Source organism: Pseudophryne corroboree, chromosome 12 (genome assembly GCF_028390025.1).
Source record: "Pseudophryne corroboree isolate aPseCor3 chromosome 12, aPseCor3.hap2, whole genome shotgun sequence".
In the NCBI taxonomy this organism is placed as follows: Eukaryota; Metazoa; Chordata; class Amphibia; order Anura; family Myobatrachidae; genus Pseudophryne; species Pseudophryne corroboree.
In genome coordinates, this window is record NC_086455.1 from 17,883,092 (window position 1) to 17,955,180 (window position 72,089).

At 45.9% G+C, this 72,089-nt stretch overlaps 2 protein-coding genes across 2 annotated transcripts; one reads left to right on the plus strand and one right to left on the minus strand.

Annotated features, from left to right (window-relative positions):
* The first annotated feature begins 7,005 nt into the window (after positions 1–7,005).
* SH2D2A (SH2 domain containing 2A) lies at positions 7,006–34,334 on the plus strand. Its single transcript, XM_063948457.1, has 7 exons — positions 7,006–7,081; positions 24,685–24,818; positions 25,438–25,595; positions 27,879–28,325; positions 28,584–28,739; positions 29,673–30,179; positions 32,463–34,334. The coding sequence occupies exons 4-7, from the start codon at positions 28,131–28,133 to the stop codon at positions 32,637–32,639; spliced, it is 1,035 nt and encodes a 344-aa protein (XP_063804527.1). The 5' UTR covers positions 7,006–7,081; positions 24,685–24,818; positions 25,438–25,595; positions 27,879–28,130; the 3' UTR covers positions 32,640–34,334.
* Positions 34,335–48,257: 13,923 nt separating this feature from the next.
* On the minus strand, positions 48,258–59,752 carry LOC134980339 (large ribosomal subunit protein uL24m-like). The gene is made up of 6 exons (XM_063947127.1): positions 59,645–59,752; positions 55,361–55,548; positions 51,603–51,698; positions 50,871–50,974; positions 50,365–50,495; positions 48,258–48,481 (listed from the first exon to the last, which is right to left on the minus strand). Exons 2-6 carry the CDS (start codon positions 55,544–55,546, stop codon positions 48,345–48,347), a joined length of 654 nt encoding a protein of 217 aa, XP_063803197.1. The 5' UTR covers positions 55,547–55,548; positions 59,645–59,752; the 3' UTR covers positions 48,258–48,344.
* Positions 59,753–72,089: the final 12,337 nt, after the last annotated feature.

Sequence of the window (72,089 nt, forward strand, 5' to 3'; positions counted from 1 at the left end):
ATTTTCGCACAGAAGCGATCAGGTCTGAACTGCAGGTCTGATTGACAGACAGAGGCGGTCACTGGGCGGGAGGGGGACGTTTGGCCGCTGTTTAGCGGGCGTGGTCTGGGACGCAGCGGCTGCGTGATGGCACACACAGCCGCTGCAACTAGCACAGCGACGGTTAGCTCCCTGCCAGCGTGCAGGGGCTGCGCTGCCAGGTAGGTACTCGTGCAGTACAAAAGCATCGCCACTGTGCAATGTTTTTGTACTTCTGCGGGAAGGGAGGTCCTGACATGCGGGGCGGACTAACCCTGTACTGGGCGTCCCCCCCGCATGTCAGTGTGGCTACGATTAGGCCCAGAGACACAACCTTGGCTGCAGTGCCATAGACTGATACTTCCTGGTTACATTACCTGTGGTGGAAACCAAAACATCAAGACTCCTGGAGATTGATTCAGCAACACAATGAAGATTGAGTCCTTTTCTTGCGAGACTATTATAGGCAGCTGCCGGAGGCCGCGATGGCCAGCATTACAGAAATGGTGGAATGTCGACGCCACTTTTTGACATGCTGAGGCCAGTGGCGAATTCAGCTTCACTGACCCTGGCAGTGTGAAATCACCGGCCATACCGTGTAACCGAGGATTAGTCAGATGACCGCATTCACACAGTCATGCGATGCTGCATTTTATATTGCAGCAGCGAATCAGAGAAGCCGTCAGGAAGTTCTATTTACGCAAGACGCCTCCTGCGCCATTAGCATATTTTAGCATAGACGCGGAGTACAAAGACACAGTGGCTGTAGCTACAACGTGCAACTGCGAATTAACCACATAATCCTTACCATACCAAGTTTTCTGTGAATGAACTTCGTGCTTTGAGCGCCCTCTAGTGGACAGAAAGGAACATAGCCTGGTATGCGCATAATTATAATAGCACACAATATAACAAAGATGTAAGAAACATAGGGTTCTACAGATGTCATAAAACCACTTAAAAAAAAGCAATCTGGGGCTCCAGATGCCCTTTACCCTTACGTATGGGCTACATGGGCAAATTCTTCTCTGTATTATGATCTTCTTTACTCACATTACCATACCTCCCAACATCTGGAGGTTTGAGAGCGGGACCCTATGTGCGGTGAAGTCCCTCTGCCTCACTGGAATAGACGCTATGCGCATGCACACAGCGGCTATTCACCGCCGCTCTGCTCTGAACTTCTGAGCAGAGCAGCCAAAGATCAGGAGCCACCCAACTAACTCCCCCACCGCGGGACACTGCGCCATTTCAATGAGATAGGAGATTCAGTCTTGATTTCAATAAATTGTCTTCTGCAATTCTGGCCTGCGTAGGCTCATTTATAAAAGATACAAGAAGTTTTTATTTATTTAATACTAATGGGCTCTGCTGTGGATTGACGGCGGATTCATGGTTAAAACCACAGACTTTTCTAGAGTTTGTTTCGACCTTACAAACTGACGTTAGTTTCCAAACCACGGGTCCGCCACAAAAAGGGTGCAGTATTATACTGCTGCACTGACACATGCAACTTTTTTCTGTCAACCAATCAGTGCTCACCCCAATTATTTCTTGTATCTGGTCCAGGGCCGTCTATACAGTACTGTAGGCCCTGGGCAAAGCAATGTACTGGGGCCCCTACCCACCCATTTACGAGAATAAATTGAAAACAAATCATAGCTTACCCCTCCTGCAGTCCCGCTCCTTCTCTACACATGCTTCCATACAGTGAATGGCTGTCAGCACTCTGCTTGGTGGGTAGCTCCAGCCTTTCCCCAGTCAGCATGCTAACAACCATTTGCTGTCTGGCTGACAGCTGAGAGGCAGGTAGAGAATGCTGCACTCTGATTGGTGAGTAGCTCCAGCCATCCACCAAACAGCATGCTGACAATTATGATCTGGTCACATGGTCAACCGTAACAATGTCAACATTCAAAATGTTGATAGCATAACTTCATGAATACAGCCCATACTTACTCTCCCGCAAGTTGTGGGAGACTCACAATTTTTCGGGTAGTTCCCTGCATCCATAAAAGAGTGGCCGAATCTCTTGCATCCTGCCAACATCATAATAACCACACCCTAAAAGGGCATACTAGATGGGTCACATGGTTCTTGTCTGCAGTCAAATTCTATGTTTAGCTGTTATTGTTGACATGGTCAAACTATCAACGTAGTCACATGGTCAACAGTTGCCATGTGAAATGTTGACATTCTCATACCCGGCGCCTAGGGTCAAGGCCGTTTCTAGACAATTTGGCTCCCAGTGCGCACAGTAAAAAAATGCCTCTTGCACCATATTATGCACTACACCGTAATGCCCCTTACACAATATGCGACACAGTAATACCCCTTGCACCATATTATGCAACATAGTAATACCCCTTGCACCATATTATGCACTACACCATAATGCCCTTACACATTATGTACCACATCGTAATGCCCCTTGCACCATATTATGCACTATACCGTACTGCCCCTTACATAATATGCAACACAGTAATACCCCTTGCACCATATTATGCCCTACACCATAATACCCCTTGCACCATATTATGCACTACACCATAATACCCCTTGCACCATATTATGCACTACACCATAATACCCCTTGTACCATATTATGCACTACACCATAATACCCCTTGCACCATATTATGCACTACACCATAATACCCCTTGCACCATATTATGCACTACACCATAACCCCCTTTACCATGTACCATACTATGCACCACACCGTAATGCCCTTTGCACTACATTATGCACCACACCGTAATGCCTCTTGCACCATATTGTGCCCCACACAGTAATGACCCCTGCACCATAATAAGCCATACACAGTAATGCCCCTGACACTTTATTATGCCCCACACAGTACTGCCCAGGACACCTTATAATGCCCCACAGTTATGCTCCTGACACCTTTTAAGCATGCTCATTGTCAGGGTTTCATGCCGCAGGCCGCCTCCCGTTTGGCGCCCTGTGTCCCCCAGGCTCACCAGGCCCTAGAAACGTCCCTGCCTTGGGTTAGACACCACCAGGAGGGTAAGGCTGTGGGTGAGGAAGGTTAGGGTTAGGCCATACTTGCCTACTCTCCCACAAGTTGCGGGAGACTCACAAGTTTTTGGGCAGTCCACAGCACCCACGGCCGAATGGCCAGATCTCCCGCATCCCACCCACTTCTTAGTGAAGCGGTCAGGGTGAGGAAATTATACCCAGTATTTGCAGCACCACAGAGAGGGTGGGGCTAATTCACATCATTTAGCCTCACCTCTGCCTGCGGACCCTCGAATCGCTGCATTTTGACGCAGCAGGGGTAGGGCCTAGTGTCAAAATTGGGAATTTATTAAACACAAATCTCGGCAGTGATGAGGAGATTCATAGGGGGTAATTCCAAGTTGATCGCAGCAGGAAATTTTTTAGCAGTTGGGCAAAACCATGTGCACTGCAGGGGAGGCAGATATCACATGTGCAGAGAGAGTTAGATTTGGGTGTGGTGAGTTCAATCTGCAATCTAAATTGCAGTGTAAAAATAAAGCAGCCAGTATTTACCCTGCACAGAAATAAAATAACCCACCCAAATCTAACTCTCTCTGCAAATGTTATATCTGCCCCCCCTGCAGTGCACATGGTTTTGCCCAACTGCTAAAAAATTTCCTGCTGCGATCAACTTGGAATTACCCCCATAATGTATTTCACGACAGAGAAAACAATTACGAATGAATACACCATTGGTCAAACACGGCTGTTATTTGATACAACACGGTAATTTACTAAGAATTTATACTCTGTGATTAGCCAAACCCAGCAGTGAAAAAATACAAATCGTAAAAAAAAAAACAAGAAAACAATAGACCTGCTTTTTCAAAGCGTATTGAGATAGTCATGCACAGATCAGTGAGATCCGTGCATGCTTATCTGTGGGAAAATGTCAGTTTTCCCTAAAAATGTAAAAAACAAATTGCGTGGGGTCCCCCTCCTATGTATAACCAGCCTCGGGCTCTTTGAGCCGATGTTGGCTGTAAAAATATTGGGGAGAAAATGACTAGGGTTCCCCCATATTTCAACAACCAGCATCGGACTCTGCGCCTGGTCCTGGTGCAAAAAATACGGGGGACAAAAAACATAGGGGTCCCCCATATTTGTTTACACAAGCACCGGGCTCCACTAGCCAGGGATATAAAGCCACAGCCGGGGGACACTTTTATACTGGTCCCGGCGGCCCTGGCATTACATCCCCAACTAGTCACCCCTGGCCGGGGGACCCTGGAGGAGTGGGAACCCCTTCAATCAAGGGGTCCCCCCCTCCAGGCACCCAAGGGCCAGGGGTGAAGCCCGAGGCTGTCCCCGGCACCCCTGGGTGGTGGTTGCCGGGCTGATAGCCTTTTGTGTAAAAAAATAATATTGTTTATGGTAGCAGAACTACAAGTCCCAGCAAGCCTCCCCGCAAGCTGGTACTTGGAGAACCACAAGTACCATCATGCGGGGGGAAACGGGCCCGCTGGTACCTGTAGTTGGGTGTAGTGCTGCTGACCGGCGGTCTCCTGACCGCCGGTCAGCTTACCGACGCCGGGATCCCGGCAGCATACCGACACCGGGATCCCGGGGGGGAGGGGCGAGTGCAGCAAGCCCCTTGCGGGCTCGCTGCGCTCGCCACGCTCTAGGCTCGGTGGCGACCTGCAGTCGTCACGGGTTCTATTCCCACTCCATGGGTGTTGTGGACACCCACGAGTGGAAATAGTCCCTGTTGGTCGGCATGCCGACCATCGGGATAGTGACCCGTCGGGCTGGTGGAGGAGGTCATGTGACTGTCGACTGTAGTTCTACTACAAAAAAAAATCCCAAATAAAAACAAAACACACACCGTGACAGTAAAACTTTAATTAACATACATGCACATATACATACATACATACATACATACATACATGCTTACCTCTGTTGACCCGAAGCCCTCGGTCCCCTTGTCCAGTAGAATCCAGGGGAATACCTGTTAAAAAAATCCGGTGTAGATCGGTCCTCTTCTTAAAATTTATAATCCAGGGACTTGGCAAAACAACAAACCGCTAACCCAACCCACGAACTGAAGGGGATCCATGTTTACACATGGATCCCCTTTCCCCGAATGTCAGGACCCCCCGTGACTCCTGTCAAAGAGGGTCCCTTCAGCCAATCAGGGAGCGCCACATCATGGCGCTCTCCTGATTGGCTGTGTGCGCATGCACTGTCAGTCAGGCGGAGCACTGTGGATATAATGTAGCTTAGCGCAGCTACATTATATCCAGTGATGGGAACTTTGCGGTATGCGGTAGACTGCAAGGTTAAGTGGGGTCACTCTTGTGGGTGGTTTTTGATTGATTTTTCATAATTTACCATCCACGTGAACTTCTATTGGGAATAGTTGCCTGAAGCGTGGCGAGCAAAGCGAGTCCACAAGGGAACACATTTCCACTAATGATATGGTAATACATACAAAATGACAACAACAAAAAATCCCAAAACCTTGTGTCGACCAATTTTGTGTCGACCATTGTACTTGTTGAACTTATATTATACTGTCTACCGAACACAACGGTTAGCCCAAGGAGGTGGTGGTGGTGGTGGTGGGATGTAGTAAACCTTCTACAGTCTGGTGGACCTGGGGGGAGAAGGTGTATCACACCTCTTAGAGCAGTACAGATGGTGTAGTGGTTAGCATTACTGCCTCACAGCACTGAATTAATGGATTCAATTCCCACCATGGCCCTAACTGTGTGGAGTTTGTATATTCTCCTTGTGCTTGCGTGGGTTTCCTCCGGGTACTCCGGTTTCCTCCCACAATCCAAAAATATACTGGTAGGTCAACAGGCACCCAACAAAAGTTACCCTAGTGTGAATGTGTACCTGTGATATGATTATAGAGTGTAAACTCCACTGCGGCAGGGACTGATGTGAATGGGCAAATATTCTCTGTACAGCGCTGCGGAATATGTGTGCGCTGTATAAATAACTGGTAATAATAAATAAAGAGGACAATTTTGAAAAGTTGCCCATACAAACCAATCAGCTTCCAGCTAGCATTTTATAGAATGCAGCTAATCAATGGCCCTCATTCCGAGTTGTTCGCTCGTTATTTTTATTTCGCAACGGAGCGATTAGTCGCTAATGCGCATGCGCAATGTCCGCAGTGCGACTGTGCAAAGTAAATTTGCTATGCAGTTAGGTAATTTACTCACGGCATTACAAGGTTTTTTCTTCGTTCTGATGATCGTAATGTGATTGACAGTAAGTGGGTGTTTCTGGGCGGAAACTGGCCGTTTTATGAGTGTGCGAAAAAAACGCTACCGTTTCTGGGAAAAACGCGGGAGTGGCTGGAGAAACGGAGGAGTGTCTGGCCGAACGCTGGGAGTGTTTGTGACGTCAAACCAGGAACGAAACTGACTGAACTGATCGCAGATGCCGAGTAAGTCTCGAGCTACTCAGAAACTGCTAAGAAGTGTCTATTCGCAATTTGCTAATCTTTCGTTCGCAATTTTGATAAGCTAAGATTCACTCCCAGTAGGCGGAGGTTTAGCGTGTGCAAAGCTGCTAAAAGCAGCTTGCGAGCGAACAACTCGGAATGACCACCAATGTTAGCTACTAGTTGATCGCTATGGGCAACTTTTGCACTTGTTCTCTTCTACCCCTAAGGTCCACAACTCCTATCTGGATAAGGTGTGATGTTCTCTCTGCCCCATCCAACTCAACGCTGTCTGGTTTGCCAGATTAGCTTAGCACAGGGAGGTGCAGTTCACAAGAACAGATACAACAGAAGCAGAAAACAGGACACAGATCTGAGAATGTGTCATAAGTGGGAACCTCGGCGGCGCTGAGCAGTGTTTCCATGACGTGGGTAAATGAGTGTCAGTTTTTATGCTTAGTTCAGCTCCTTGTTATTGTGATGTTCTGTGGCTGAGGCATGATTTCCTGCTGGTGAACGTGCAAGAACAATTCACAAGCACTCAGTCCGTGCAACCAGCTGCTGACAGACAGCGGTCGGGTACAGTTCTTCCCACTGACCCAGTATCGGTGCCATGGCGTTCTACTACCACCGAGGTAAATGCACTTTATATCTTCTGTTCTGTATAACTCTTTATTTAAGGAATAATTCTGATACAAAGCATACAAGATACTGGGTACAATCAAATATGGTCCATAAAAAGTAGTCATTGAGTAACAGGATTGTACAAATTAGTATTTTCTCATTTTATCCTTCTATGGGGAGGAGGAAGGGGAGTGGGGCCACCAAATGAAAGGTTCTGGACTTGCAGTATGAGAAAGAGAGAGTCTACAAGAGGTATATTGAGGTATGTAGGGTCAACCTTCTGTAAAAAAAAGTAAATGGCCCCAGACCAGATGAAATGTGTTAGGGTCTCCTGCCCTGTGCTGCCACGTCGTCATGGCAACCGGGAGACAAGTGCTAGCGGAGTAACCTGAGCGCAGCTGATACTCCGGTTCGGGTCTTTTGCTGTGCAGTGGTTATAGGCTCTGTGCACGGCAGGGGATCCGGTGCTGGTTTTTGTGCTCACAGTCTGTGAGGTCTGAGTGGGGCGTGGACAGCACCTGCTTTATAAGGCCTCTTCTCAGGGTAAGCAGATGCTGCTGAATCTTTGTTGGTTAGTCAGTTCCTGAAAGTTAGCCAGTACTGTGTAGCTTTGTATTTGTTTGTTGCTTACTGCAAATAGGCCTGGGGATTTGGTATTACACTCTGCCAATCCAGACCTAGCAGTAAGACTGGAGTCAGTCGTTTAGCTTGCTGGGGTTCTGTTACTACTCTGTGAACTTAGCAAGTTTGCGGCTGTATTCTAAGACTTGCCTGTCTAATCCTGTCTCACTGTGCTAGGTGTCAGGGGTCAGTTTAGTGGCAGTAAGCTGAACCTGTGCACTGCAAGTGAGAATTAGGATTGTGGAGACTCTCCTTGTGTCTATCATTCCATCTCTGACCAAGGAGTTTACTGCCACACCCGTTGGTAACCCTTTAGGGTTTTGCTGTTGCCCTTAGCAACAGCATTTCGGGTTCTCTACGTATTAAAACACAACATCTTGCTTTTCCCATCTGAGCAGTTCTAATACAAGGGAGATACCCAGTTCCTTAGCCTCTGGGCTTCTCTGTTCACTTTGTGTGTATTTTGTTACCCTATCACCTTCTGTGTACGTTATGTCATATTCCCCAGTCTGTCTGTGAGTCCATTTGTTTTGCATAACAGTTCAAACACCAGTACATTCCTGCAGGCACTGGAGTGCATAACAGTTCTGACACCAGTACTTTCCTGCAGGCACTGGTGTGCATAACATATTCAGCAGCCTAATACTCCTGTTGAAATTTTGTGGGAATATGGAGCATACCCCTCAAAATACGTTGCAACAGGTGGTCGATCAGGTGCAGGTCCTGACTCGACAATTTAATGATTTGTCCATTAAAATGCACACCTCCCAGGCTGCTGGCGGAGCTCCCGCAGCAGCAGCACCTGCAGGGGTTAAGGAGCCGAAAGTAAATCTCCCGGATCGTTTTTCTGGAGATCGCTCGCAGTTCTTTTGTTTCAAGGAGAGCTGCAAGCTATACTTCCGGCTTAGGCCTCAGTCTTCTGGGTCGGAGATTCAGCGGGTGGGCATAGTGATTTCCTTGCTACAAGGAGACCCACAGGTCTGGGCATATGGGTTGCAGCCTGACTGTCCGTCGCTTAAAAGTGTTGATGCTTTTTTTACGGCACTGGGCATGTTGTATGATGACCCTGACAAGACGGCCTCAGCCGAGGCTCAGATTTCGATCCTTAAGCAAGGGCGAAGGCCAGTTGAGGTTTACTGTACGGAGTTTCGGAGGTTGGCCCATGATACCCAGTGGAATGACCCAGCCCTGAGACACCAGTACCGAAGAGGTCTTTCTAACCAGATAAAGGACCAACTGGTACAATATCCCTTGCCTGATAGCTTGGATCAGCTCATGCAGTTATCCATCCGGGTGGATAGACGGCTGAGAGAGCGTAGGCTTGAAAGGGAGACTGAGATTTCCTTCCTTCCCAAGGGAACCTCAGACTCTGAGGAATTTTCTGAGGAGCCTATGCAGATTGGGGCTACCCGCCTCTCCTCGCGTGAGAAGACGCGGAGGAGACAGCAGGGGTTGTGTTTGTACTGTGGGAATAAAGGTCATGTGGTAGTATCATGCCCAGAAAAGCCGGAAAACTTCAGGGCCTGAGGGTGATGGGAAATATCCTGTCAGGCCAGAAGTCAGAATTTCCCAAGAAGACTTTTATCATTCCGGTGACCTTGAAGATCCTCGGTCAAACTGTCAAGACTGAGGCCTTTGTGGACAGTGGGGCCGACGGGGTTTTTATGGACCGCCAATTCGCCCTGAAACACTCTGTTCCCTTAGTACCCTTGGCATCGGAAATTGAGATTTGTGGGTTAAACGGGGAACCATTATTCCAAGGTAAAATTACCTCTTGCACTAGCCAGATTTCTTTGTTTATTGGAGCCACACACTCTGAAAAATTGTCCTTTTATGTGACTGTCTGTACTTTTGCCCCATTGGTGTTGGGGTTACCCTGGTTAAGGGCCCACAATCCTCAATTTGACTGGGTCTCTGGGGAGATTCTTAGTTGGGGTACTGATTGTTTCAGGAGTTGCTTGAGCCTTCCAGTCAGGCTCTCGCAGCTAAGTTTGCCAGGATTGCCAGGGTGTTATGCAGATTTTGCGGACGTGTTCTCCAAAAAAGTTGCAGAGGTACTACCTCCCCATCGCCCCTATGACTGTGCCATTGATTTGTTGCCAAATGCTAAGCTTCCCAAGAGCAGGTTGTACTCCCTGTCACGTCCTGAGACTCAGGCTATGGCAGAGTACATTCAGGAGAACTTGGCTAAGGGATTTATCAGACCTTCACAGTCTCCAGTTGGGTCGGGGTTCTTCTTCGTGGGTAAAAAGGACGGTTCGTTGCGACCCTGCATCGACTTCAGGGAATTGAACCGTATCACGATTAAAAACTCATACCCACTGCCTCTCATTTCGGTCTTGTTTGACCAGCTTCGTACTGCCACCATTTTTTCTAAGATTGACCTACGCGGTGCGTACAATCTAATCCGAATAAGAGAGGGGGATGAATGGAAGACTGCCTTTAATACCCACTCAGGGCATTATGAATATTTGGTGATGCCTTTTGGGCTCTGTAATGCCCCGGCAGTCTTCCAGGATTTCATGAATGATGTGCTCAGGGAATATTTGGATAGATTCTTAGTTGTATACTTAGATGACATCCTAATCTTCTCCCATTCCCTGGAGGAACATCGGAAGCATGCACGCTTAGTCCTCCAGAAACTCAGAGACCACCGGCTTGGGGCGAAGCTGGAGAAGTGCGAATTTGAAGTTCAGCAAATCGCATTTCTAGGATATATTATCTCCCCAGAAGGTTTCCAAATGGAGGGTTCCAAGGTACAGGCAGTCCTGGATTGGGTGCAGCCCACTAGTTTGAAGGCGCTTCAGCGTTTCCTGGGCTTTGCAAATTTTTATAGACGATTTATCGCTGGATTTTCGTCTATAGTGGCGCCCTTGGTGGCACTCACTAAGAAAGGGGCGGATGTTGCTCACTGGTCTTGTGAGGCTAAAGCGGCTTTTGCCCGTCTCAAAAGGGCATTTGTTTCGGCCAAGGTGCTGCGACACCCAGATCCAGAGCGTCCTTTTGTGGTGGAGGTGGATGCCTCTGAGATGGGTATTGGGGCAGTGCTTTCTCAGATGGGAGTGTCTGATAATCGCCCTCATCCCTGTGCTTACTTTTCCCGTAAATTTTCGCCTGCCGAGATGAATTATGACGTGGGTAACCGGGAATTGTTGGCTATTAAGGATGCACTCGAGGAGTGGAGACACTGGCTTGAGGGGGCTAAGTTTGTGGTCTCAATTCTCACTGACCATAAGAATCTGGCATATTTAGAGTCAGCGAAGCGTCTCAATGCCAGGCAGGCACGATGGGCTTTGTTTTTTGCTTGCTTTAATTTTTTGATAACATATCGCCCTGGGTCAAAAAACATCAAGGCTGATGCGCTCTCGCTGAGTTTTGCTCCAATCCAGGAGACCACCGAGGAGCCGTTGCCCATTGTTTCCCCATCATGTATTAAAGTGGGCATTACCCAGGACCTCTTATCATTAGTCCTTAGAGCACAGGAGCAGGCTCCTCCAGACCTTCCGGTAGGTCTTTTGTTTGTGCCTCCTAGGTTAAGACAGCGAGTGTTCCTGGAATTCCATGCCAAGAAGTCGGCAGGTCACCCGGGTATTGCCAGAACTCGGGAGTTGCTATCTAGGGCGGTGTGGTGGCCCTCGGTGGCTAAGGATGTGGATCAGTGGGTTCGGGCATGTGACATCTGTTAAGAAACCAAAAGAGAAACTCCAAGCGCTCTGGCATCAGATGTTGACACTTCTATTAAATTAATAATCAAAGACCTTTTAGTAAAGAATATTTTATTTAAAATATAAGCACTGAAAGAATACACATTTGATAAATTTCTATATATAAAAGATATGTAAAATTGTGAGTCCTAGTACCGGTATACTTACATACAAACAATACAACATAAAACATGTATTTAGGGTAAAATGTCTCCACAGGTTTTGCAATTTAAAGGATAATTAATCCTTTCTTATGTGCTGTGTGGTAGATCCCAAGCTTTTTATAGTATCCTTGTTTGGGAATCTGTTGTAAATCTCACTCAGACAAAGTCCGTGATCTTCCTAGGGCATTCATCAACATAGACAAAGAGTCACTTTTTCAAGTTGGTGATCGCCTCAACTTACTTGTATTTCCATGGATGTCAGAGAAAGCAAAGCATCAGATGTCCGCCGGCAGACGTGTTGTGGTGCTCTAGTATCAACTAGTTTCGCCTGTCTAGCAGGCTTCGTCAGGATAACCGAGTGCACCCTCTGTCTTGCTTTTTATGCTCCCTCTGACAGCGGTTCCCATGGAGACGGATAGATACTTCCGCTCCTCCGGTAATGGTTCCTATGGAGACGGATAGATACTTCCGCCCCTCCGGTGACGGTTCCCATGGAGACGGATCTACACTTCCGCTCTTCGTCTCACTTACATCCTGGCTTCCGCCCTTACTTTGGTCTTCTATGTCGTCTTCACTGTTGAAACAGCTTCCGCCTTACTTTCTTAGGATCTTCCTCCACAGGACTCGTCGTTTCCGCCCTCGTTCGTCACCGTTGCCATGGATATGAACGTTTGTTATTTCCATTTAAGTTTCCTCTATTACGTCCTTAGTTCTCTTTGATAGCGGTTCCCATGGGGACGGGTACAATACTTCCGCCCCTCTTATTATTTATGTTATAGCTTCCGCCCATCCTCCAGCTTAGTATATCACCTTTATTATACAGCTTCTTCTTTATCACATTTTTTCCCCTTTAATCATGGAATGTATTTAACCCCTTTCTTGGATATACAAACAAGACAAAACAACAACATAAATCACAGTGACTAAAAATCATAAACTTTTTTTAATTAAAAAATTACCTAATTATATGTATACATATTTCTACCAAATATTTAATAGATAGAAGTGATACTAATAAAATCAATTATTTTTCTTTCAAAAATGGATGGAGGTCCCATTCGGCGTTAAGGCCTCCCGGTATTAGTGTTTCTAGATTAAACATTGTTCTTGCTTCTTCCTTAAGCAACAAGTCATTCCAGTTTCCACCTCTCCAGGGTTTCTTTACCATCTTAATACCTATAAACTTTAAACATGAGGGATCACTATTATGTTTTTTAGTGAAATGTTCTGGAATACTATGATGTTCCATGTTCTTTCTTATATTATTTAAATGCTCATTGATTCTGACATATAGGTAACGGTACGTCTTTCCCACGTATTGCAGCCCACATGGGCATATAAGTAAATAGATCACCCCTTTTGAATTACAGGTAATTCTTTCACTTATTTTGTATTCCTTTCCTGTTTTACTTGATGTATATTTTTGAATTGGTTTTGTCGATGTATTCTTGGTTTTTTTGCAGGCTATGCAATTATGACAGTTATAGAAACCTGGTTCTGCTTCTTTTAGCCAGGTTTCTTTCCCTTTAATTTCTTTCCTAAGGATCCCTTTTACAATTTTATTTTTTATTGTAGGTGCTCTCCTAAAGATCACTTTTGGTTGCCTAGGTAAAATATCTTCCAATTCTTTATCGGCTTTCAGAATATGCCAGTGTCTTAAAATGCTTTTTTCTAGTAGACTTCGCTGACTTGAATAATTCGTTAAAAACAGAATTTCATCTTGGGTGTTTTTCTTTTCTTTGTAGCCAAGGAGATCATTTCTGTCTATTAGATCTACTTCTTCTTTATTCTTATTTAGAGTTGATCTTTCATAGTTCTTATTCTCAAATTGTTGAATTAATTTCCTAGTTTGTTGTTCATAATCTTCTTTCCTTGAACAATTTCTCCTAATCCGCTTCATCTGTCCCTTTGGAATATTCGAAAGCCACTTCGGATGGTGATTACTCTGGAAGTTTAAATAGCTATTGCAGTCTACATCCTTCGTAAAAGTTCTAGTCTCTATTTTGTTCTCCTGAATAAATATAGTCAAATCTAGAAAATTCACGCTAAATTCACTAATATCTTTTGTGAATTCCAAGTTAAACACATTATTATTTAGTTGTTCAATGAATTTCTCTAGATCCATGGATGTTCCACTCCAAATAAGGATGACATCGTCGATATATCTTACCCATAAGACGATGTCGTTCAGATAGGGGTTATTACTCCATATATGATCGTTTTCCCATTGTGCGAGAAATAGATTTGCGTAAGAAGGGGCGAAGTTTGTACCCATGGCTGTTCCTTGGGTTTGAATATAGCAATCGTCAGCGTATCGGAAATAATTATGGTTAAGGGTAAATTTTATTCCCTCCAAGATAAAATCAATTTGATCTTTGTTCAAACTTGATTCATTTGTAATAATTTTCCGGACATTTTCCATCCCTTGGTCATGTTTTATTGAAGTATATAATGACTTTATGTCGCATGTAGCCAATAGATAGCCCTCTTTCCACACAATTCCATTTAATTTATTCAGAATTTGCGTGGTATCTTTAATATAACTTTGCTGATTGGTTACAAAGGGTTTTAAAAATGAATCTATATAGCAAGAAAGATTAGAGGTTAATGATTGGATTCCAGCTATTATTGGCCTTCCAGGTGGAGTGGTTTGATCCTTGTGGATTTTTGGCAGATGATAAAAATAAGCCATCATCGGGTATTCTGGATATATAAATTTATATTCATCTTTTGTTAAGATCCCTTTCTCCAAGGCTTCCTTAAGGATTTTTTCAAGTTCTTTTTTGAATCCATCCGTAGGGTCTTTCTGTAGAATTTGATAAGTTGTTGTATCACTTAGGAGTCTTCTTGATTCTTTATCATATTGATCTGTATCCATAAGGACAATACCCCCTCCTTTATCCGCCTGTTTAATCACGATCTTTTCATTCTTTTGTAACATTTTGAGGGCCTTACTCTCATTCTTGGTTATATTCCATTTTCCTTTTTGTTTGATGTTGTCCGGTATTCTTCTAATGTCGTCTTCTACCATTCTTTGGAAGGTTGTAAGGTAGTGATCTTTTAAATGAGCTGGATAAAACGTCAATCTCTCCTTTAGGTTAGAATGTTCAAATCCATCAGTTCTTATTTCTCTTTCTCCTGTATTCTCTTTTTCTTTCCTCTTAAAGAACTTTTTCAGCGTAATTTTTCTGATGAACTTCTCCAAATCTATAAAAGTATTGAATTTGTCGAGGGTATTTGTCGGAGCAAATTTTAGGCCTTTTTGTAAGATTGATATTTCAGAAGCGGTTAGATTGTATTTACTTAAGTTGAATATCCCCTGCGTTGAGACTTCTTCGCTGGTTTTTTCAGTTTTTTCTTTTGGCCTGTTTTTTGTTCCACCTCGCTTTCCCCTTCTGTTGTATTTGAGTCTCTCTTTCGTCGACGTCTTTTTTTCATGTTTAGGTCGGGTGATTTTTTGGGGATTGCTCCTAGATTTAGAGAGGAGGTGTTCTTCTGAGCTAGTTCTAAAAAAGCATCTAAAAAGGCTTCTGTATCATCCTCTTCTTCATCTTCTTCCTCCACTAATTGTTTTTCTCCACTTCTAGATTTGCTTTTTCCTCTATTGTTCAATCTTGCCATCAAAGTTCGAGCTGAGACATCAAGTTTTTCTTGGTAATCTTCTCTCCCATGGTCAAAACTTTTTTCAAGGTCTCCGCTGTGGGATATCTGTCTCTCTTATATCTATAAGGAGCCTCGTATCTTCGTTCTTCTCTTTCCAACCTCCGATATCCTTCCTCATTGTTCCAGATGTTTGAATGCCTGTCTGTCATTTATTTCTTAGTAATTGGTGACCTCATTCTAGCACGTGATTGTTCCCGGTACCTGTCATTGGGATTATTACTTCTGTACCCATATTTCTCATTTGGTCTCGGATAGATCTGTTCCCTATTTATATTTCTCTCTTTTCGTTGGTTTGAGTTATCTCTGATCGTATTCCATTGACGGACTAATCGATAGTCACTTCTTGGTCTATTATCTATTCCGTTTGGTCGGTTTACTATTTTCCAATTTCTGAAGTCCCCCTTATAGTCTTCTAAATCCCTGACAAGTTTCTTCCGTTTCTGTTCAATTACTTCATTTTCTATTTTCTGGAGCTTAATCTTGGTCAGGTTCTCCAGATTCTGGTAGTCTGTCAGTTTCTCTAGGGGTTTAAGTTTTTTCCGTATAATAAGGTCCTTTCCCTTTGTTCTTTTGATGTGACATCTGTGCCCGAAATAAGACTCCTAGAGGGGTTCCTGTTGGCCCATTACATCCACTCTCTATCCCATCTAAGCCATGGACCCACATTTCAATGGATTTTGTGGTGGACTTGCCCAAATCCTCGGGGATGACAGCCATCTGGGTTGTCGTTGCCAGGTTTTCGAAGATGGCGCACTTCGTTCCACTGGTTGGGCTGCCATCGGCCAGACGCCTGTCTGAATTATTTATGCTGCATGTTGTGCGTCTCCACGGGTTGCCACTTGATGTGGTCTCTGACCGCGGATCCCAGTTTGTGGCCAAATTCTGGAGGGCATTTTGTTCCGATCTCCAGATTTCTGTCAGCTTGTCGTCAGGCTACCATCCGCAGTCTAATGGGCAGACTGAAAGGGTGAACCAGTCCTTGGAGCAGTTCCTCAGGTGTTATGTCTCCAAGTGTCAGACTGACTGGGTTGCTCATCTGTCCATGGCGGAGTTTGCCTATAACAACGCGGCTCACTCTGCTACAGGGATCTCTCCCTTCCTTTGTGTGTATGGGCATCATCCTAAGGCCAATTCTTTTGACCCCCTGGACTCCACGCCTGGTGGTTCCTCTGTGGTTTCGGTCCTTAGAGGTATTTGGCGGAAAGTGAAGAAAGCCCTTGTGTCTGTGTCATTAGTGACCAAAAGGGTTTTTGATAAGCGGAAAAGACCCTGCAGCTTCAAATTAGGAGACTTCGTCTGGTTGTCTACCAAGAATTTGAAGTTGAGACAGCCATCTCATAAGTTAGGCCCCTGGTTCATCGGCCCTTATAAGATCACCAGGGTTATCAATCCGGTGGCATTTCAGTTAGATCTGCCCCGTTATTTGGGTATCAACAAAACATTTCATTGTTCCCTTTTAAAACGGGCGATTAGTAATCCTTCTTCCAGTGGAAGACCTTCCCCTCTTCTGATACGTGGCCAGAGGGAGTTTGTTGTTGAAAGGATTCTTGACTCCAAGGTGGTTCGGGGTCGGCTGTCATTTTTGGTGCACTGGAAGGGGTATGGCCCGGAGGAGCGGTCGTGGGTGCGCAGTTGTGATCTTCATGCCCCCAGACTGATACGCTCTTTCTTCTCGCAGTTCCCCGATAAACCCGGTGGTAGGGGTTCTTTGACCCCTCGTCAGAGGGGGGGGTACTGTTAGGGTCTCCTGCCCTGTGCTGCCACGTCGTCATGGCAACCGGGAGACAAGTGCTAGCGGAGTAACCTGAGCGCAGCTGATACTCCGGTTCGGGTCTTTTGCTGTGCAGTGGTTATAGGCTCTGTGCACGGCAGGGGATCCGGTGCTGGTTTTTGTGCTCACAGTCTGTGAGGTCTGAGTGGGGCGTGGACAGCACCTGCTTTATAAGGCCTCTTCTCAGGGTAAGCAGATGCTGCTGAATCTTTGTTGGTTAGTCAGTTCCTGAAAGTTAGCCAGTACTGTGTAGCTTTGTATTTGTTTGTTGCTTACTGCAAATAGGCCTGGGGATTTGGTATTACACTCTGCCAATCCAGACCTAGCAGTAAGACTGGAGTCAGTCGTTTAGCTTGCTGGGGTTCTGTTACTACTCTGTGAACTTAGCAAGTTTGCGGCTGTATTCTAAAACTTGCCTGTCTAATCCTGTCTCACTGTGCTAGGTGTCAGGGGTCAGTTTAGTGGCAGTAAGCTGAACCTGTGCACTGCAAGTGAGAATTAGGATTGTGGAGACTCTCCTTGTGTCTATCATTCCATCTCTGACCAAGGAGTTTACTGCCACACCCGTTGGTAACCCTTTAGGGTTTTGCTGTTGCCCTTAGCAACAGCATTTCGGGTTCTCTACGTATTAAAACACAACATCTTGCTTTTCCCATCTGAGCAGTTCTAATACAAGGGAGATACCCAGTTCCTTAGCCTCTGGGCTTCTCTGTTCACTTTGTGTGTATTTTGTTACCCTATCACCTTCTGTGTACGTTATGTCATATTCCCCAGTCTGTCTGTGAGTCCATTTGTTTTGCATAACAGTTCAAACACCAGTACATTCCTGCAGGCACTGGAGTGCATAACAGTTCTGACACCAGTACTTTCCTGCAGGCACTGGTGTGCATAACAAAATGTATCATGTTTGTGTGGTGGTGGGGGGGTTTGGGAGGCAAGGTCTTCCTCTCCCCCAATCTCACGTCTGCACTGGACCATGGTGTAGAATCAAAAATAAGTCCATATAAGTAGAGCTCATGGTTCTCCGTGGTGAAGAGTGTCATGGTTTCTCAAATGGGGTTGGTAACATAGAAGCTTGAATGAGCCGGAGAGAGACTATGAAATGTCATAGCTGTAGATACTCATAACCTGGTTTAAGGTCAGGGAATTTGGCAGGTAAATCAGAAAGGTCAGGAGTAACCCCCATATTCCTGAGATGACCCAGGCCCAGAATGAATGAGGAAGGACTGTCCAAGAGAGGCAAGATCAAAGGGACTATGATGGTAGTTTTATGCATGTTACATTTTGAGAACTCATCTATACTGAAGAAAGTCATCCAGAACATTGGAAGAGGAATGCCTATACATTTCAAGCTCCGCTTAATGGGTCTCATTCAGACCTGGTCGCTCGCTAGGGTTTCTTTTGCACTGCTGCGAGCAGATAGTCACCGCCCATAGGGGAGTGTATTTTTGCTTTGCAAGTGTGCGAACGCATGTGCAGCCGGGCGCTACAAAAAAACTTCTTTGTGCAGTTTCTGAGTAACCCAGGACTTACTCAGCCCCTGCGATCACTTCAGACTGTTCGGGGCCGGAATTGACGTCAGGAGCCCTCCCTGCAAACGCTTGGACACGCCTGCGTTTTTCCAACCACTCCCTGAAAACGGTCAGTTGCCACCCACAAACGCCCTCTTCCTGTCAGTCTCCTTGCGAACGCCCATGCGAATGGATTATTCGTAAAATCCATTGCACAGCAACGATCTGCTTTGTACCTGTGCGACGCGCCTGAGCATTGCGGTGCATACGCATGCGCAGTTCTGACCTGATCGCAGCAAAAATCACTAGCGAACGATCAGGTCTGAATGACCCCCAATGTTTTGATGATTTCAGCCCCCAAAAATTGTGTTTGTATTTTGTTTTATTCGTAAAACTGCGCAGTGATAACCCTTTTTGGCGGAGGCAGCTGCCTACTTTTGTTCAAATGGCCTTGTCTGGAGAAACGCATGGATTTTTAGGCAAAGCTTGCGATTGTCAGTAAACTGCATTTTTGGGGTAGCAAATTATATTGAGAAATTGGTAAATATTAATTACATATAGAAATCTTACCAAATTCTAAAGAAAGCAGAAACACATTGACACATATCAAAAGGGCTTGAAACATTACCAGCGGGGGAAGGGTATAATACAGGTGGGAATGGTATATATCTTTTCTCAAATATGGTAACTAAATGAGATTACAGCCTGCTGGTACAGTACTAATGGGTCATTTGTCAAAGTCATATTAACAGGGATCCGGTCTCTAGGTCAACAGTAAGTAGGTCGACAATATTTAGGTCGACCACTGTTGGTCATCAGTAACTAGGTCAACAGGGTTTCTAGGTCGACAGGGTCTTTAAGTTGACATGTTCTAGGTCCACAGGTCAGAAAGTCACACAAGTTTTAAAAAATTTTTTTTTTAACTCTTTCATACTTAACGATCCACGTGGACTACGATTGGAACGGCAACCTGTGCCGAGCGAAGCGGTAGCGGAGCGAGGCACCTTTCCCGAAGCATGGCGAGAGAAGCGAGCCATGCGAGGGGACACGGTGCACTAATTGGGGTTCCCGGTCACTGTACGGAGAAAACGACACCAAAAAAACATAAAAAACTCATGTTGACCTTTTGACCTGTCGACCTAGACCATGTCAACCTAAAGACCCTGTCGACCTAGCATCCCTGTTGACCTACTTACCGTCGACCAATAGTAGTCGACCTAAACATTGTCGACCTACTTACCATCGACCTTACATACCACACCCTATTAACAAGTATAGCACATATCTTATAAGCTTCACATAATATGACTTATAACACGTAAAGGCAAAGCGAGAGAGAGATTTCCTGTGGTCTTGTTATCTGTAGGAGGTGATACTGATATATGTTGAAGAAAACAGACACACCGCACCGCACTCCACCGCCCCCGATGTAGGGATCCCCAAAACACTACTGGCATTTTATACTGCACGGTCTGCGGTGTTATGTCTGTCTGCAGGGCTACCATGCAGGACATAAATCTCAAGGGGGCACATGGAAATTGATGCCCCCACAAGCACTCAGTTATCCCCAAAGTAGCCTCAAATCTTTATTCCGAAATTAATATTTTAGGCTAATTTGGGGACAACTATGGCAGTCAGTGTGATGTTCTCTGTATTATATTGCAGTCACTGTAATGCTCACTACAGTGCTTTATGTATTGTATGGTGGTCACTGTAATGTTCTCTGTATTATATTGCGGTCACTGCAATGCTCCCTACAATGCTTTATGTATTGTATGGCGGTCACTGTAACGTTCTCTGTATTATATTGTGGTTACTGCAATCCTCACTACAATGCTTTATGTATTGTATGGCAGTCACTGTGATGTTCTCTTCATAATATTGCGGTCACTGCGATCCTCACTACAATGCTTTATGTATTGTATGGCGGTCACTGTAACGTTCTCTGCATTATATTGCGGTCACTGCAATGCTCACTACAATGCTTTATGTATTATATGGTGGTCACTGTGATGTTCTCTGTATTATATTGTGGTCACTGCAATGCTCACTACTGTGCTTTATGTATTGTATGGTGGTCACTGTGACGTTCTCTGCATTATATTGCAGTCACTGCAATGCTCACTACAATGCTTTATGTATTGTATGGTGGTCACTGTGACGTTCTCTGCATTATATTGCAGTCACTGCAATGCTCACTACAATGCTTTATGTATTGTATGGTGGTCACTGTGATGTTCTCTATTATATTGTGGTCACTGCAATGCTCACTACAGTGCTTTATATATTGTATGGCGGTCACTATGACGTTCTCTGCATTATATTGCAGTCACTGCAATGCTCACTACAATGCTTTATGTACTGTATGGTGGTCACTGTGATGTTCTCTGCATTATATTGCAGTCACTGCAATGCTCACTATGATTCTCTATATATTTTATGGTGATCATTGTGATGTTCTCTGCATTATATTGGGGGTCACTGCAATGCTCACTATGATGTTCTCTCTGTTATATGGTGGTCATTGTGATGTTCTCTGCAATAATTTGCAGTCACTGCAATGCTCACTACAATGTTTTATGTATTGTATGGTGGTCACTGTGATTTTCTCTGCATTATATTGAGGTCACTGTGATGATTACTAAACTGCTCTGTGTATTGTATGGCAGTTACTGGGATCTCTGCTTTATATTGTGGTCATGCTCACTACAATGCTCTATGTAGTGTATGGCAGTCACTGTGATGTTCTCTGCATTATATGGTGGTCATATAGGTAGAGTGTTACTATGATCTAGTGGGGAGAGAAGGGGGAGAGGAACACCAACCTAAATGCCCCGGGTGACAGAATGCGTAATGTCACCCCTGAATTGTATACACCAATGTTGATAATTTGTACAGTAAACATTGTTTAAGCATACCTGTCTACTCTTCCGGAATGTCTGGGAGAACCCTGTATTTTGGGGATCTCTCACGGACTCCAAGTAGAGCAGAGCACCTTGCTGTGCAGCAAATCGCATCATCAAAGTCCTTCCCCACTGTGCAATGATGGGAATTAAGACACTGTTCAGGGGCGGACCATAATAATTATACAATTGCCACTTGGATCTCACCTCCTGGAGATTTCGGATATATGTCTACTAAGAAATATTATCACCATTGGGGCGGCTGAGTGAAAATGTTGATATGCAGAATATGCATTTTATACTAAGGGGTATATTCAATTGATGTCGGATCCTTTTCCGACGGAAAGGATCCGACATCTCAGTAATCAATGAGCGGCAAAATCCTGTCGTACTTTTTTAAAGTCGGATTGACGTTGTCGGAAACGGGGCTAAAACCTGTCGGATTTGGCCGCAGATCCGACAAAACACGTGGATCCGCGGCTAATCCGCCGATCCACGTGCTTTCCAACAAGTCAGAATTGCCGACTTGTCGGAAAAAAAGCCGGGGGATTGAATAGGTCGGAACAGTTTCCGACCTAAAAATGTCGGAAACTGACGACTTTCCGACAAGACGTCAGTTTCCGACTACAATTGAATACCCCCCTAAATGTACAAACCACATACACTGCAGCGTTTTTGGGTGGGACAGTATTAGGAGGACATCAGGAAAAATATACTTTTTTTTATTCTTTCCTTCATGTTTTCCTTTGGAAATCCAGTTGGGATTAATTTATATGTCTAAGGCATCTTGTAATGTCAGCGGTCAATCTAGTTATCTTTCAAATCTACCACTGGCAACACTGATACAAGATTGTAAGCTCTTACGACCAGAACCCTTCTTTTCCTTCCTCACTTATACCGTCTTCTACTCAATGTCAACAATGGCACCAAACCTTTTGGTTCGGCCATCCAGCAGGACCATATTAATGTATGGCGACACTGTGCCGTTGCCCAGGGCCCAACAAAAGTAGAGGCCTTCAAGCAGGGACAGGCTGGGCTGTGGAGCATCTGCCCCTAGGGCTGGTGCCCTGGAGCTTCTTGGGAGGCAGGTAGTGAATGCTGCCCAGTAGCTCTCATTATGGATTACACACAATCACAGCGACCATGCAGCATTCTCTGTCTGCGTCCCAGTCTGCAGCCAGACAGTGAATAGCTGCATGCTTGCTGATAGGTTGATGGCTGGAGCTATCCACCAATCAGAGTGCTGACAGCCAGTTACTGTATGGAAGCATGTGGATAGACAGTGCGGGACAGCAGGAGTTATGATTTTATTTGTATTTATTCCCGTGAATGGGTGTGTAGGGGTCCAGTGCATTGCTTTGCCCGGGGCCTAGACGGCCCTGCCATTCAGTTGCTGATTTGGGTTCAAATGACTACTCAGTACTTTTCATTTCCTAAAGAAGAGACATTACTTCTAAACTAAGCAGAAAGTAAAATGTGCAGATATTGCTTACCAATAAAATCACCCTAAAGATATAACGTTGTTTACACAGGGTCAAAGGTTGGACCAGAGGTGGGTATTGGCATCTTTTAACCCTAAACCTAACAACCTCCCCCCTTGAAATTTTGGTGCATGGTGCAAGGAAGAGTTTTGACGCCTCCCAAGTGCTCTATTGTAATCATATTAACAATAGTATGTGAATTTGCTGCACCCCTCCAAACCTCAGCCCACCACCCTGGCCAGCTGCCCCTCTCACTCAGCCCTAGTTACAGCCCTGCTCTTTGGTGCACGATGTAGGGGCTCCAGGGTACCCATCAATATGCTGAACGATTGACAATCTGATAGTCATTTCAGTGTGTGTAAGTGGCACTATACCCTTGTGTCCTAGGCAATCGCTTAGGTGCGCCTTGTGGTAGCGCCAGAAATATCTGCGCTCATCCTGTCTAGTGTGATTATTAGTACTCAGGTCATGGTAGCCTGCTCTCAACTTGCAGCCACTTTTAGGAAGCGATGTATCAAACATTACAGAGAGAGAAACTAGAGAAGTTTCCCTTAGCAACCAGTTTCTAACTGTCCTGTTATTGACTGTGCTAGCCAAATGTTAGCTAGAAGCTCTTTGCTTACTATGGGCAACTTATCCACTTTGGGGTATATTCAATAACTGTTGGAAGCTGCCGTGTCTTGTCGGAAAGACGGCAACTTCCGTCAGTTTTAGGTCGGAAAGGGGTTCCGACCTATTCATTAGGGCCCCGTTTATTCCGACAAGTCGGGAAACCCGACTTGTCGGAATGCACGCTGATTGGCGGCTTCAGCCGTCGATCAGCATGCATTTTCGGAAGCAGGGCCAAACCTGACAGGTTTTAGCCCCGTTTTCCGACAATCTCAATCCGACTTTAAAAAAATGTCGGATTGAGATGAGGGATCTGAGAGCAGGAGACGGGGGAGCAGCGCTGCAGCGGGGAGAGCAGGAACCCAGCGGCAGCGTCCACCCGGCTCCAGCAAGCGAGGTTCCGCTTGCTGGAGCCGGGTGGACGCCGCCGTGAGCCTCCGCTGATGCAGCCGCTGCTCACCCTGTCTCCTCCTCTCCGTCTCCCCTCCTCCACTGCTGCCCCCACTGCCGCAGACACGGCAGCTGCTGACATCTCTCCCACCCCCCCACCCTTCTCGGCGCCGCTGACAGCTCCCACAGCCGCTGCTGTCAGCGCACCCAGCAGCCGCTGACAGCAGCGGCAGGACAAGACACCGGATTTGCCCGCTCTTTGAATAGGGGTTGTCGGGTCCATTCCGACAACTGCATGTCGGAATAGACCCGACTCTTATTGAATATACCCCTTTATCTCTCTCTAAAGTTTGATACATCTCCCTAGGGCAGTAACAAGGGATGTGCAGGTGGGGACTTGGGGTCAGCACTATCATGGTCCTATGGCACTTACATGGAGCTTGCAGTCAGTAGCGCTCCTGCAGAGCCGCCCAGAGGAACCTGCAGCCTATGGAGCTGCCTGAAGTGCCCTTAGGATGCCCCAGGCACCGCTCTACTTCCTGGAGCTGGCAGTGTCACCCCCTAGATGAGACATCATGGGTTTAGGTGGTGGGGCCGGCACAGGGCGCATTGCTGCCCTATTATGGTGCTGCCTCTCCCCTTTAGGCTGTATACCTGGACAAATCATATTGGTTCACATGTAATAATAAAGGAATGGTAAAATGCTGCCTGCTTTTGTGTTTCTGCATTTCAGCACATTATCATACATATCATATATCCTGCGGTAACCTGAGATGTTCACGCCTTCTCTTCCGCAGATTTCCCTCCCGTCCACTTCAGTACTTTTAAACCTGTTTCTCCAAAACCAGAAGAACCCAAAGATCCCACCCTCTGCCATGCAAGACTCAGCCCGTCTGGAGAACCAAAGTCAGAGACCATGTCCAAAAATAAGGTTACAATCTCATACCTTCTACCTGGGTTGGGTACAGAATGCCGACACTAAGGATGGCACCGGTCAGAATACAGACAGTGGTATCCAGCCTGACAGAGTCCCAAAACTTTTTAGTCAGTATGTTATCCTTTACCTCTCACCCTTATCCGCCACTCCAGCAGACTAACCCTACCCCCCCATCCTGCAGCCTAACCCTTCCCCTAGTGCCTAATCCACCCTCTCCCGCAGCCTAACCGTAACAACCCGGCCGCAGCCTAGCCCTTGTCCTCCCTGGAACGCTGACTGTCGGGATTCTGCCACTGGGATTCTCAGCGGTGTCAGGATTCCAGTGCCGGTCTTCTGACTTCTAGCCTCCGGGGTGCCAACTGTATCCCCTTCTACCTGTATATACAGTATATCTCCCATAGAAGATGTAGGGGTAGGGGCTGGTTTTGGGGGGAATGAGATGCCATGTATTGGCTGTGCCATGCCTACTCTCACAGAAGTAGGGTGTGTCTATGTAGCAGGTGGCCTCAGTCCCACTTATGTGGCTGCTTTTTCCCCCTTATATCTTTGGCAAGATATAAGGGGGGAATGTTTGTCATGTTGGTCTCATTATCATTTATAATCCCTGTTCCAGGATATGCCTCCATCCGACACCGCCCACAAGGAAACCGCAAAGAAACCTGGCCCCACGCTGAAAGAGCAGACCTACCAATGGTTTGAGTGGACTCAGAGGAGTAAGCTGATGAAGAAGGGTCACTTTCCAGACTGGTTCCATGGGTTTGTCACACGGAAGTACGTGACCTCTTCCCAGTGTAGTATAAAAGATCATTATTATTGATCCCGTGAGGATTTGGGGACAGTGACTGATGTCAGTGGCAAGTAGGGGGGGCTGGGACAATTGTAATGCAGTCATTTTTACTAGCAGGTTTGGCTGCATCAGACTGCACATGTGGAAGCACCAAGTGCAGAGTTCCAGGGAGGGTTCTTATTAATGTCTCTACTGGAAACTTTAGCAGTGTGCTAGCCAGGGGCGATTTAAGAGAGGAGGGGACCCGTGTGCAGCCTCCGCTGCGGGCCCCCGCTTCTATAGCAGAAAGTAGTCTACCGCACATGCGCAGGTCTCCGGGAACATGGCGCCCATGCCTTGTTTCCAGGGACATCTCCAGTGCGCATGCGCAAATCACTCGGAAATGGTCACCGTGGGACTCCGAAGGGGAAAGTATATTATATTAGTGCAGGGTGTGCGGTGTGGGGGCCCCCCTGGATCCAGGTGCCAGTGTGCACTGCACACACTGCACCTATTATAGAAACGCCTATGGTGCTAGCCGCTGGGACTAATCTCCGGAATGCTTTGCATTCTGGTGTTTTGGTAAATTTGCCGTTTTAGCAGCCCCCATAGAAAGTGGGGGGATTGCAGAAGATACAGCTAATACCTGCTGCGGTCCCTGTACATAGATCCTGGGGATCCTTAATATCTGCAGATAGCCCACAAAAAAGGGTGCTTTCGGGACATGTCCCACAAACTTTTTTGAGATCTCTTGTGAATGAGGCTCACAGTGTTACTCTGCATATTCGGGTAATGGAAGTAGGTGCAGTTCTTAGTGACTGTGGAGTGGTCTCTATTTTTGTCTTTGAATGAGATCGGAGGCAATTTGCATATTCCGGGAGCGGTCGCTGCGGCACAGGTGATGCCTCCAATCTCCCTTTCTCAGAACTGGGCCGCAGCGCTTGCACGCTGTAACAGGATGTGACTGTGGTTTTGAAAGGTTTCTAAAAACAGTGTAGGGGTGACATTCAGATCACTCGGGTAACTGTGTGTAGTGACTGTCTAGGAAGCTGTGGGGAAGATAGCAGCACCATCAGTAAGTAGCTGCCTGTAAATGCACCAAACACGTGTTTGAAGAGCAAATACTGAAGCAAAACATTTATGTGTAAGGTAACTAAATAAGGGTGAGATTTATCAAAGCTTGGGGAGGGATCATGTGGAAAGCGATAAAGTACTAACCAATCAGCTCCTGCCATTTTACAGGCTTCTCGCCTCAAACTGTAACCTCAACATTATCTGTACTTCATTACGTCTACTGTAGCGCCAGGTAAAACGTGCGTGCTATATATAGTTTTATGTTATTCATATGCAGCATGCAGCCTGTGAGAAAACTCGGGGTGCCCCTGTCTTCTCTATGCAGCTTTCTATCCTACTATCAGTCCTCTGAACTTGGCTCTGCCTCCCACTGATATCACACAGCCATTGGCCATAGATGGTTAGAAAATACACAATGGTTTGCCACTGATGGTAAATGGTTTTGCCATCGATGGTGGAGGTCTGATGGTTCCTCACCCAACCATCACACTACACTTCGCTCTGCCCCCTTCTCTAAATAGCCTGTGCTCTCCCATCTCCCCAGCTCGTGATGTCCACCGATCATCAATGGTTTTCCAGTGACGGTTTAGAGGTGTCAATGCAAAGTACCAATGGCACCATTGATAGAAACCATCAACGATGAATCAGTCGATGGCCATCCCTAAAATATTGGATATCCCTTTCCACACCTGTATTGCTTTGGTGATGTCACGCATATCCCGTGTTGCCATGTATATTCCACCTTAGTGATGTCACATGTATCTCTTCCCAGTGATGCCCCACATATACCTTTACTACTAGACCATGCCCCTGAGCTATTGCATTGAGCGAAACTTTCCACGCCTGAATTCCCCCTATGAATAGCTTGGCCCCTCCAACAAGGCTGGTCCCAGTCAATTAGTACACCCCCCCCCCACCCCCCTCCTTTTCCTCTTGGTGGCCCTAATATCGAGACTTTCTCGGGAGGCCAGGAGATCACTCACTGTTCCAGGAGTCTCATGGACATTCTGTGAGGGTCGGCCAGTACATGCCCTTTTTCTTTCTCTTCTTTCTATCATATGATGGGGAGGTTAGGACCATGAGGCTCTATGGTGGCAGGAAGAGGAGAGGGAAACAGAATTGGTCTACTGGGGCAAAAAAAGTTAAAGACACGCCTACTTATGCAAATTTGAAATGGTTAGTTCATAATTACATATCATTACTGTCATATACAGCCGAGCAGAAGAGATGCTTCAAGATAAACCGCTGGGTTGTTTCCTCATTCGCTTCTGTGAGAGTCGAGTCGGATTTGTCCTGTCCTACAGGTAAGGTGTTAATCATACTAAACTGGAAATGCTGGTCCAGAATCGCGAACCTGAGGAACGCCTGATGAGGGGGCCAAATTGGGATATGTAGGTATGAATCCTTTATATCCAGGGACACCTGGAGCCACCTTCTCAGGCCACTGTTAATGTTTTAGTATCTAGATGGTTTTATGGTCTTGCTTATCTTCTAGGGGAGCTGAGCGCTGCCGCCATTTCATTCTCAATCAGAAAGACGATGAACAATATGTGATCGAAGGTGAGGAGAGCACCCACCCACGGCTGGAAGACCTGATCCAGCACTACTCCAGGTGTCCTGTGGAGCCATACAAAGAGTTACTGACAGTGCCCTGCGGGAAGGTAGTACAGCAGGCTCCAATCATCACACCATGCTAACAATCCTAATATTATATAGAACAGTTATTCTTTGAATAATAATATCTCTGGGTGAGAGTTTAAATGGGTTCTGAGACTGGTCAAAAATATCAGTCAGTTACTCTGCTATGGCCTGACTTGTCCTGCCCCTGTGTATTATTCACTGACCCATGCAGCAGAGCAAACCAGCAGAGTTCCCTAATTCATACATATAAACTGGATTTGTCATTTTGTGATCTACAGGATCCTAGGACACATGGCATCCCTACCCTTGGTCCGCCAGACAGCCCCACTAATGCAGCCGCTGGTGGACACAGCGAAGTGCTGCCGGACACTGCGCCTCTGTTATCCACTTCTCCCAAAGAAAAGGGAAAAGCAGCATTTGGAGAAAACATACTGGTACTTGTTTATTTATGGATGTTTTTGGAATTCTAAGTGTTAGAATTTAAAGGTGTTGTCCAGTTCTGTTATATGACATTGTTCCCCACGTAGCACTGCAGTGGGGGCTCAGCTTCTACTGAAGATTTGGCCATTACCTGTACTGGATCCATGGTACCTGAGGGCAGAGATCTGTATTTATGGTAAGGCAGGAGGGTAATACCCCTTTCATGCCAAAAGCCTGGGCCCCGCCCAGGTTACTTTACATGGGTTTCAAGCTGCAGGCTGGACTTGGGTTATTGCTAAGGTTTCTCCTCTGCCGAAGCTTGGACATGACATCATAGGGTTTGAGCAGGACCCGGGTCGAATGACGTGGGTTATCCGTTCACCTGCCTGATAAGCTGGGTCTTTCCTGAACCAACTCGGGTAGCTACCGGCGCGTCCGGACCGGCTCCGGGGCTGGCAGCGGCAGCTGCATGACATCACACGCAGCCACTGCGACCCAAAACATGGCGGCCCGGTGACAAAACAGGCATCTAGGCTGCAAAGCCAGGGGGCTACCCTAAATATGCAAGCGTATTTTAGCTGGGGGGGGGGGGGGGAGACCGGAGCATGAGAGCGGAAAACGGAGTTGTAGTAGTTTTGGGTTTTATCTGCAAAACTACAACTCAAGCTAAATTAGTCTAATTGTGCCACATGCAGAGGGTAGAGTGACCTTGGATTCTTGCATTTGTGTGGCCATCACGCTGCCACTATTGCATTACAGTGCTAGCGGTAACACTGTGCTGACCTAGAACTGATCCATAGGTCACTGTGTAGATATTGAGCGGCCAGTACATTCCGAGCATTTGTAAAGCGGCTGCTTAATCCTATTGTGAACAAGTCCTTTGTCAGCAGAAAGACACAAGTAATCACAATCATTATACCTTGGTTCACCAAAGATCTTTCCCACAGGTGGAATATGCTTCATCTTTCGTAGAGAAAGAAGCCATGCCTAGTGCAGGAGTCCATGAAGTTCTGTCAGGTGCCTACACATCAGTTACTAAGCCCTCAAGAGATCCTACAGGCAGCAAGAGCAAGGAGCCTTCTCCAGGACCTTCCTACACCTCACCAGAGCTCCATACATACACAGAGCCAGAACTGTGGACCAAACAAGGGGACAGCTTTGACAATACACATGATCCCATAGCTTTTTATGCTATAGGCCGTGGCTCCTGTAGTGAATCCATGGAGAATGTGTATAGTGAAGTGGACATAAATTCCATGGCATTGCATGACTCCAAAGCCAACCGGTATCGCCAAGTTGGGTTTGCCACTGTTCCTCACCCCTCGCGCCAGGCTTTTCAGCATAGAATAACGGCCCATCACTCTTCATTGCGTATGCACAAGCAGCCTGATGCCCCACAGGAGGACCGGGGTAAGGGTCAAGGGATGTCTTCGAAACATTTCCCCAAATCAAAAGTAAGTGCTTTGTACAATTTCCAATGAAAGACTTGGTACATGGATGGTACATGAAATGAAAGTTATCTAATATGACCTAGCAAGACAGGCACCAATGCATAACAATAGAAAGACGCATTTGGCATCATGTGACCTGTACATTAAGTTCTTACAAAGAACTAAAGATCAAATAGGGTTGAGGTTACCAAAAACTAAAAAATAAAGGGCGGACTAGATGGGCCAAAGGGTTCTTATCTGTCATCAAATCCTGTTTCTTTGTCATTGAACTAGGTATTATTTATCTGGGTTCACATTTTTATGGTACCAACAGAATTAAAAATATGGGGGGGGGGGGGGGGGGGGGGAGGTGTTTCAGAGTGTGATCTCTTAAATAAATTACGTGCAATTAACTTTCATTCCCATCTTTATGTTCAGCAACTTATTGCATATTAAATTAGCCATGGAACTTACTGCGTTGTTTTGAACACTTGGTTAAGCATCGGCAAGGTCGTGTGAATGCTGACGCAGTGGAGGTAATTAAGACCTGATCGTAGCTGTGCTAAATTTAGCACATCTTCGATCGTTTACTCTGACATGCAGGGGGACGCCCAGCACAGGGCTAGTCCGCACGGCGGCGATGCTTTTGTACTTGGCGAGTAACTCCCTACCTGCGTAGCTCCTGCGCGCTGGCAGGAAGCTACCCGCCGAGTTCCGGGTCGCAGCGGCTGCGTGTGATGTCACAAAGACGCCGTGGCCCGCTCTCCCAACGGTCCGGACACGTCTCTGTTATCCAGGCCGCGCCTCACCAACGGCGTACTGATGCCATTGGCACGCCCCCTCCCACCCCGCGACCGCTTCTGCCTGTCAATTAGGCAGAGGCGATCGCAGCCAGTGAGATACTGGGCTCCCGGGGTGTGCTGCTGCAGCGATCCAGTCTGAATTACCCCCAATCTCGGCAGTAGATGCCAGGATTAAGGTTAGGAAAGGGTTGGGGCTCTAACATTGTAAAAACGCTACAGTATGTCAACATGCTGGTTACTGACACGTTGCCCACGTCTTCATCGGGCATGACAACATGTCATATGTCAATATAACGACCATGTCGACACTATGTCAATATTCGGATCAAGTTGACATTCTGAGTATCGACATTCTCGATGTACGCCCATAGCAGCTTTATTTCAGAATAATCTTTTTATTAATGCGGTTATCGTTAAATATTTCATTATAAATTTTGCAATCACCTCCTATACTCGCAGCATAACTGGCTGTAGAATTACAGAAATACTTGTTAGTTATATGATCGCCATTGTAACTCATCAGTGAAGCTTCCGCTTGAGTTCGGTCAAGTCAGATTCTGAGGGTCTCTGCCCGTTCCTGTGATTTTAAGCAGCAGGCAGTAGTCTTGCTGGTGTCCTTAAAATCAAGAAAGGTCCATTATTTGGCTGACAGGTGAACCAGGCAGCGGGGGAGTTAAAAAAAACAATAGGGTAAGACAAGCAAAGAGTCATATAGGGGCAGATGTATTAAGCCTGGAGAAGTGATAAAGCAGTGATAAGTGCAAGCTCCTAACTGTCATTTTTCAAATCCATAATGATTGGCTGGTGCGTTATCACCTTGCGCTTATCACTGGTTTATCCCTTCTCCAAGTTAATACATCTGCCCCAGTGTGCGTTACAGTGACCTATATATATATAACAAGTACTGTTAAATTGTTATGTAAATGTATGCATTTCTGCTGGTTTATTGTTGAAATAAATGTATTGCAGTTGTTATCTCAGTAGCTTTAAGCAGTGGATTCTCTTGTCTGCCTAACTGACCCACTAGCCATTCCCTGTCAGTGAAAGCCCCCTAGAAGGGTATCCGCATCCTACCATAAATTTAGTGATGACATCCAACCTCAATGACCTGTCTACAGTGGTTCTCAAACGCGGTCCTCAGGACCCCACACAGGTCATGTTTTCCAGGTCACCCGGCAGGTGCACTGTGTATCACCAACTGTTAAAGATCCACAGGTGACCTGGAAAACATGACCCGTGTGGGGTCCTGAGGACTAAATTTGAGAAACGGTAAGCTATGACTCTGTAGAGCATTCAAGGCCATTTACAAAGAGATAAAGGCTCCGTGCCACTCTGCAAAGATCAAAACACCTGCCCCTAAGTAGACATATTGAACAACATGGTGGAATAAACTTGATTAGGTAATACATGACACAAGGCATTAAATAACCGACATACATCAATTTATACAATAGGTTTGTTTGTTGAAAAATAAAATCTAATTTCTTCCCCAAATATTTTACAGACCAAGCCGCAGGTTCCGGTACAGTTTGATGACCCAGCGTATGGAAAGAGAGCCATCTGCCATACAAAGCCACCACTTTTTCTCTTGCTAGACGATCAGGAAAATGTTTATGAGAAGATTCCTGAAAATTGTCCTGTCAACCCGAAGAAAAGCCATTCAGCAAAGAAAGAAAGCTGATGTGAGGCACAGCTGACTGGATCACCTAGAGGACATTTTAGGACACAGTGCATGTTCCACCAACAGATGGTGGAGGCAGCCATTTTGTGGTCTGAAAACAGACAAGACACTGGAGTCTTTTATTTTGCTCGGAACAAGCTGCCATTTTGAAATCCAGTGATATTGGGCTGGAGGGGGAAGGGATTGTCCAGACCAGTGTTGGGCGACAGTTTTACCTTTTGGGTGGCAGATGTTCAACAACACAGGCCATAAAAATTTCAGGAGTGCCACCAGCATTCCAGCATTTACAGAAGGAATAGATGGTGTGACCATATGCCCCTCGCTGAACCGGGCGATCTAAGATTGGTTGGAGCCCACTGGATTTAGGATTTTAGGGGTTCCCTCTTACTGTCAGCAATCTCCTGTTACTGACTCCACCCACTGCGCAGTTGTTGGACAACTCGCTGCCACTATCAGGCTACCATGATCAGCACCTGGACTTCAACACCTCCAAGTTGGTGTCCGCTCATTCCCACTGGTACCTCACAATGGACCAGTCTCTACAGGGTAGCTGGTAGTGGGCTTAAGCTTGGACACACTGGGCTCAAACCAGATCAGCCAGAGAACAGAATAGCGAGTTGCGCAATTCTGTTGGTCGCAGGATACACATGCAGTTGTCTTAAAGGCAAGATGTTTATTGCTCAAAAAAGTCTTTAAAAATACTAAGGCCCTCATTCAGTATGGATCGCATTTGCAAAGCTGCTCGTAGCAGCTTTGCAAATGCGATCCTTAGCAAGGCAAATGAAGTAGGAGGGGGATACACACCTTCTTGCTGTATCTGCGATCGCAGCACTGCGACCGGAGTTGCAGTCTGGGATCAAACGATGGTTGAGCACACGATACCACAGGCTACAGCCCGGCCCCATGACCTCTCACAAAATATGAATAAGTACATCTTACATTTCCAAGCAGCAAAACTATTTCCTCCTTCCTTTCCTAAATGTACCAGTTTGCTTGCGTAAAACACACTCTGATGTGGCATATACTGCAACTGTCACAAATGTACAGGAAATTCTTGAAAGCAAATTGTTTTTTCCCCCAAACCTGTTGGACATTTTACATAGAGACACCCAGGAGACCCCGTGGGGCGCATCTCAAAGAAAATGCTGTAAAGAAAAAACTTGGTCAACCAACACCTATCCCCTGCTGGAGTGAGGACAATCCCCATCACTTCCTATGTCACTGAGCTGACAACTGCTTCTAAAGTGAAATATAATAATCCACATATTCAGCAATGCTTTTTCTCAATTTCACAACGGTGCACAACACCTTAAATATAACATGGTAAAATACATTTCGAGTACATGTAATATGATAGTTCAGATGAAAATGACACTGCAGCACAAGGGCTTAAACCCCTCAGTGACAGAGACTCCATCTTTGTCATGTGCAATGAGTCTCCAGTCACAGATGGTGATTTGGAATGTTAGTGGCTTCCTTGTCCTTCCTTTTTTAAAGCTAGTTTGCTCAGGGTCAGGGCCGGTTCAGGGGCTTTTTGCGTCCCGGGCGGCAATAGGGGGCGTGACTTCATACAGGGGGCGTGATCATTTACGCCCCATGTACAGTAGTAGCACTCTGAAATGATGTGCGATACGCGATGACGTCATCGCGCACCGCACAGTTAAGGTCCTCTCCACGAAGGGGTTAACCCTTCACAGCGGGCAGCGGCAGCGGGGGGGGGGGGGGGGGGCACAGCAGCAGCGGATCTTGCCCTGGTGCGGCGCCCTCCGGAAGGCAGCGCCCCGGGCACAAGTCCTGCTTGCCCGTGGCAAGATCCGTTACTGCTCAGGATAGGCTGATAATTTGTAGTCAGGAGATTGAGACATATTTCGGATTTTTCTACTGTTATTTCACTGTGAGCAGGACTAAATGTGTCAGGGTTCCCTCACCAGAGGCCCAGGCTTTGCTGTCTAAAGAGGCCACGCTTGGTTTGTATGGCTTGCAGAGGGTCTACCTCAGGCTTACCAACTTTCCAGCTGCCCCATGTGGCATGTTAACACATTATTACATATACATTTACCAGCACCAATAGTGTAAATATAAAAGGCAATATGTAATAACCCCCTCAGTGCAATGGCCGCCATTTTGACCATGTGGGCTGGATCTCCAGCCACCGCACTCTCCTACATTACGAGATGGGCATAATTTAAAGCATCTACTAAATAAACGACAATCCGAGTGCACATTACGTCACTGGCATTCTTTTCTTCCATCCTCAAGTCACTGACTAGAGAGGGGCATCAGAGGATCAAATCCTGTCCTGAGCATGCTAAGAGCTCATTGTTACACCAGACTGTGGCCCAGATTTATCAAGCCTTGGAGAGAGATAAAGTACACGGTGATACAGTACCAGACAATCAGCCCCTAACTGCCATGTTACAGGATGTGTTTGAAAAAAATGACAGCTATGAGCTGATTGGCTGGTACTTTATCCCAAGGCTTGATAAATCTGGGCAAAGTTGTGTCCTCTGTGCGCAGTCTCTGACCACCATCCTCACATCACAGCATCTCTGTAACCAGATATACTATCCAGCTTCATGACAGATACCAAACAAGAAAAACAAGGGACAATGGTGGTCATTCCTAGTTGTTCGCTCGCTAGCAGTTTTTAGCAGCCGTGCAAACGCTATGCCGCCGCCCACTGGGGAGTATATTTTAGCTTTGCAGAAGTGCGAACGCATGTGCAGCCGAGCTCTGCAAAACCAGTTTGTGCAATTTCAGAGTAGCTCTGAACCTACTCAGCGCTTGCGATCACTTCAGCCTATTCGTGTCCGGATTTGACGTCATACACCCTCCCAGCGAACGCCCAGCCACGCCTGTGTTTTTTCAGCCACGCTTGCGATTTTACAAACACTCCCTGAAAACGGTCAGTTGACACCCAGAAACGCCCCCTTCCTGTCAATCTTCTTGCGCCCGTCAGTGCGAAGGAAAACTTCGCTAGAACCTGAGCACAACCACAAAGAGCTTTGTACCCGTACGTCACACTTGCGCATTCCGGGGCATACGCATGCGCATAAATGCCGTTTTTTCACCTGATCGCTGCGCTGCAAAAATCGGCAACGAGCGATCAATTCGGAATGACCCCTATATCCAGGATGTGAAAACGTCCATATAATCCCAGTAGAGTGATTGCTATGGATGTTTGTTTGTTTTTTTCTTTATCTGTAGATACAAACTCACTTGTTTCAATAAAATATTTGTCTTTATATTACAATGCGTCCTAGTACTCAACTGGAGTAAATTCAAATATATTGTGATGGGAGGGAGAAAATACATACGACTTTACAATGGTACATAATTAATACATGGCATACACAAAATAGTTTGATTACAAATAACGTAGACCCTATAGAGCTAATGCTTTCTGTGGGCACAGGGCTGGACTGGGCCACAGGGGTACTGGGGAAACCACCGGCGGGCCCCACTGCCTGGGGGCCCACCTCCTACTCTAAGGATCAGGTTCTAGACTGTGCACTTGAATTATACATTATACATATGTTACCTTATACTGCACAGGACTATGGTGTATTCCCTACAGTGCACTGCTGTTATTAATCTGCTAGATCACAGGTTCTCAAACTCGGTCCTCAGAACCCCACACAGTGCATGTTTTGCAGGTAACCAGCAGGTGCACAGGTGTATTAATTACTCACTGACACATTTTAAAAGGTCCGCAGGTGGAGCTTATTATTTTTGTGATTCTGTGAGACCTGCAAAACATGCACTGTGTGGGGTCCTGAGGACCGAGTTTGAGAACCTGTGTGCTAGATTATCATGCATGCACTGCCAGTATTTACTATATATATTTATCAAGGGGCCCAGACCATGCACTCTCTAATGGGTGGTATTCATGTGACCGCCGGTCAGCTGACCGACAGTCACATGACCTCCTCCATCAGCCCGACAGGTCACTATCCTGATGGTCGGCATGCCGACCAACAGGGACTATTTCCACTCGTGGGTGTCCACGACACCCATAGAGTGGGAATAGAACCCGTGGCGACCGCAGGTCGCCAACGAGCCCGCAGCATGGCGAGCCCGCAGCGTGGCGAGCGCAGCGAGCCCGCAAGGGGCTTGCTACACTCGCCCCTCCCCGCTGGGATCCCGGCGTCGGTAAGCTGACCGGCGGTCAGGAGACCGCCGGTCAGCAGTACTACACCCCTCTCTAATGGATAGCCAAGCCTCTGTTGTTGCTGGCGTCATCGCTAAATATGGACCACTATCACTGCATCCCCCAGTCCGACACCGTGTGGACATGGGCCCTTATTCCGAGTTGATCGCTCGCTAGCTACTTTTAGCAGCAGTGCACACGCTAGGCCGCCGCCCTCTGTGAGTGTATCTTAGCTTAGCAGAAGTGCAAACGAAAGGTTAGCAGAACTGCTCGGAAATCTTTTCATGCAGTTTCTGAGCAGCTCGATACTTACTCCTATCTTGCGATCACTGCAGACAGTTTAGTTCCTGGTTTGACGTCACAAACACGCCCTGCATTCGGCCAGCCACTCCCCCGTTTCTCCAGGCACGCCTGTGTTTTTATCCGTGACGCCTACGTTTTTCAGCACACTCCCCGAAAACGCTCAGTTACCGCCCAGAAACACCCACTTCCTGTCAATCACTCACCAATCAGCACTGCGACTGAAAAGCGTCGCTCGGCCTTGTGTAAAACTGCATAGTTTTGTGTGAAAGTACTTCGCGCGTGCGTACTGCGGCCCGTACGCATGCGCAGAAATGCCGCTTTTTCACCTAATCGCCGCGCTGCGACCGAAAGCAGCTAGCGATCAACTCGGAATGAGGGCCATGGATTTATCAAATACAGGGTGGTCCATTTGTGTGGAAACACCTTTATAAAAAGGAAATGAGTAAGGAAATATTAATCCAGTGTCTACACCTATGATATGGGAGTGGAAGAAAACCTTTTCCACACAGGTATTGTTTAGCGATGAGGCAAATTTCTTCGTTAATGGTGAGGTAAACAAACAGAACCACAGGTACTGGTCAGAGACAAACCCTTAAAATCGAAAATTAATAAAGATAAGAAGAACACCATTGTAATTCTGTATCTGTTTGATATGTCACATGACTACCTTCACAATTAAAAAATTAGAGCTGCATCCAAGAAGGCCAACTTCAAGATGGCTGCCATACTAGTGACATACCATGAAAAGTTGTCCCCCACTCCCATATCATACTGTATGTGTAGACACTACATTAATATTTCTTTAATCATTTCCTTTTTATAAGGGTGTTTCCATGCTTATGGACCACCCTGTACATTAATGTGCAGGTAAGGCACCATGTGGCTTCAGTTCCTACAGTAGGTGTCTGGAGTATCCATGGAGATCCTGCTGAGTCTTCCAGGAGGATTCGGTATGATATCCCGGCTTTTGGGATACCGGCGGTCAGGAGACCAACGCTGGGATCCTGACTGCTGGAATACCGTCGGCAAGAGCAGCGTGTCCCCTCGCGGGTCTGCTGTGCTTGCCACACTTCAAGCCCGGTGGCAACAGGGTTATATTCCCCCTCAGGTGGTGGCGTGGAATTGCAACCGCTGGTATTTCACCTGGTGTCTGGATTCCGGCGTCGGTATCCTGACCGCTGGGATCCCGGCAGCTGGCAACTTGAATGCCTACCTACCCGGAACATAGTACCAGCACTATGGCATTTTATAACTGCTCTACTTAATGCAAACATTAATGGAGGATTTTCCAGCCCCTCAAAAATGTCCGACTACTCCTCTGGGTCCATGGATAATGTTAATCATTAGCGATGGGGTGGTCCAGGTTCTATTCCCCATGGAGCTTTCTTTTTCATTAATTTGGAAGTCACCATATATTTTACTAGATCGATACAGTCCTTAATTAAAACTTTGAGGAGTCTTTCTACTTAATCTGATTCTGTGATGGCTCACTTGGATAGTAGCCGGACACTGCAATCTTTAGTGATAGGGAGGTCCGGGTCCAATTTTAATGAATAAGTCTCCATGTTTTTCACTTGATCAATAGCATACTTGATATAACAACATGGAGTCTTTCCACCACAGCAGGAGCTGTGTTGGCTCCCTGGGCTAGTAGCCTGATGCTGCATTGACAAGTGATGGGGAGGTCAGGGATCTATTTCACATGTAGATTTTTTTTCATTTGTAAATCTTCATGTAGTTCAATAGATCAAGACACTACTTGATAAAACTTCAAGGAGTCTTCCCTCTTTGTCATGTTCAGTGATGGGTTGCAGGGCTAGATGTTTGCTACTACAATCATTAGTGATGAGGAGGTCCAGGTTCAATTCCACATATATCTTCTTTTCGTTTGTAAGTCTCCATGTATTTTACTAGATCAAAAGAGTACTTAATAAAACTTCAAGGAGCTTTCCACTGTGTCAGGTCCTATGTTGGCTCACAGAGCTAGTATTCTGATACTGCACTGGTCACTGATGGGAAGGTACAGGTTCAACTCCACATCTAGCTTTTTTTTTTTTTGTTTGTAAGTCTCCATGTATTTCAATAGAGCAATACAGTGCTTGATAAATCTTCAAGGAGTCTTCACACTGTGTAAGATTCTGGGCTGGTTCCCCAGGCTAGTAGCCTGACACAACCATTAGATACTGATAGTGAGGTGCGGGTTCTCTTCCCCATGGAACTTTCTTTCCAGTTAGTTTGGAAGTCACCATGTATTTCACTAGATCAATACAGTGCTTGATAAAACTTCAAGGAGTCTTTTGACTCAGTCAGATTCTGTGATGGTTCTCTTGGCTGGTAGCCTATTACAGCAATTGTTAGCGATAGGGTGATCCAAGTTCAATTCCACATGTAGCTTTGTTTATTTTTAATTACCTAGTTTCCATATTTTTCTAGATCACTAGAGTACTTGATATAACTTCAAGTAGTCTTTCCACTGTAACAGGACCTGCGATGGCTCCGTGGGTTAGTAGCCTGATACTGGAATGACTAGTGATGGTTAGGCTTGGGCTTTGTTCCCCATGTTGCTCGCATTTTCTTTATTTTTTTTTTGTAGTTTGTAAATCTTCATGTATTTCAATTGATCAAAAGAGCACTTGATAAACTTTCAAGGAGTCATTCCACTAATTCAGTTGTTGCAAATGCTTACTAATCTACTAACCTGATACTGTGATGGGGAAGTCTAGGTTCTATTCCCCATGCAGCTTTTTTTTTTTTTTTTTAATTTGTAAGTCTCCATATATTTCAATAAATTGATACAGTGCTTGATAAATTTGCAAAGAGTCCTGGACCCTGTATCTGGTCCTGTGCTGGCTCACTGAGCATGTATCCTGCTACTGCACTGGTCATTGATGGGGAGGTCCAGGTTCAGTTCCCCATGCAGTGTTCTGTTTTTATTAGTTTGGAAGTCACCATGTATTTCACTAGATCAATATAGTGCTTGATAAAACTCCAAGGAGAGGAGGTTATTCACAGGCTCTGTGCTGTATCACTGGGCTAGTAGCCTAATAGAACGATTGTTAGTGATGGGAGGCTCAGTCCTCCATGGAGCTTTCCTTTTTTTTTAGTTTGTAAGTTTCCATATATTTCAATAGATCAATAGAGCACTTGATAAAATTTCAAGGAGTCCTCTGACTTTGGAGGTGATTCCGAGTTGTTCGCTCGCTAGCTGCTTTTAGCAGCAGTGCACACGCTAAGCCGCCGCCTACTGGGAGTGTATCTTAGCATAGCAGAATTGCGAATGAATGCTTCGCTAATTTTCTCGTAACGATTACCCCGCAGTTTCTGAGTAGCTCCAGACTTACTCTGCCATTGCGATCAGCTCAGGCCGTTTCGTTCCTGGTTTGACGTCATAAACACACCCAGCGTTCGCCCAGCCACTCCTCCATTTCTCCAGACACTCCCGCGTTTTTCTCTGGCACGCCTGCGTTTTTCCGCAAACGTCGTGAAAACACTGAGTATCCGCCCAGAAACACCCACTTCCTGTCAATCAGACTACGATCACTACGATGAAAATTCTTAATTCTGCCGTGAATAAATCTACTAAGTTTTGAGCAAAAATACTTGCGCATTTTCGCATTAATCGCTCCGTTGCGAAAATCGGCAACGAGCGAACAACTCAGAATGACCCCCTTTGTCTGGTCCCCTGCTGGCTAACATGGCAAGCAGTCTGCTACTGCACTTGTCAATAAATGCAGCAGTGCAGGTTCAACTCCACATGTAGCAGGTTGTTTTTTTTTTTTTAGTTAGTAAGTCTCCATATATTTCAATAGATTGATACAGTAAATGATAAATCTTCAAGGAGTCTTCATTCTTTGTAAGATTTTGTGCTGACTCACTAGTCTAGTAGCCTGACACAGCAATGGATACTGATAGGGAGTCCAGGTTCTATTCCGCTTTTTAGTTAGTCTGGAAGTCACCATGTATTTCACTATATTGATACAGTGCTTGATAAAACTTCAAGGAGTATTCTGTCTCAATCAGATTATGTGATGGCCCTCTCGGCTAGTAGCCGGTTACTGCAATCATTAGTGATTGCGTAATCTAGGTTCAATTCCACGTGTAGCTTTGTTTTTTTCGTTTTCATGTTTTCTCTTGATCACTAGAGTACTTGATATAACTTCAAGGAGTCGTTCCACTATAACAGGACCTGTGCTAGCTCACTACTGTGCTTCAATAGTATCCTGATACTGCAATGACTAGTGATGGGCAGGTCTGGGTTCTATTCCACATGTTGCTGGATTTTTTTTTTTCAGTTTGTAAATATTCATGTATTTCAATCGATCAAGAGAGTACTTGATAAAACCTCAAGGAGTCTTTAGTACATGTCAGGTACTGTGTTGGCTCATAGAGCTAGTAGACTGCTTCAGTGATTGGGTGGTCCTGGTTCAACCCCCCATGTAGTTTCCATTTTTTCTTTTTAGTTTGAACGTCTCCATGTATTTCATTAGATCAACAGAGTACTTGATAAAACTTCAAGGAGTCTTTCTACTTAGTAAGAATCTGAGCTAGTTCGCAGAGCTAGTAGCTGGATGCTGGATTGGTTAGAGATGGGAAGGTCCAGGCATTATTCCCCGTGGAGCTTTCTTTTTCGTTAATTTGGAAGTCACCATGTATTTTACCAGATCGATACAGTCCTTGATAAACTTTAAGGAGTCCTGGTACTCAATCAAATTGTGTGATGGCTCACTTAGACGGTAACCTGACACTGCAACCTTTAGTGATAAGGAGGTCCAGGTTCAATTCCAATTGTAGCTCCCTTTTTCAGTTAACAAGTCTACATGCTTTTCACTAGATCAGTAGCATACTTGATATAACTTAATGGAGTCTTCCAACAGTAGCGTGAGCTGCGATGGCTTCCTGGTCTGGTAGCCTGCTGCTGTAATTACAAGTGATGGGGAGGTCAGGGTACTATTGAACGTGTACATTTTTACTTTATTTTTTAAGACTTTATTTATTTCAATAGATCAAGAGAGTACTTGATAAAACTTCAAGGAGTATTCCCTCTTAGCAGACAGGGTGATCCCGGTTCAGTTAAATAAGCAGGTTTGTTTTTTTAGTTATCAAGTTTCCATGTTTTTCTCTAGATCAATAGAGTACTTGTTATAACTTCAAGGAGTCTTCCATCTTTGTCAGATTCCGATCTGGCTCATAGAGCTAGCAGCTGGATGCTGAATTGGTGAGAGATGAGAAGGTCCAGGTTCTATTTTACGTGGAGCTTTCTTTTCCGTTAATTTGAAATGTATCTAGCTGGATCGATACAATCCTTGATAAAAACTCAGGGAGTCTTACTACTCAATCAGATTCTGAGATGGCTCACTTTGATAGTATCCTGATGATGCAATCATTGGTGCTAAGGAGGTCCTGATTCAATTCCAATTGCAGTTTCCTTTTTTTTAAGTTAACAGGTCTCCATGTTTTTTCACTAGATCAATAGCATACTTGATATAACTTCATGGAATCTGTGCACTGTAGCGGGAGCTGTGATGGCTCCATGAGCTACTAACCAGCTGCTGTAATGAGAAGTGATGGGCAGGTCATGGTTATATTCCATATGTAAATTTCTTTACTATTTTTTAAGTCTCCATGTATTCCAATATATTGATACAGTGCTTGATAAAACTTCTAGGAGTCTCCCCTCCGTATCAGGTCCTGTGCACTCTCACTTAGCTAGTAACCTGATACTGTACTGACTAGTGGTGACGAAATCCATGTTCAATTCCACATGTAGTTTGTTTTTGTTTTTTTTAGTTTGCAAGTCTCCATGTATTTCACTAGAGCAATAGAGTACTTGATAAAACTTCAAGGAGTCTTCCCACTGTGATGGATTCTGTTCTGGCTCACACAGCTAGTAACCGGATACTGTACCAGTTAGAGATAGAGGTGGGTCAGGTTCTGTTTCCCCGTAGAGCTTTCTTTTTTTGTTAATTTGGAAGTCATCATGTATTTTGCTAGATCGATACAGTCGTTGATAGTCAGTCAGCTTCTTGGTGGCTCACTTGGATAGTAGCCTAATACTGCAATCATTAGTGATATGGGAGGTCCAGATTCAATTCCAATTGCAGCGTTTTTTTTTTTTTTTAAGTTAACAAGTCTCCATGTTTTTTCACCAGATCAATAGCATACTTGATATAGCTTCATGGAGTCTACGTACTGTAGCAGAAGCTGTGATGGCTCCCTGGGTTAGTAGCCTGCTGCTTTGATGGGGAGGTCAGGATTCTGTTCCACATGTAAATTTTATTTTTTTTAAGTCTTTATTTATTTCAATAGATCAAGAGAGTACTTGAAGAAATGTCAAGGAGTATTTCCTGTTTGTCAGGTTCTGTGCTGGCTCACAGGGCTGGTCACTTCCTACTGCAATCATTAGTGAAGAGGAGGTCTGGGTTTGATTCCACATGTATCTTTCTTCTTTTAGTTTGTAAGTCGCCATGTTGTGCACTAGGACAATAGAGTACTTGATAAAACTTCAAGGAGTCTTGCAACTATTTCAGTTGTTGCAATGGCTCACTGGGCTAGTAGCCTGAAACTGCAAGGGGGTGGTCCAGGCTCAATTTCACATATAGCTTTCATTTTTTAGTTTGTAAGTCCCCATGTATTTCACTAGATCACAGGTTCTCATACTCGGTCCTCAGGACCCCACACAGTGCATGTTTTGCAGATATCCTCACAGAATTGCAAGTGAAATAATTAGCTCCACCTGTGGACCTCTTAAAATGTTTCAGTGAGTAATTAATACCTGTTTTTTTGTGAGTGGGTTTGGTACCAATCCTCTGCAGTCTTGTCATATAACAATTTTTCTAGAATTCTTTAATATATTTTTTCATTATATTTTTGCTCTATATTTAGTTGTATCTGTTGTTGTTTTTTTATGTTTTTATTTGTTGGGGTACATTATACTCTTAGTAGACTTATTGGTTTGGTGGGTGTTAGTATTGGTTAGAATATTATTATAATGTGTGTTTAAACCTAGTTCTACTTTATAGTATTAACATCTGAACTGTTTCATTAAACTTTTTCAAATCATTTTGCTAAAGGTCTTGGGGAAAGCTCACTGGGCTACTTTAGATTTGCATAAAGGAATTTCTGTTGCGATGCACCCCGGATGTTGGATTATTGTTTATGTAAGTGCGTGTACGTACGTATATAAAAATAAAATTATTTTTTAAAAGGGAGTGCTGGTTTTTTCTTTATCTGGAAAGAGTGTGTCAAATAGGGGAGCCACACCCACTGCCAGTGACTCCAGGCTGGTGCTATTTGGCAGCATTTGAGGTGGAAGCTGGTGTGACTCTCCTATTTGAATTTTGGACTGTGCTGCAGCCCTACCTCTGGAGCTGCCATACACTTAATTAAATCTCTGCATACTCTCCTTTCTTATAGATTCAGACATCATTTGTCAGCATTATCTGCAGAATTCCTTTGTTGCATAAAATCACCTGCTGGTCATAACAATTTGCCAACTATATCTATTTATATATAAAATCTCATTACAAATTAAGTACGGATGTAGGTAAGTTCATAAAACATATTATGTAGGTCTGTAAATATATTGCATTTTATTCAGTGTTTATTAAATCCAATGTAAAAGTAGTTGTTGAAATTACTGTAATGTGTGTACTCTATTGAATCTTTATTACAGTCATCCAAAAGAAGCAAAATTGACCTAAGTAGCCCGTTCCAGCCTTTTTGGGTTTCATGTACTAGACCCACCATACATACAATAAACATGTATGTATGGTGGTATAACATGTACTAGACCCACCATACATACAATAAACCAACTATAAATGTAAGTAATCATGTTGCCTAACACTTGTTTGTTTTTGGTTGGGGAACCCTTGCCTCTCTGCTGTGGTGTGCTGAAGTTGCAAGTGGCTGCTGGAGAAGGGAGTCTAATATAAACGCTACACACTTGAAAGCAGTGAGAAGTGATCAATTGATATAACTATATAGGAAACGACCAACAATATCTTTCCTACACACTTACCAACTGGGCGCACGATAGGTATGTTCAGAAGTAAGTATATAAATATATTCTTGCATAGTTTTGGTGATGATTTCAAAGGTTCCTGCATCCAACATAAGTGCTGCCAATTGTTTGTGCACACAGCAATATGTGGACGACTTATTTGTATCTCTCATCTATCGTATAGCACGGGGAGTTGCAATATATCAGTAACAAAGACGTTGTTCAAAGATGTTTTGGTCTATACATTTACACCCGATCTCACACATCCTTGTCTTAGCACATTACATTAGTACTTGTAGTTCATCATTCTCTGGCAATCGCTGGTATGCCGATACTTGTGTTTCTATAAGTGCCAACATACCAAAACACTGGCACATGACAGGGCTTGCTGGGACCTGTCGTTTACTGGGAAAACCACAGGTTTTTCTATTTTCCTACACTTTTAATTACCGCAACACCTGTGGTGCTGGTTCTTCCTAGCTGGTCACATATTTTGCTTATAGAAAGACAAGACCCATGCTGGACAAGCAAGGACTGCTGGGCATTATACCAGGAAGATCCCATGCTACAGTGTCCTTCTGACTCTCTTTTTAATCATGCACAGGTGAGTTCATTTATTTTGCTGGGTCAGTAATTAACGCACTTGTTTCCATAGACAAACATCCTAAAAACACTGAGGGTTGGAGTGCTGAACGACTGTATAGAATACAATTGCTTAATGTCTGAGATAATCACTGTGATACATGTATATAGGGACCCGATAGAAATTCCATCATTGAGCCCGCCTACCTCAGTAACAAAGTGGCGGGGTGTGTGATGATGGCAGTGGGTGGGGCCAGATGATGCCACACCCACTTTATGTACCAATCAAAATGTCATGCCCATATTCTGCCTAACAGGTGCCCTTTACTGGCATGAAGGCTATACATGGATGGTGTTATTTTTACTTTGAATACAAACTGCAGATGCTGTAGCATGTTTTCATATTGTACAGTATGGTGTAACAATAGGGGCAGAGGTTCTCTCTCGCCAAAGGAAACAGCCCTGATAATGGCACTAAGCTTGCTAAGAGGGGTCTGTGCTGGAGCAGTTGGGAGACATTCCTTATGGTCCCCAATCATTACACAGACATTCGTCAGTCACAGCCCTATTCTATATGGGTGATGCTTGTAGTAGCGCATTGCCTGAAATTCAACATGGCCTAACTGTACATTCCGGGGAAAGGGGGGTGGTTACAGTGCAGGCAAGTGGGGGTAATTGTAAAGTCAGGAAAGGAGAATAATTGTACAGATAGGGGAGCTTGGGGGGGGGGGGGGGGGTCAACGGTGCGGTCAGGTTAGCGCGGGGGGAGGGGGGGTTTAATTGTACAGCCAGGGAGCAGGGGGTAAGACCCACAAATGAATTATATATATATACACATATATTAATGCGAAAGCCCTCACTCACTCTCTAACTTCCCAATATGTTAGGAAGATGAAATTTAATATACCGTATATACTCGAGTATAAGTCGACCCGAATATAAGCCGAGGCACCTAATTTTACCACAAAAAACTGGGAAAAATTACTGACTCGAGTATAAGCCTAGGGTGGGAAATGCACGGTGCCAGGGGTTTTCATGCTCAGGGTGTCATGCTCGTTGCCAGGGGTTTCATGCGGTAGGTGTTATGCTTGTTGCTAGGGTTGTGCCCCCAGTGCCATATATACCCCCAGTGACAGATATCCCCCCACAGTGCCAGATAAAAACATGCCCCCGTTGCTTTGCCCCCAGTAGTTATGCCCCTTCTTTGCCCCCAGTAGTTGTGCCCCCTCTTTCTTTGCCCCCAGTAGTTGTGCCCCCTCTTTCTTTGCCCCCAGTAGTTGTGCCCCCTCTTTCTTTGCCCCCAGTAGTTGTGCCCCCTCTTTCTTTGCCCCCAGTAGTTGTGCCCCCTCTTTCTTTGCCCCCAGTAGTTGTGCCCCCTCTTTCATTGCCCCCAGTAGTTGTGCCCTCTCTTGCTTTGCCCCCAGTAGTTGTGCCCTCTCTTTCTTTGCCCCCAGTAGTTGTGCCCCCTCTTTCTTTGCCCCCTGTTGCTGTGCCCCCGTCGCCGCTTACAAACACACACAAAAACAATACTTACCATTTCCCCGCTCCTGCTTCCCGACCGCTTCTTCTGCTGCTGCGCTGCTCCGCTCCATCTGTCCGCCTGCTCCGTCTGGCTGCCGCTCCGTCTGGCCGCCCGCTCCGGCGCCCACTTCCCGGCACCCGATCATCTCTATGGGAGAGACGTCATGACGTCTCTCCCATAGCAACGCCGCACAGACACTAGAGGTCAATAATGACCTCTAGTGTCTGTCCCTGGAGCCAGCTGCAGCGGACGCCCACACAGCCCACGGCGTCTGCTGCAGCCGTTGACTCGAGTATAAGCCGAGGGGGGCTTTTTCAGCTTAGAAAAATGTGCTGAAAAAGTCTGCTTATACTCGAGTATATACGGTAAGTATTCTTCAGGTGTGAAATAGGAAAACTACATAATTTTCATAAACCTCACCCTAAAGGGGTGAAGAGGGGTTTGACAAAATTACATCATTACCCTTGCGTTGCGTGAACAATAACGCCCAAATGGACCAAAATTTGGATTGCACCTCCAAAGTGTACAATAAACTACAAAAGTGGTCCTTTCACTCTTTACCTTATCTGCTACGGGTGCTCCTCAGGTAACGCCAAGAACCATGTTACCATATTTACTTACATTAAGATGTCTGAAATTTACATCTCTATAGATTTACGAAATTGTTAACACTCTTTTATATTTACAACCATAAAAATCAGAAATATATTAGACCCTCTGCTGTTCAGAATTCTGCAGAGAGTATTACAGATGCCTCAATGGCAGAACAATAAGCGGCAATGATTGGATTACCTTGTCATTACTACAATGGAGATCTGACACCTGTTCTCAGCTATAGGGGGCAAGGTAACATAAGAGACAGCAAATTAAATTTTTGCACCAATTTCATTGCGAAAATCTTCTATTGCAATGTATTAAAAAAACAAAACAGTTTTTGCTTTATTTGCATCTTATTTGAAAAGGAGCCAGGTAACATCAACTATCAGCATCCGACAATTACTGCTAATCAGGCATCAGAGCCAGGAAAGGTCCCACATCAAGAACGTCATTTGTTTAATGGGTAGATCCCCAATAATCCACAATAAACAGCAGCCGAGAGATCCTTTCTCCTCTATAATATCCACCAACAGCATTAGCCCCGTTCCATTAGTACCAGAAGGATTTCCTGTGGCGCCTGTCCTCTACAATGCCCATTTTTTCCATGATTTCCTCTTGAAAGAGTTTAAGCGAGGGGACGTAGGTCATCTCCAGGGCGTCTTCTACAGAGGTGTCTTTGGGACAGTCTAAAACAACACAGAGACCGTATAACGTGTGACGAGGAGTGTATCTGATAAAGCAAACATATTATTAAGGAGTAACATGCAGTAAGGGAGCAGAGCATCGGTAGATTAAGGGAGGGGGCGAACAGGGCGATCACCACCCCGTAACACAGAGACAGATGTACTGATCAGGGTTGGAAACTTGAAACTAGTGGTGATGTTAGCGGCAATAAAAGGACCTGCAGCCAGAATGTCGCACCAGCCCACCATTCTCAACCAACCCTGCATGCCCGATTGCCAGGTACCCACTGCGATACATGACACGCTAGCGGTATGCCTGGCTTTGGCTGTTCCCAGCTCCCTGAATCTTCTTCCTTTCCCTGTGTACCCGGCTCGTCTACTCCTCCCGTACTCTGTGGGGAGAGACATCATCACATCTGGACGTCTCTGCCTGTGCTAGGTCAGCAGAGAGGACAGGAGCCTTCAGAAGCATCCTGCCACAGCCACTATGTATACTGTATCTATCAAAAAGGGTCAACTGTCACTTTAATATATAGTAGACCAATGTGAAGCACGTAAACTTTCCTTAGCATTTATAGCCACCCAATCCCTGCTCCTATCAAACTCCTCAGATCTGAGTGTTGTTCCTAGAGGCTCGGCCAGTCTATCAGGGAAACGGAGGGGCTTCAAAACAATGGAGCAGGCAGGGAAGCTGAGAAACCGGAGGAGCAATGTAGCAGGCAGTGAAGGTTAGAAACCAGGTTGGTTTCAGAACACTGGTGCAGGCAGGGAAGGTGAGAAACCGGAGGGGCTACAGAACACTGGTGCAGGCAGGGAAGGTGAGAAACCGGAGGGGCTACAGAACCATGGAGCAGGCAGGGAAGGTGAGAAAACGGAGGGGCTACAGAACCATGGAGCAGGCAGGGAAGGTGAGAAAGCGGAAGAGGCTACAGAACCATGGAGCAGGCAGGGAAGGTGAGAAAGCGAAAGGGGCTTCAGAACCATGGAGCAGGCAGGGAAGGTGAGAAACCAGAAGGGGCTTCAGAACAATGGAGCAGGCAGGGAAGGTGAGAAAGCGGAAGAGGATGAAGAAACCATGGAGCAGGCAGGGAAGGTGAGAAAGTGGAAGAGGCTGAAGAAACCATGGAGCAGGCAGGGAAGGTGAGAAAGTGGAAGAGGCTTCAGAACCATGGAGCAGGCAGGGAAGGTGAGAAAGCGGAAGAGGCTTCAGAACCATGGAGCAGGCAGGGAAGGTGAGAAAGCGGAAGGGGCTTCAGAACCATGGAGCAGGCAGGGAAGGTGAGAAAGCGGAAGGGGCTTCAGAACCATGGGGCAGGCAGGGAAGGTGAGAAAGCGGAAGAGGCTTCAGAACCATGGAGCAGGCAGGGAAGGTGAGAAAGCGGAAGGGGCTTCAGAACCATGGGGCAGGCAGGGAAGGTGAGAAAACGGAAGGGGCTTCAGAACCATGGGGCAGGCAGGGAAAGTGAGAAAGCGGAAGAGGCTTCAGAACCATGGAGCAGGCAGGGAAGGTGAGAAAACGGAAGAGGCTTCAGAACCATGGAGCAGGCAGGGAAGGTGAGAAAGCGGAAGAGGCTTCAGAACCATGGAGCAGGCAGGGAAGGTGAGAAAGCGGAAGGGGCTTCAGAACCATGGAGCAGGCAGGGAAGGTGAGAAAACGGAAGGGGCTTCAGAACCATGGGGCAGGCAGGGAAGGTGAGAAAGCGGAAGAGGCTTCAGAACCATGGAGCAGGCAGGGAAGGTGAGAAAGCGGAAGGGGCTTCAGAACCATGGGGCAGGCAGGGAAGGTGAGAAAACGGAAGGGGCTTCAGAAACATGGGGCAGGCAGGGAAGGTGTGTGGATTAAATGGGTGAGAACTCTTTATCCATATTGCCAGCCAGATTCTCACCTTTCCACTGCTCAGGGACTATCCCATCAAGTCTCTGGAATACAGGTTTGTTAATGATGCGGCCGGTTCTCACGGACACTCTCACCCGCTCCCCCTCTTCTGTGTATCGCCACTCCACTTCTGTAGGCTTCCTGAGAACACATTATAGCGTAAGAGCTGAGAAAATGTCACACAGCAATGTGTTCTAGACGCATGCTCAATACATGGTATAGATAGACAGATATTTTTTTTAAGACAACTCTGTTTTTCCAAAAATACCATTGGTGCCTTTATAACACCTGACACAGCAAAGAACATTGCCCAAAAAGGACAAAAGAAGCACTGACTGAACCGATGGTGAGTGAACGGAGCCTGAACTCCATAGAGGAGTTTACCTGCACTGTGCTTCGTAATGGAGGGCGTAATAAGTAATAGCGCAAAGCCAACCATAATTTATTATCTCATCAAGGATGACATACAGGACTATTAAATTATCCAAGCAGAAGATCCACAACTGGGCAACTCACCTGTCTGTAGGATCAACCAATGCCACGTTGTTTATTAGGAGGGGAGCCTCGCTGGCCACGTACTGCCCCATATAGTCAGCCGACTTACCAACGTAGCGGTAATGCTGCAAGAGTGAGGGGGAAATGGTAATACTGACAACACATATTTCCAACATAATGCTGCTTCCTTACATGAACCTCAGAGGACCTGTGCGCAGGGGCAGGGGTTACTGTGCGTTTATTTTTATTTTTGCCGACGCTTTCTTAGTTTTTTACGCTATACGGCATGCTTTACTTGCTCCGCCACGGGAAGAGATTCTTTCCTTTTCCTAAACTTAGCGTCTTATTTGCACCATAGTCACATACAAAGTGGCTTATAGCGTCATTAGCGGTGACGATTAGTCGTTTTTGTAGCACAGGAACTGGTATAAAGTCACAGATTAAGTACAATCATGCGAGGTGTGAGGCATGGCGTGGCTCCTTAGTACCTCGGTCACACGAAGCAGCAGCAGCGCCAGTGTCTGGAGTACCAGGCATGGTCATTTTGTTGCGTTAGCGATGCGACAAGACGGATATTTTGTGAAAGATGCATGGACACTATTGGCGTGAGTTGAGGCTAGATGTATGTGGGCAACGTCGGCTCTAGAGACAGCAAATGAAAGGTTATGTATAGTGATAATCGGCTCATATTGACATCACACACAGGATTCTATGCAATGTCTATTTCAGCCGGCAGCCGCCTTGCGCTCTTACCGTATTCAGATTCTCCACCACAACCCAGTTTCTTTCCCGGACAACTTGCGTCACCTTCCCCTGTTTCCCAGCATCTTTGCCGCTGAGGACTTCTACCTTGTAGACAAAACCAGACAAAAAAAAGAATGTAACAAACGGCAAGAGAAAAAATAAAGCAGAAATCAGGGAAAGAAGTACAGTATGTGATAAGCGTTACATAGAAATACAATAAGTTTGTTGCCGGGTATCCAATCCGCATGGTCCAGATGGCCTCCGCAGCATGGAAAGCGTTAAACTTTCCACCCAGGGGGGCCATTATTGTTGCAAATACTATGTGCCATTTGTATATTACATATTGGCCTTTGATGAAATCGTGTGCTTAACATGACGAAACGCATCAAGCCTTATTTTCCCTGGGCTTCTCAAAAGTTTGACCGGCTTATAATCCTCTGTGTTTCTCCTGCACAGTCGTTTTGCTATGGCCTGAGAATGGATTCCTTGCACAGCAGTCTCAGCACTTGCTCAGAACTAAATGTAACCACCAAGCTGACTAGCTGCTTAGCAGCCAACTCCACCACCTGCACTTTGCGTTCCAACAAACACTCCCAAAGTCAGATCGGCTTTTTCTGACGTAGCACAATAACAGCAGCTGTACAACTTAACATAACATAGCAGAACGGACATTTGTAGCAACTACTTTCAAGACTCATTGCCAAACGCAGTGTCTTCACAGTAGACCAACAGTGGCCGCTCTGTACATTTTGGACATCTAACAGTATTGTACCTCTAATCAGAGTTAATTGAAGACAGCAGGCGCAGCTGTGATCTATATATGAAAATAATTCTTAAATACCGTCAAGTCAGAAACCTCTGTTTCTGATTATCAGAAGCCGGTCAATAATTTTTACATGCGGACAATAAATTCCGCTTTGCATGTTACACATCTTTTGATATATGGATATATGGGGGGAATCGTGTTCCCTGCAAGGGGCGTGAGTTCCCGTTGCAGCGCTGTGTAAATACAAGCAATGGAACCCAAACTCTCACCCCTCATGGCTCCTTCTAAGTGCTGGACTCACATTTTTGGTTGTAGCCCTATGGGGCTGTGAATAAAAATCTGTGAGTTGGCGGTACCGTCAGTGCGGCATACAGCCTTACTTACGCCCGCGAATGGGTTCAGTACGACTGACCAGCGGGTAGAATGCAGACGGTCACAATACTGACGCCGCACATCCTGATATTTGAAATTCTAACAGGGGCAAGGTAATGTTCCACCCTTTCTCCTACCTCTCCCTTCTCGCAGCCTAACCTTAACCTCCCCCTGGTTGTACCTAAACCCCTCCCCTTCCACGCAGCCTAACCCTAACCCCCCTCAGCTATACTTACGGCAAGTATTCCAGCGTCTGTCTCCTGACCTTGTCGGGATTCTGGCAGCTCTCGGAATTCCAGAGTCGGCATTCCGACTTCTGGGATCCCAACAGCCGGCATCTTAACCGCATCCCCCGCGAATACATTGTGGATAAAGTTTCCCACCTATGTTTGATAGACTAGATCAGTGGTTCCACACAGATGGTACAACCAAATTGAATGAGATACTAATTAAGTCACCTGTGCTTAAGCACAGTTATATATTAAACCTGGACTGTTGGGGTGCCTTGAGGACTGCGTTTGAGAACCACTGGTCTAGCTATTGCAGCATAATGGAGTATAGTTACAGGGATTATTTGATTACTGCAGTATTGATAATGGGTGCAGTTTTTTGTTGTTTTTTTTAGCTGTGAAAACTTTATTTGTTAATATTGACATGAGCAATAAACGGTGTTTCATCTTTGGTTTTAAAAGTGATTCAAATGTTGGGCAATGTTTTAAAGCGGAGATTTTAAACTCCAGCTCAAATACCACCAACAGGTCATGTTGTATGGATGTCTTTAGTCATGCCCAGGTGAGGTAATCTATTTGCTTGGTCATTCATTTTCCCACCTGCTTCCACACACAGACATCTTCACAACAGGACCTGTTGGTGGTACTTGAGGGCTGCAGTTGAGGACCCCCGTTTTAATGTATTTTAGCATATTATAGGTGGCACTGCTGAGGCCAAGATCTCGATCATTCAACAGAGATTTCCGGGCCTTATGGAGGAGCTGCGGCAGCCGGCCCACGTGACCTCATGGGTCATGCAGCCGGCAGTTGGAAGTCGCACGCATGCATGCAGGAGGCGCCTGCTTATATCAAATATATCATATCTGAGCTATTGCTGCTTCCACGTAATGCCCCGTGTGTTATTTTGGTGTATGTATGTATGTATGTATGTATGTATGTATGTATGTATGTGTATATATATATATATATATATATATATATATATATATATATATATATATATATATATATATATATATATATATATATATATATATATATACACACACACACATACATTGTAGGGAATAGTTTATATATTTTATTTAAAAAGTCTGTTTGACCTCTGGAAAGTGTATTTATTGCCAAAGTATCTTGTTAATGGAAGTCAATAGCTTTATCATGCAAACAACGATAATTACATGTTAATTAACTAGTGATGCCTTTGTCTTTATGTACGGTATTCCTGTACTTTGGAGTTTCCACAGAGGTCTTACAGAAGAAAGGAGACAGTTTTGCTTTGAATCAAATTGTGCTTTATAGCCAAATATTCCACATCTGAACTCAATTCACATATTGCTGTCAATTGAGTTTCAATCAGTTTTGGAAGGAATCACTTGCTAAATATTACACGAGAATAGGTGTCCAACATCCCGGAATTTGAGCAGGGCCCTCCTACCTCTCTGTCTGCCTGTAATTACCCAGACTTGTTTTATTACAAAGCACAATGGGATATTCTTGTGCTACGTAAGGATATATTGATAAATCTTAAGAAATGTGATCTCTTGATGTGTATAATCTGCACTCCTGAAGATCTTTCTGCTGTGTGAACTCTCTGTACCTTCAGCTGAGAGTACAGTCTTTTTTTTTTTACATTTATTTAATTTTTTTTAAGGACATTTGATTAGAGCCAACAACCATCTACTTGCTTCCAATACACCTGCATCTTTTTTTTGTACCCCGTGACCAACACATAAGTGTCGTTTTGTTATTTTTAACCCCCTAGATGTTACTGGACAAGAGGACAGAGCACTGCAAGGGATAGTTGAGCTCGAATCCCCCCCCCCCCTCTTCCTCCACATGTTGTGGATTCTACTTGGTGACGTGGATCCAACATGCCAGGGATGAGGTGAGTATAGGTGAGGGTGAGTGTGAGTATTACAGTCTTAAGGTGGGTACACACTAGGCGATGTGCTCTATGAGCGACATCGCCTAGTGTTTCCCCCTACCGGGCCAGAGTGGTAGTGCATACGCTCGGAGCGATAGGACGACCATATTGCTCAGTGACGTCACGCCGCGGACGGGCCGTGCATGCAGCTTTTGGATGACAGTCCAAATTGAGCTGCATGCACGGCCGACAGCAAGGGTCGTTAACGACCTGCGGGGCCGCACATCGCTCGGCGGCATACACACTTGCCGAGAAGGTAAACTACGTCGCCCAGGAAGGGTGAAAATGAGTGACGTTGTTTACTTTCTCGGCAAGTGTGTATGCACTTTACTTACAATGGTGTGTGTGTCTTGTCTTTGTATAAATATTTCTTTTACAGCAGGACTATAGGTACCAGCAGGGCCCTATATGCTGGTACTTGTCACTACATCAGAGCAAGATTAATAATAAAGTGATCTCACAGCCTACTTACTGTATCCCCACGGAAATATTGCCATTCATCCTTTGTGATGGGCTCCACAAATATTTTGGACCTTCTTTTGCCTGGAGGGTTTTTCTTCTTAGCTGCTATTGTAGACGGCCGGCTTGTGCCAAACCGGTAATCACGAGGCAACTTGATCACCTGGGAGGCCATGGCGACAAACGCTGTGAGACGCATGTCTGTAATAAAGCAATGAAATGATGTCACATACATATCACAACCGCGCTTTCCCCTTTGTCTTAGTTGGAATAAATAATATACCTGAAATAACTATAGTATAGTGTTAATTCTAGCACCCTGCACCTTTCAAAACCTGTGCAGTTCCTCTTCCCTGCCTAGGGGTGTCGCTCTCTGCTGTGGTGCTTCTCCGCACACTCTGATCTGCGATACAGACCGGTGTGTGCTGAGAAGCACCAGAGCAGAGAACGACACCCCAGGCAGGAAAGAGGAACTGCATGGATTTTGAAAGGTGCAGGGTGCTAGAATGAACACTATATAGTATATACAGTACATAATTATATCAGCTCCACGTGCCTCCTGTCCCATTCCTTTCCAAAGAAGGGAGTGGCCAGGCATCACAGGGGCGTGGCCTCATAGTACTCCCCCCATCTCAGCAGGAGCAGCGCTGCTCAGCCAGGCCTCCAGGTGGCCGGATTGTTCTTTCATGCCATCGGCCCTTTCCGGCATTTTCCGGAAGTGCCAGGTGGTCAACCCACCCCTGCTTATATTTTTCTAGGAACGAACATTTTTTCATAATCTACCCACAGTTATCTTCTGTGATATATTTGGTGGCATTTGGCACATCAGCTGTGGAACTACAAGTTCCAGCATGCCTTGTGTAGAGAAATTAGATTGCAAGCTCCACTGGGGAAATGTCTGTGTAATTAATCAGCGCTATATAAAAGGATTACAATAACGCAGAAATAACCAAAATACACTAAGGGCGGCATCCAATTAGTCCCAGAAATGTTTCTGGGGTGAAAAACAGTGTTTTTCCCCACCTTTTTTTTTGCTGTAATTTTTCCAATTAGCCATTGTTTTTTTCCGACCAAAACAATTTCCCTTGTTGGGTGAAAAGTAAACACATAGGATCCGCGAAAAGTTGCAAACCAATGTGTTTTCGCAATCGGGGAAAAAAAATGCAATGGTTCGATATCTGCGCATATGCAGTACATCGAACGCTAAACAGTAGTGGTTAAAAAAAAAAAGGGATCATTGATGGTAGACTATCGATGACCATCATTGCACAATCGGGGATGGTCATTGGAGTGCCTGCTTTGATAATTGCCAGTAGTGCTTCGCGAGTGCACAGAAGAGAATCAATCCATGCTGAAATCAGAGACAGGGTGAGCGATACTTGTTTACTTTGCAAATGCGTGGCAGCCAGGCAGTTTCCCCTTGCGCATGCACGGCGGTTTGGCAGTATCCTTTGAGCAGGCACGGTGGCTGGGCAGGTTGCGCGGCTAGTGGATTAATTCTGAATTTCATGTTCAGCTTCTGGGAGGCAGAGCCAGGGCCGGCTCCGGCCTGCTGGCCAACAGCCTGGTAGCTCTGCGCAGCGCTGTATGAGGAAGAAAAGAAAAACATCGGGCCCACAACAACAATCGATGATCATCACCATAAAACCATCGGGCATCAGTGGGTGACCATCAATGGTTTACAACTAGCGATATTCAATGGCATCTCAAAGTCACTAATAGAGGTTCACCAGCTCAACCTCAACTACATGCAGAACAATGACAGGGGGCCTCAGTCAGTGGTGAACGCAGTGCCTATGTTTGCGCAGTTCAGCGATTATTTGCTACTGCGCAAAAAGTCCAGAAACCCCCTTTTGTACATGCGTTGTTCCCAAATGCAGATCTGTACCCACAGAGAACATGATCAGAGGAATTTCAGAAGGAAACACAGAGTAGCCCAGTGGCTGCCGCAAGTGTCAATGGTGCGACTGAACATACTTCCTACTCTCCCGGAATGACCAGGAGGCCCAGAAAAGTAAGTCCCCTGGAGTCAGCATCCACCATCCACAGCCCCTGCAGCCGTCTGTGAAGCCGAAGACGTGATTTGCGCTGAATCTTGTCATCAGGTAAGGGGTTTATGTGACCAGCTGCTGTGTGCGACTGGTGTCTGAGGAAGAGAAGTCTGATAGCATACGAGAAGCTAACTTATAAGAATATATGTCGTTACTATTATTAATGATTTTTTCTGTTTTCACAATACAAGTAGGCAGACATCACGAGAAAAGTTTGCGGGTCTGATAAGAAAGGTGGTTCAGCCAGGGCAGTTTAAGAGAGGTGTGGGCCTCCTCTTTGCGATGCAGTATACTTTACACTGTGCTCAGGTCACTGGAAACATGGCATCCCACACCATGTTCCCGGTAATTTCTCCGCAGCCTGCAGAGTTGCTGAAAACATTCTAGGGGCACTCCAGGCATCGCTCTACTTCCTGGTGCCAGTGGCCCCTAGGTGTGATGTAATGATGTCACACGTATGGGGCTAGGGCCAGAACACATCAGACTTCTCCTCCTCACCACCCTTACCGGTTCGGCGCTGTGAGCAACCCTCCCTATAAAAAAAAATGTTGGTAGCTCCACCTTTCAGGTGATATCTTCGGAAATATGGTGGAACCCAGTGAAAACAAAGACTGTGTCAGAGTCAAAGCCAGACTAATAACAGTGCCCTCGTCATCCCGGGCACCAAGGGAGATCGCTCACCGGCATAAGCAAGGACTGTCTCTCTGCACCACCAGACTGCGGCCAGCAACAGCCAAACATTGGTGAACTGGCCGTGGGCAGTAGCAGAAAGCAGCTCCTCCACTAGCTACTGCAGAGACAAGCGGAGAGGGTACATTACCAAGCACACCAAACACTTGAGCGAGGCGTTCCGGCACACCAGGTGGTACTCCAGTAATGCCTCTGCCGTATTATATATCTGGTTATCACACTAGGCTGACCCCTTTCAGACTGAAGCCCTGGCTCCAACCCAGGACACTGAACATGGTTTCACACCACACCATGGGTCTCAGTTATTCCCTGGTTGACCCCTTACATAATTTCCTACCATCTTTAAAGATTGCAAAGTACACACAATATATTGTACACTGTGTGTGGGAGCGCGTGTGTATGTATATATATATATATATATATATATATATATATATATATATATATATATATATATACATACACACACACACCCTTTAAACCAGGACACGCATGGATTGCACAAGTTCTTTGCCTGATTAAATACAGGTGAAATACAGGCTTGAACGGCCACAGAACCTGTGTAATCCATGTGTGTCCCGGTTTAACTGCATGGCGCATATATTAATATATATACATATAGAAGTTTTTGAAAAGGATAAGAGCTCCCACAAGTTTGCTGCCCAGGGACCCCCACAGATCTTACATCGGCCCTGATTACAGTACATTAGGACGTACTAATTGCACGATCTATTGGTAGAAAGAGCAGCACAGGGTGTAGTATAACCTATGTACCTCCAGCAGGGTGTAGTATAACCTATGTACCTCCAGCAGGGTGTAGTATAACCTATGTACCTCCAGCAGGGTGTAGTATAACCTATGTACCTCCAGCAGGGTGTAGTATAACCTATGTACCTCCAGCAGGGTGTAGTATAACCTATGTACCTCCAGCAGGGTGTAGTATAACCTATGTACCTCCAGCAAGGTGTAGTACTGTATAACCTATGTACCTCCAGCAGGGTGTAGTATAACCTATGTACCTCCAGCAGGGTGTAGTATAACCTATGTACCTCCAGCAGGGTGTAGTATAACCTATGTACCTCCAGCAGGGTGTAGTATAACCTATGTACCTCCAGCAGGGTGTAGTATAACCTATGTACCTCCAGCAGGGTGTAGTATAACCTATGTACCTCCAGCAGGGTGTAGTATAACCTATGTACCTCCAGCAGGGTGTAGTATAACCTATGTACCTCCAGCAGGGTGTAGTATAACCTATGTACCTCCAGCAGGGTGTAGTATAACCTATGTACCTCCAGCAGGGTGTAGTATAACCTATGTACCTCCAGCAGGGTGTAGTATAACCTATGTACCTCCAGCAGGGTGTAGTATAACCTATGTACCTCCAGCAGGGTGTAGTATAACCTATGTACCTCCAGCAGGGTGTAGTATAACCTATGTACCTCCAGCAGGGTGTAGTATAACCTATGTACCCCAGCAGGGTGTAGTATAACCTATGTACCCCAGCAGGGTGTAGTATACAGCAGTATACAAGTGCACATATGCAGCAAGGACATTACCAGCAAATCTCCCGGCTGACAGACGTCTCCAGTCCTTCCAGGTTACAGTGTGTGCGGGCTCCACCTGCTAAGCTGTCCCACTGGCAACAAAGCCGATGAATAAAGGTTCCTGCCTGCAGGGAAGGAATCTTTATTCCGCCCACAGTAATATGTGTCTAGCACCGCGGTCACACAGCAGAGGGGCACTGGGGTCAGTCCGCTACATTTACAATTTTGGTTCCGTTTGTAAAATTAAAATAAAATAGAAAAACAGCCCACACCCTGTCACGTTACATGTCAGCAGATATATCCTCCCCATCACAATGTCACTGCTGGTGTTAGAGACTCTCCCCAGCCACTGTTTACTGTACAAGAACATGTAAAGCAGAGAGAGCGCCTTATTACTCTGCATGTAAAATAAATGCCCGTTACTCTGCGTGTAAATGCCCGTTATTCTGCGTGTAAATGCCCGTTACTCTGCGTGTAAATGCCCGTTATTCTGCGTGTAAATGCCCATTACTCTGCGCGTAAATGCCCGTTACTCTGCGTGTAAATGCCCGTTACTCTGCGTGTAAATACTCTGCGCGTAAATGCCCTTTACTCTGCGCGTAAATGCCCATTACTCTGAGTATAAGTGGCCATTACTCTGAGTATAAATGGCCATTACTCTGAGTGTAAATGCCCGTTACTCTGAGTATAAATGCCCATTACTCTGAGTGTAAATGCCCATTACTCTGAGTATAAATGCCTGTTACTCTGAGTATAAATGCCCATTACTCTGAGTGTAAATGCCCCTCTTACTCTGAATGTAAATGCCCGTTACTCTGCGTGTAAATGCCTCTGTTACTAAGTGTGTATGCCCGTTACGTTGCGTGTAAATGCACCGCAGATCATGTGCTCTGTGGTATAGTATACACTAGTACTAACATCAGCTTCTTCAGGAATTAACACAAAAATATGCTTGGGGCTACTAACTCATGAGCAAGCCATGTAAAGCTGCTCATGGGAGAAGCAGCTGGTCCTGTGCCAGCAGCCCTGAGCATTTTTCGGGGCGTGCAATATAGTGTATATATTATTATTTATACACATATAGTCATTTTGGGGAGCCTGCACACTGCACATGCCGAGTGTCAAGCGTCTGTTTTTTCCTTTATTGTGTGATGCCGGAACAAAGAGACAAAAATTCAGGAAAAAAAAAATGTTTTCGGGGGCGGGTGCCGGCAGGCTTACGCAATTTCGATGGTGCTGACGGGGTGGTGCGGCACCCGCCTACACGTAAAACTGCCAATGCCCATTATATACCCTGTGATAAATATAATAGAATGCGTGATGCATGTATCAGCCAGATGCGTCACCAGGTGTGGTGACACATGGTGCGCACTCTGCACTATCTCCCCCGAAAAGGGGGTGTGACCTGACAAAAGGAGGCGTGGCCTCACAGGATCTCCGATTTTTCACTCCGGGGGCGTGTCCAGCATCCCCCGAGATGATGGCTGCCCCCGGAGACTGGGCTGAGTGCAGTGCTGCCTCTTCATGTGTGACAGGAGCCGGGTGCTGCATGAGAATATCACACTGCAGCACCCGGGTCCTGTCACTGCAGAAGAGCCGGCACTTTGGTGTCACCCTCCTGAGGACCGCACCCCCCATACCCGGCTTGTGACGCCACTGCATCAGCGAGTTCCTGGCAAGTCTGACCAATGTTTAAAAGGGCCAACCCAGTTTTGCCTTTTAAATGATTGCCCCTTTAAAACATCAGGCAGAGTCGACGGAAACTTGCTCAATCGTTCACTTTGGAGGCCATACTGTGATGGAGAATCTGGACCTAGCATGGGACGGATGGTGTGACTGATAAAGACGCACCAGGCGGTATTACAGCGTTTATAGATGTTCAAAGCGGGTATCTCAGCCCTTGCACATTCAGACGTATGGATGTACTCCAGGGAAGGATTTTGTAGCAACATTTGCAGAAAGTCGCAGGTAGGCGACCGCCAATATACGCAGCCGCGTCTGCATCTACCTTTGAATCAGGCCCTTTGTGTCGCAATGCGCTATTGTCTGCGGTACCGGCATGTTCCATTAAAATAAGTTGTTCTTTTTAGAAGTTGACCAGACATCATGGGATTTGGGTGTCTGATGCTGTCTCCTGGGGCTGGAACAGCAGCCCCTAGCACGTTTCACTATTGTGCAGTGTGTACAGTGAAGACACCTGTCCGGACTCTTAAACGCGATACAGAGTGAACTCATCTGGCACTATGTGCTAGGTGATTAAGTACCGTTCCCGGAGAGTATCCTGAAACTGTCTTACGATCCCTGTGTTTGACCTGTGGATCTGTCTGTTGACTACCCTTCTATCTGCCAATCTTTTAGATTATCGGTGTACCACCTACCTGGCTTTCTCACAGGACCCACCTAGCTTTCTCACAGGACCCCTGTTACCCGGGTACCGATTTGGTCTTGTTTATCTGGAGTTGGCTTTGCACATAACCGGTGGCTAATTCTTGTATGCAGTGTATGGAACTCTGGATTGTTTCCTGGACTTTACCTATTTTCTCTTGTGTATCACGTGCCTGATTGTGTACCAGACTAAGACTGTGCGACTACATCTGCAGCAAAGCCTCCGACAGGTGAGCAATGCACCATTTTTGCATACATAGTTGCTCACGATTTCCTGCTACAACCTGTCTTTGCCACGGCGGCTCAGTGCTGAGATGTTGACCGTATCCTGCACATATGACTCTGGCAGTAAGGGGTTATGAGGCATTTTGTCCCTGTGGCTCTCAAGGCACAGGATGAGGTGCTACTTCCTACCTCCAGGAACATGACCAGGCCAAAAGGACCATCCAGGACTGAGAAGGGGCTACCAATTGATATTCTCAATGCTGATATGAAGATATTAGATAAGAAATTTGCAGCCGTCTGATGTGATATTTTTGGGTCATTGTCAGTGAAATGTGACCATTTTTGTCTTCTGCTTATAGTTATTTGTGGAATTGTTTGAATGTATGTGAAATCATTGCTATTACACTACAAGTACCAGAAGTACTGCGCTACAACCACAAAACTCAGGATCATTATGTGGCCTCTCCTCACCTCTACCATGAGAACTCCAGGACCAGGCTTACCACCTCTCTGGCTGAGAACATCAAGTCTGCCCCTGGGCTTAACCCTCAAGATGAGCAGGGAACTGTGGGGGCACTGCACCAGGCTCAGCAGGGACTTCCCCAATGCTCCTGAGTGTGCCCCCACATTCTCATACCCACCCGTACTATGACCTTATCAAAATAATGTTAACCCAATTTTCCTTCTGCCACTGGTTACCTACAATTGTTTTTCCCCCATTTTTTTTCCCTCTCTTCCACCCCACCGTGTGCTTTTCCTGTAAGGTTTACCTCCACTGATTGCACACGCTGCCATTGCGCCCTACATACAGGGTACATCATACTACTACAAAAGCATCAGTTTTCCCATATATGCACTGGGCCCTTGTATGGCTCACCTCCCACAGTGTAACCTTCGTAGTGTGCCCAACATGGCTGCCCCATATGGTACACATGTTGATGGGATGAAAAATACACGGACCTGGTGGTTTTGTTGGAACCCTACTCCGCACTTTAGGACTCTGAAATCACCCCCATTTTGTGTCATGTCTTCTAGGGGATGGACTATTCCACTCTGGGTAATCCTACGCTGTGCGCCCAAGATGGCTGCCGCACTGCCGCACACCTGGTACCTTGTGAGGGTGGAATACACAACCCTTGGTAGTTATTACCCAAAATGCCTACACCAATCCTGCATTATGCTTTCTGTGTGATCAAGGTTTTCTTTTATGTCTGTGTTGCTTATCTATTGCTGTATGACTTAGATCCACTGTATTATGTGCATTGTTTTTGATGTCTGTAAAGCGCCTTGAGTCCTGTTGGAGAAAGAGCGCTATATAAAAAAAAATAAGAATTTACTTACCGATAATTCTATTTCTCGGAGTCCGTAGTGGATGCTGGGGTTCCTGAAAGGACCATGGGGAATAGCGGCTCCGCAGGAGACAGGGCACAAAAAAGTAAAGCTTTACTAGGTCAGGTGGTGTGCACTGGCTCCTCCCCCTATGACCCTCCTCCAGACTCCAGTTAGGTACTGTGCCCGGACGAGCATACACAATAAGGGAGGCATTTTGAATCCCGGGTAAGACTCATACCAGCCACACCAATCACACCGTACAACTTGTGATCTAAACCCAGTTAACAGTATGACAACAGAAAGGGCCTCTTAAAGATGGCTCCTTAACAATAACCCGAATTAGTTAACAATAACTATGTACAAGTATTGCAGATAATCCGCACTTGGGATGGGCGCCCAGCATCCACTACGGACTCCGAGAAATAGAATTATCGGTAAGTAAATTCTTATTTTCTCTATCGTCCTAAGTGGATGCTGGGGTTCCTGAAAGGACCATGGGGATTATACCAAAGCTCCCAAACGGGCGGGAGAGTGCGGATGACTCTGCAGCACCGAATGAGAGAACTCCAGGTCCTCCTTTGCCAGGGTATCAAATTTGTAAAATTTTACAAACGTGTTCTCCCCCGACCACGTAGCTGCTCGGCAGAGTTGTAATGCCGAGACCCCTCGGGCAGCCGCCCAAGATGAGCCCACCTTCCTTGTGGAGTGGGCTTTTACAGTTTTAGGCTGTGGCAGGCCTGCCACAGAATGTGCAAGTTGAATTGTGTTACAAATCCAACGAGCAATCGACTGCTTAGAAGCAGGTGCGCCCAACTTGTTGGGTGCATACAATATAAACAGCGAGTCAGATTTTCTGACTCCAGCCGTCCTTGCAATGTATATTTTTAAGGCTCTGACAACGTCCAACAACTTGGAGTCCTCCAAGTCGCTAGTGGCCGCCGGCACCACAATAGGTTGGTTCAGATGAAATGCTGATACCACTTTAGGGAGAAAATGCGGACGAGTCCGCAGTTCTGCCCTATCCGAATGGAAGATTAGATAAGGACTTTTATAAGATAAAGCCGCCAATTCAGATACTCTCCTGGCAGAGGCCAGGGCTAGTAACATAGTCACTTTCAATGTGAGATATTTCAAATCCACCTTTTTCAATGGTTCAAACCAATGGGATTTGAGGAAATCTAAAACTACATTTAGATCCCACGGTGCCACCGGAGGCACCACAGGAGGCTGTATATGCAGTACTCCCTTGACAAAAGTCTGGACCTCAGGGACAGAGGCCAATTCTTTTTGGAAGAATATTGACAGGGCCGAAATTTGAACCTTAATGGATCCCAATTTGAGACCCATAGATAATCCTGATTGCAGGAAATGTAGGAAACGACCCAGTTGGAATTCCTCCGTCGGAACCCTCCGATCCTCGCACCACGCTACATATTTTCGCCAAATGCGGTGATAATGTTTCACGGTGACTTCCTTCCGTGCCTTAATCAAGGTAGGAATGACTTCTTCTGGAATGCCTTTCCCTTTTAGGATCTGGCGTTCAACCGCCATGCCGTCAAACGCAGCCGCGGTAAGTCTTGAAAAAGACAGGGACCCTGCTGTAGCAGGTCCCTTCTCAGAGGTAGAGGCCACGGTTCGTCCGTGAGCATCTCTTGAAGTTCCGGATACCAAGTCCTTCTCGGCCAATCCGGAACCACTAGTATTGTCCTTACTCTTCTTTGCCGTATGATCTTCAATACCTTTGGTATGAGCGGCAGAGGAGGAAACACATACACTGACTGGTACACCCAAGGAGTTACCAGTGCGTCCACAGCTATTGCCTGTGGATCTCTTGACCTGGCGCAATATTTGTCCAGTTTCTTGTTGAGGCGAGACGCCATCATGTCTACAATTGGTCTTTCCCAACGGTCTATTAACATGTTGAAGACTTCTGGATGTAGACCCCACTCTCCCGGATGAAGATCGTGTCTGCTGAGGAAGTCTGCTTCCCAGTTGTCCACGCCCGGGATGAACACTGCTGACAGTGCTATCACGTGATTCTCCGCCCAGCGAAGAATCTTGGCAGCTTCTGCCATTGCACTCCTGCTTCTTGTGCCGCCCTGCCTGTTTACATGGGCGACAGCCGTGATGTTGTCCGACTGAATCAACACCGGCTTTCCTTGCAGGAGAAGTTCCGCCTGGCTTAGAGCATTGTAGATTGCTCTTAGTTCCAGAATGTTTATGTGAAGAGACTTTTCCAGACTCGTCCATACTCCCTGGAAGTTTCTTCCTTGTGTGACTGCTCCCCAGCCTCTCAGGCTGGCGTCCGTGGTCACCAGGATCCAATCCTGAATGCCGAATCTGCGGCCTTCTAATAGGTGAGCCTTCTGCAACCACCACAGAAGTGACACCCTTGTCTTTGGTGACAGGGTTATTCGCAGGTGCATCTGCAGATGCGACCCTGACCATTTGTCCAACAGATCCCTTTGGAATATTCTTGCATGGAATCTGCCGAATGGAATTGCTTCGTAAGAAGCCACCATTTTTCCCAGGACTCTTGTGCATTGATGTACTGACACTTTTCCTGGTTTTAGGAGGTTCCTGACCAGATCGGATAACTCCTTGGCTTTTTCCTCTGGAAGGAAAACCTTTTTCTGAACCGTGTCCAGAATCATTCCTAGGAACAGCAGACGAGTTGTCGGGATTAAATGGGATTTTGGAATATTCAGAATCCACCCGTGTTATCTTAGCACCTCTTGAGATAGTGCTAAAGCTGTCTCCAGCTGTTCTCTGGACCTTGCCCTTATTAGGAGATCGTCCAAGTATGGGATAACTAATACGCCTTTTCTTCGAAGAAGAATCATCATCTCGGCCATTACCTTGGTAAAGACCCGAGGCGCCGTGGACAATCCGAACGGCAGCGTCTGAAACTGATAGTGACAGTTTTGAACAATGAACCTGAGGTACCCCTGGTGTGCGGGGTAAATCGGAACGTGTAGATACGCATCCTTGATGTCCAAGGATACCATAAAGTCCCCTTCTTCCAGGTTCGCTCTCACTGCTCTGAGTGACTCCATCTTGAACTTGAACTTTTTTATGTAGAGGTTCAAGGACTTCAGATTTAGAATAGGCCTTACCGAGCCATCCGGCTTCGGTACCACAAATAGAGTGGAATAATACCCCTTTCCTTGTTGTAATAGGGGTACTTTGACTATCACCTGCTGAGCGTACAGCTTGTGAATGGCTTCCAACACCCTCTCCCTTTCGGAAGAGACGGTTGGTAAGGCAGACTTCAGGAAACGATGAGGAGGATCCGTCTCTAATTCCAACCTGTACCCCTGAGATATTATCTGCAGGATCCAGGGGTCTACCTGCGAGTGAGCCCACTGCGCGCTGTAATTTTTGAGACGGCCCCCCACTGTCCCCGAGTCCGCTTGAGAGGCCCCAGCGTCATGCTGAGGTTTTTGCAGGAGCCGGGGAGGGCTTCTGTTCCTGGGAAGGAGCTGCCTGTTGGTGTCTCTTCCCTCTTCCTCTGCCTCGTGGCAGGTACGACAAGCCCTTTGCTCTCTTATTTTTGTAGGAGCGAAAAGGCTGCGGTTGAAAGGTCGGTGCCTTTCTCTGTTGGGGAGTGACTTGAGGTAAAAAAGTGGATTTCCCGGCAGTAGCCGTGGCCACCAAGTCTGATAGACCAACTCCAAATAACTCCTCCCCTTTATACGGCAAAACCTCCATGTGACGTTTTGAATCCGCATCGCCTGTCCACTGTCGTGTCCATAAGGCTCTTCTGGCTGAAATGGACATAGCACTCACCCGAGATGCCAGTGTGCAAATATCCCTCTGTGCATCACGCATATAGATAAATGCATCCTTTATTTGTTCTAACGACAGTAAAACATTGTCCCTATCTAGGGTATCAATATTTTCAATCAGGGATTCTGACCAAACTACTCCAGCACTGCACATCCAGGCAGTTGCTATAGCTGGTCGTAGTATAACACCTGCATGTGTGTATATATTCTTTTGAATAACTTCCATCTTTCTATCTGATGGATCCTTAAGTGCGGCCGTCTCAGGAGAGGGTAACGCCACTTGTTTGGATAAGCGTGTGAGCGCCTTGTCCACCTTAGGGGGTGTTTCCCAGCGCGCCCTAACCTCTGGCGGGAAAGGGTATAATGCCAATAACTTTTTTGAAATTATCAACTTTTTATCAGGAGCAACCCACGCTTCATCACACACGTCATTTAATTCTTCTGATTCAGGAAAAACTGTTTGTAGTTTTTTCACACCATACATAATACCCTGTTTTACGGTATCTGTAGTATCAGCTAAATGTAACGTCTCCTTCATTGCCAAAATCATATAACGTGTGGCCCTACTGGAAAATACGTTTGAATTTCTACCGTCGTCACTGGAATCAGTGCCCGTGTCTGGGTCTGTGTCGACCGACTGAGGCAAAGGGCGTTTTACAGCCCCTGACGGTGTTTGAGGCGCCTGGACAGGCATTAATTGATTGTCCGGCCGCCTCATGTCCTCAACTGACTGTTTAAGGGAAGATAAACCATCACGTAATTCCACAAATAAAGGCATCCATTCTGGTGTCGACCCCCTGGGGGGTGACATCTGCATATTTGGCAATTGCTCCGCCTCCACACCAATATCGTCCTCATACATGTCGACACCACGTACCGACACACACCGCAAACTCACAGGGAATGCTCTAATGAAGACAGGACCCACTAGCCCTTTTGGGGAGACAGAGGGAGAGTCTGCCAGCACACACCACAAAGCGCTATATAAACAAGGGATATCCTTATATTAAGTGCTCCCTTATAGCTGCTTTAATATATATATATATAGCCATTAATGTGCCCCCCCTCTCTGTTTTACCCTGTTTCTGTAGTGCAGTGCAGGGGAGAGACCTGGGAGCCGTTCTGACCAGCGGAGCTGTGACAGAAAATGGCGCCGTGTGCTGAGGAGATAGGCCCCGCCCCTTTTTCGGCGGGTTCTTCTCCCGCTATTTTTCCAGTCAGGCAGGGGTTAAATATCTCCATATAGCCCCTATGGGCTATATGTGAGGTATTTTTAGCCTTGTATAAGGTTTATATTTGCCTCTCAGAGCGCCCCCCCCCAGCGCTCTGCACCCTCAGTGACTGCCCAGTGAAGTGTGCTGAGAGGAAAATGGCGCACAGCTGCAGTGCTGTGCGCTACCTTATGAAGACTGAGGAGTCTTCAGCCGCCGGTTTCCGGACCTCTTCACGCTTCAGCATCTGCAAGGGGGTCGGCGGCGCGGCTCCGGGACCGGACTCCACGGCTGGGCCTGTGTTCGATCCCTCTGGAGCTAATGGTGTCCAGTAGCCAAGCAGCAAATCCACTCTGCATGCAGGTGAGTTTACTACTTTCCCCCTAAGTCCCACGTTGCAGTGATCCTGTTGCCAGCAGGACTCACTGTAAAGAAAAAAACCTAAACTAAACTTTCTCTAAGCAGCTCTTTAGGAGAGCCACCTAGATTGCACCCTTCTCGTTCGGGCACAAAATCTAACTGGAGTCTGGAGGAGGGTCATAGGGGGAGGAGCCAGTGCACACCACCTGACCTAGTAAAGCTTTACTTTTTTGTGCCCTGTCTCCTGCGGAGCCGCTATTCCCCATGGTCCTTTCAGGAACCCCAGCATCCACTTAGGACGATAGAGAAATTATTATTATTGTTAATTCATCCCAAGTTCAGAGTCTGCAGCAACAAAAGTGAAAATTGTGTTGTGGGATAAAATCTTTTAAAAAGGCCTGTATGCCTGGACGCAGTCGTAATAACTATTCATATTTATATACTGTACATCCGTTACCTCTAGCTATATATGTTTATGACTAATGCTGATAATAGCGGTCTCTTACACCTGGAATGTAGTGGTGCCGCCCCACAATAATTGCGAACGCACCGATTAGAGGACGACCCCTGCTTGCGCCATTTTCTTTTCTTAGAGTGGCTGCGTGTGACATCACGCAGACACCCCAGAAACTGTTTGGACACGCCTGCGATGTCCGGACCATGCCCACCACACGCTGTATCGATGCCCCGAACCCCCCTCCCTTCCCAGACTGCCGCCACTGACAATCACCTTGCGGACGCATCCTTCCGGGATGCGTCCGCATGGTGAAGGGTCACACACATGCACTACAGCCAGTGCACAGAGCCCATGAACGCGGTCGCTGCATGCAAACGCAGTGTCTGTGTCCATCTCTGAATAACCCCCTTTGTACTCAGTGCATGTGAGCCGCTAGGGCTGTGGTATCAGGCTGTGCTTTGGGTATTGCCGATGGGGATATAGGTTTATTTGAAGTTATCCCAATGATAATACAGGTTGAGTATCCCTTATCCAAATTGCTTGGGACCAGAGGTATTTTGGATATCGGATTTTTCCGTATTTTGGAATAATTGCATACCATAATGAGATATCATGGTGATGGGACCTAAATCTAAGCACAGAATGCATATATGTTTCATAAACACCTTATACACACAGCTTGAAGGTCATTATAGCCATAATTTTTTTTATTACTTTGTGCATTAAACAAAGTGTGTGTATATTCACACAATTAATTTGTTTCATATACACCTTATACACACAGCCTGGGGGTCATTTAATACAATATTTTTAATAACTTTGTGTAATAAACAAAGTTTGTGTACATTGAGCCATCAAACAACAAAGGTTTCACTATCTCACTCTCACTCAAAAAAGTCTGTATTTCGGAATATTTGGATATGGGATACTCAACCTGTATTTCATACCCTAATACCCTCGTACCCCAGCATCCTTCATTGATGACGTCTGCACAAGCAAAATACCAGAAATCAACCTGCAATTTTTATTGATGGTTTTGCAAATCTCCTTCTGCCTTTGTCCCGAAGATGACATATGTATGTAGCTCCGTTTCCATCCTAACCGTCTGGCTGATCAGAGATTGTAACCAGATGACTTACAGACTATTACTGGGGCGAGATGAGGGTGTCTTGAGATGCTGCAGCGGGTGATTCTCAGCTATCCCAGCCTTCTGTAGTGGTAATAATAATGGTTGCCGCTCACTAAGAGTGGAAGGTGGGGGAGGGGAAGACACCTTATTTAGAACACATAATTGACATAGCATACAGTTTTTACTTAATGTGATTTACACAACCCATTTAAGAGGTAAAATCTATTTTGTTTTTGTTGGTTATTTTATAGTATATTATTATTAGTATATTTTTTTTAAGACACACAAGGCCCCAATAATTGTCACCGACTCAAAGTGAACGGACAGGCTATACTGTCACTGCGCCAGCTATTGATAACCAAAATGGAAAATAGACCGTAAATAGTCAAAAGGTCGAAACCAGATGGTTGACGGTTAAATAGTTGACTTGCAAATTGTTGACATAAAAAGAGGCTGACGCATTGTTTTAGAATTAGGTACTTGGGGAAGGGTTAGGATACGCGGCAAGAGGGGATGGTTAAGTTGACAGTAAGCCCTGGATAAAGCAATGCACTGCTATGCTATGCTATGCTATGCAATGCAATGCTAGCCACCCATTCATGCAAATAAATAAAAAAAATAATTACACCTCCTGCAGTGCCGCGCATACTCCCTCCCAAGACGCTCCGGAGGCACTGGCCCAGGGGGTAAATGCCCCCAGCCCATACCTCCCCTGCTCGAAGGCCCCTAGAATCGTAGAAGCTTGGGCAGCGGACCACTGATCCCAACCGTTAAGATGGCCCTGACTTGGCGGAGGGTTAGTTAGGCTGAGGAAGGTAGGGTTAGGCACAATGGGAAAGTTTAGTATTAAACTAACAAAAAATAAAATAAAAAAATAAGATTTTACTTACCGATAAATTTATTTCTCGTAGTCCATAGTGGATGCTGGGACTCCGTAAGGACCATGGGGATATAGCGGCTCCACAGGAGACAGGGCACAAAATAAAAGCTTAAGGATCAGGTGGTGTGCACTGGCTCCTCCCCCTATGACCCTCCTCCAAGCCTCAGTTAGGATACTGTGCCCGGACGAGCGTACATAATAAGGAAGGATATTGAATCCCGGGTAAGACTCATACCAGCCACACCAATCACACCGTACAACTTGTGATCTGAACCCAGTTAACAGTATGATAAACGCAAAGGAGCCTCTGAAAAGATGGCTCACAACAATAATAACCCGAATTTTTGTAACAATAACTATATACAAGTATTGCAGACAATCCGCACTAGGGATGGGCGCCCAGCATCCACTACGGACTACGAGAAATAGATTTATCGGTAAGTAAAATCTTATTTTCTCTGACGTCCTAGTGGATGCTGGGACTCCGTAAGGACCATGGGGATTATACCAAAGCTCCCAAACGGGCGGGAGACTGCGGATGACTCTGCAGCACCGAATGAGAGAACTCCAGGTCCTCCTCAGCCAGGGTATCAAATTTGTAGAATTTAGCAAACGTGTTTGCCCCTGACCAAGTAGCTGCTCGGCAAAGTTGTAAAGCCGAGACCCCTCGGGCAGCCGCCCAAGATGAGC

Coding starts and splice junctions, on each gene's coding strand:
- LOC134980339 (XM_063947127.1), bottom strand. CDS start 55,546: ATGCGTCTCACAGCGTTTGTCGCCATGGCCTCCCAGGTGATCAAGTTG. Junction 51,699..55,360: donor AATATTTCCGTGGGGATACA/GTAAGTAGGCTG, acceptor TTTGTCTACAAG/GTAGAAGTCCTCAGCGGCAA. Junction 50,975..51,602: donor TGGTGGAGAATCTGAATACG/GTAAGAGCGCAA, acceptor TCACTCTTGCAG/CATTACCGCTACGTTGGTAA.
- SH2D2A (XM_063948457.1), top strand. CDS start 28,131: ATGGTTTTATGGTCTTGCTTATCTTCTAGGGGAGCTGAGCGCTGCCGC. Junction 28,326..28,583: donor TGACAGTGCCCTGCGGGAAG/GTAGTACAGCAG, acceptor TGTGATCTACAG/GATCCTAGGACACATGGCAT. Junction 28,740..29,672: donor CATTTGGAGAAAACATACTG/GTACTTGTTTAT, acceptor TCTTTCCCACAG/GTGGAATATGCTTCATCTTT.